Below are 72,089 nucleotides of genomic sequence, written 5' to 3'. Positions count from 1 at the left end.
TGAGCCACTTCTTTGCCACAGGACCCAGGTTAAGTGTTGTTAAAATTCGGAGGCTCCAGCTGGCCGGGCTAGCTTCATGGGCGGGTAACAGAGACAACCAGAGACGTACGGCTGGGCAGGGAAGCTATATTTCTTTATTCAGGAACAACGATTTATAAACTAAGACAAACTAATCACCAAACAGAACTCTGCTGCCTCTTTCCCCCGCGGCGGTACCAAGCACTCTCTAACTCTGCAACTCTGCAACTCTGCAACCCTCTCGGGGTTCCTAGGGGCGGGGCCAAGTGGGCCCGTGAAACTAGCAGGACTGATCCAATTTTCTTGGCAGGGGAGAGCTAGAACAACCCAATATAAAGCATACAACAGTTAAGAATGAGTTCTGGGGTGATGTTATCATAGCCAGCAGCTGTTCCCAGTTTAACCCTCTTCAAAGCGTCTTCCAGTTCAGACAGTTAAAGGGAGAGAGTTTTGGAGATGGACAAGATAACCGGAAGTGGGATGACCACTCATGGGAAATTTCTCTTTTCCAGACTGGGTTGATCTTAGCAAGTCCAACTTGAGTTAGGTGACTGGCCACTGAGTTTGGAGATACAAGAGGATGGGAGATGGGAGGGGGTTGGCTACCGGCACCCAGTCTGTGAAGAAGCTTCCAGGCCTTCCTACTTGAGTGGGTGAAATTCAGACTTTCCGTGAGTTGTTGCCAGCAGGCTTGGCGTGCTGCATCCAGGGAGGCAATGAGATGGTCAGCCACATCTGGGTCGCCCGACTCATCATACTGCTTTAGTAGTTGCTTGCGTTCAGCATCAAGACAAGGCATATAGTTAGCACCGTCTCCCGTGAGGAATGGCTTGGGAAGCTGCTTTGAAGATGGCTTGGCAGAAGCGCCTGTAGGAATCTTCAGAGGGGATAGAGTTAATTGGAATTGCAGGAACAGATTTGTTGCTAAGATCACTGAACACCAGTTTGCTTTCCGAAAGTTCCATCTTAGTTTCTCCAAGCACAGAATCAGTGGGAGCTGGAGACCAATGTGGATGATAGCTGGGCGGTGATGACTGTGCGGGAAGATCTTGAGAACTTGTCTCGTAGTGAGAAAGGCTTGGCCGTTGACTGTGCTAATCCAGCACAGGTCAGGTGATGAGTCTTTATTCCATCTAGCACTGTGAAAAGAGCCTGGCTGTTTGGGATCATATAATAGGGGGAGGTCATTCGCTGAAGCCCAGTCAGCTAAGATAGAGCCGTCAGCACGAGTGGAGGAATATCCCCAGTCTTGGTGATGACTATTAAAGTCTCCAACGTAAACGGCTGGGTGATTCGGGCTAGGCAGGACTTCATTATCCTATGAGGCACTGGGAGGCTTATATATGTTGACGAGCTGAATAGTTCCAATAGTAATGGAATCGTAGAAGGTCGAAGAGGCCGTATGGTAAACGTCCGCAAGACACGATTTGGCTTAGATGGCTCGGCCGTGTTTAGAATGGAGATTATAGCATATTAAATCGAATCCACTGATGGTGAATCGAGCAGCTTCATTGACTGCTATATGTGTTTCTTGTAGGCAGATGACATCTGCCTGATGCTGTATCGCCAATTGACCAATAAGAACGTGTTTGGCAAAGGACAGCCCCTCAACATTAAGTTGGAGGACTCGAAGAGCAGGACCAACAGCTTGAAAGCTGTCAGGAGCTGCTTGTTGCTGGCTTTGAAAGTGACTGGGATCCATGTGGATTCAGTTGCCTAGGAAGGATCATCAGTTTCCCCAATGAATGGGTACTCACGAGATGCACCACGGGAAGGTCGATACAATGCATCCCTCCTGGTATGTAAGAGTCAAAGGCTCTGGCCAATCATTTGCCTCTCCTTCTTCCATTGGGGCACTTTGTTTTTTTTCTCCTTTCTTTGTTACTTTGTGCCAATAATTCTAGGAAATGTAGTTTTCTATATCAGGTCACATGCCTTGATTCTCTAGGATCGTGACACAAAGCCTGATAGTGATCTGTAACAGTTTTGTCTTCAGTGTTACACCTAGGGACAATGGAAGATGAAGCGGGCTGCCCAAGGTCACCCATTGGGTGAACAGTGCAACTGGAGTTTGAATACAGGCAGTGAGAATCCCCACTCACACTCTGCCCAGAAGGCAGGACTTAAGTACTTAAGAAATAAATGGTTATCTGTCTTGCAGAATGGCTTGTAAACAATGGGAAGATGGAGGCAGGAGTCACTGAATGCCACCACTTTGGAAACTTCACACTAGATGATTCTGAACTGCTGTGTGACTTGCAGAAATGATCAGGCTTACAGTTCTTTGTAGAGATCAATAAAAACTTGGTTTTGTAAAGAGCTGGCTTGAAAAGTTTGGGGGGCACTCTGAAAAGTAGTCCACAGGGCATCCAGATTTTGGCAAGAAATTTTTTTTCAAAGTACCCATTAAAGTTTGACAGGCTAGGCTGTGATGTACCTGGTTAAACACACACATTACAGTGCTCAATGACCTGGGTTCAAGCCCCTTGTCTCCACCTTCATGGGGAAAGATTCACAAGTGGTGAAGCAGGGCTGCAGGTGTCTCTGTCTCTTTCTCTCTCTATCTCCCTCTCCTTTCTCAGCTTCTCTCTGTCTCTATCTAGTAAATCAATAATTTCATTAATTAATAAAGGTGGGTGGGGGAAATGAGAAAAAGCCTGTTTCCAAACTTCACAGGGGAGTAGAAAACACATTCAGTTAAGGAAAAGAAAAAAATGAGGAGTACAGGCTTGAGCAAAGAACTTCAAGAAACAGCATACTCTTGAGGAAGGAAGGGTAGGCAGGAAGTGAGTCTGTAGGAATGAGGCTTCCTGATTTATAAAACTTCTCATTCCAACTCCCCTTGTCTGCTCATATTTAGTTCATATTTGGGTGAACTAGCTCAGGCCTTATGATTCACACAGATGAAGGTGAGTGGGTTCTGTGTCAAGTCACAGGTAGGTGGTCTTATATCAGCCATCTTGTCTCCTCGTGTTGTGGCATGGCTCACAGTGTCCACTATCTTGGGCATTATAGGATACACACACGGACAGTGGATATGATTGGTGACTATGGGTATGGGAGGTTATAAAGGAGGTGAGAGATGATTACTTGTTTGTTTATGGTCCTTAAAGCAATTGAGAAAATAATCTGCTTAAGCATTCTGCATGGCTCAGAACAATACAGAAAATAGCTTTGTGAAACCTAATAATGGCCTTTTTGCTCAATATTAGACCACTCCATTTTGTGTAGTCTTAGGGAATCCTTTCTCCACCATCACTGGTAACTTCCATCAGGAATGTTTACATAAGCCAGCCATATTGTGGGTCACTCCAGGAACTTGTCTAAAAAGTAGCAACAGTATATGGACTGCCCCACTTTCCGAAGGGAAGCTGGGTCATCCAACTCTGCCATTCGAGGAAGACTGGTCCTGAAATGTTCCCAGCTATGACCATGAACTTTGAGCTCAGACCAACTGAATTTTGTGCTAAATATATATATGTTCTGGGTCAAGTGGAGGGGGTGAATAGTCAATTTTACTCATAATTTTTTTTCAAGAATAAGAGCTATTCTCTGCAAATATCCAACTTTCATTTTTTTAAAAAATTCTTTATTGGGGAATTGATGTTTTACAATCAACAGTAAATACAATAGTTTGTACATGCTTAATATTTCCCGATTTTCCATATAACAATACAACCCCCACTAGGTCCTCTGTCATCCTTCTTGGACCTGTATTCTCCCACCACCACCCCAGAGTCTTTTACTTTGGTGCAATACGCCAATTCCAGCTCAAGTTCTACTTGTGTTGGCTCTTCTGATCTTGTTTTTCAACTTCTGCCTGAGAGTGAGATCATCCCATATTCATCCTTCTGTTTTTGATTTATTTCACTTAACATGAATTTTTCATGGTCCATCCAAGATCAGCTGAAAGTGATGAAGTCGCCACTTTTAATAGCTGAGTAGTATTCCATTGTGTATATAGACCACAACTTGCTCAGCCACTCATCTGTTGTTGAATATCCAACTTTTTAACCCCTTTCCTCTACTCTGACACCATCTTCTCAGACAATATTATTTATTTATTTAAATTTTTTATTTATAAAAAGGAAACATTGACAAAACTAATGGATAAGAGGAGTACAATTCCACACAATTCCCACCACCAGAACTCTGTATCCCATCCTCTTCCCTGATAGCTTTCCTATTCTTTAACCCTCTGGGAGTATGGACCCAAGGTTATTGTGGGGTACAGAAGGTGGAAGGTCTGGCTTCTGTAATTGCTTCCCTGCTGAACATGGGCACTGACAGGTCAATCCAAACTCCCAGCCTCTCTTTCCCCAGTGGGGCAGGGTTACGGGGAATTGAAGCTCCAGGACACATTGGTGGATTTGTCTGCCCAGGGAAGTCTGGTTGGCATCATGCTAGCATCTAGAACCTGGTGGCTGAAAAGAGAGTTAACATAAAAAGCCAAACAAATTGTTGAACAATCATGGACCTAAAGGCTGGAATAGTGCAGATGAAGAGTTGGGGGGGGGGGGAGGTCCTCCATTTTGGAGATAGCTAGTAGGCATATTTTAGTTATATTGCAAAGGGCCTGTGGCTATACTAGTTTGTTGTTTTTTTTTTCCCTGAGCCTGAAATCTGATATGCAGGTGGATCCAAGTTATTGTCTGGGGAGATGATGTCATGGCTGGAAAAGGAATAGAAAGCTGGATCAGGAAAGATAGTAGATCCCTAATATGGAAAAGAGGTATAAATATTGTTGATTGTAAACCCCATCGATTTGATTTGGTTTGGGGTCCATATTCAGCTTAGGAGCCTATGTGACCTTTGCATCCCTGTAGATCTGAGCTCACATTCTGTGGTCATGAGTAGGAACATTCCAAGCTGCCCCAATATCAGGACCCATCTTCCTCAGGTGTAGCATAGAGTATGTTGTCCAGCCTCCCTTCAGAGGATGGAACATTCTCTACTGTTGTTGATCCGAGTTGACAGCAAGGTCCTTTGGGGGTCCACAAAGGGATCTGTTTTGTTGTTCTTGATAGAGATGACCGGTAACAATGGAGAGAGGGATTTACTTGAGGTCTAGGTCCATCATGTCTGTTTGGGAATCTCAGGACTCCCTGACTAGGGCCCCAGCTGATGGAGTGCCCTGATAGTGACTAAAGAGTCATCATTATTAAAGTATGCCAGTATGCCCTTATTCAGCTTTTGCAGTCCTTGCTTTGATAAGGGGATAGCTTGGGAGTGACTGAGGGAAGTATAATAGGAAATAGGTAAGGAGGGTATCTAAGTCTATGTAGACACTACTTCATTATGAACTTCATACTGACTCACTATAGACTATTGTGTACTTTTGCTTTCAGGTATATATTTTGCCCTAATTTATGGATACATGTGAACATGTGCCCTATCTCATGGGACCTGGTCTATATCTACGTTTTGAGACTTTGTTGGGAAGTGAACCACCTGGAATGGAATTAGAGAATCCTATGAAAGGAAAGGTTTCACCTGAGTAATGAGGCTGAAGGATTGACATTCCAGGCCTGACATCTCTGTACACAGTCTGAAGTAAAGCATGCTGAGGTGGTACATTGATTAGGTTGGGATCAGCAGATTCGATATCATTTGGTATCGAGAAGCATGCAGGAAAGTGAGCCCCACTCTAGAGGTTCCAGGACTGGGGAAATATAGGCTCTATAGAGGAAGTGGGAGGTTCCTGATGCTCAGACAATATTTTTGTCCAACTCCATATTTATCAAACTCAAGCAAAAATTACTAGAGTCATAGGCCCCTAGGAACATACCTAAAACAACTTCATAGCTTCTTTCCACCCTAAGATCTCTATTCTCATCTGCTTTATTCCTACTTTTTGGTTCCTATTCATTAATCATTTTGTCCTGCTTCATATCTTACCATCTTTCAGCCACCAAATTGCAGATGCTATCATGATTCCATTATGACTTTCCTGGCAGACAACTTCACTAACATATTACCTCTCCAGAGCCCTACCCCACTAGGGAAACCAGCTAGGGTATGGATACATCTGCCAACATCCATGTCTGGTAGAGAAGCAATTACAGAAGCTAGAACTCCCATTTTCTGCACCCCATGAAGAATTTTGGTCTGTATTCCCACCAGCGAAGAAATGATAGGGTGAGATGACCAGAGGACTCTGGACTCCAACTCCATCAGGACCCAGAGAGAAAAGAGGAAAAAAGAAAGGACATTCAGGATTAGTAATAGGTGTAGGTGTGACTTGGAAAGGAAGAGAAGATGGGACCATGAAGAGAAAAAAAAAGGTAACCCATATCTGCAGGCTTGGGAGAACTGCTGTAGCTTCTGCTGTAGTTGAGGGACTGGGGATACAGAACTCTGGTGGTGGGAATGGTGCAGAATTATCCTCCTGCTAACTTATAATTTTCTAAATCAATGTTAAGTCACTAATAAAATTAAAATAAATAATAATAATAATGTGACACTTCTCTCTTCTACAATCTATAGTAGCTAGCCAGCCTCAGTTTCTTACAGTATAGATTTAAAGGTCTTTAATATACAGCAAACCGGCTCACACTGGTGTTTTAATGTGTACCTCCTTTATTTATTTTTATTGGTCTACATTACGGTGAATGTTCAGCCCTCAACAAAGTGCCACGATTCTTCCACCACCATCTACTTGGATCCTCTTCTCTCTTTTTTAAAAAATATTTATTTATTCCCTTTTGTTGCCCTTGTTGTTTTATTGTTGTAGTTATTGTTGTTGTTATCAATGTTGTTGTTGGATAGGACAGAGAGAATGGAGAGAGGAGGGGAAGACAGACAGGGGGAAAAAAAGATAGACACCTGCAGACCAGCTTCACCACCTGTGAAGCGACTCCCTGCAGGTGGGGAACAGGAACCTTGTGCCTGTCCTTGCGCTTCCTGCCATGAGCACTGAACCCACTGAGCTACCAAGGACTCCGATCCTCTTCTCTTTCTGTGCCCCATGCCACACCCCTGACCTCAGTTCTTTGATCTGAATCCAAGGGTTAGTTTTATTTTTCCTTTATTTCTTTTTTTTTTTTATGTCTTTATACCCCACATATGAATAAGATCACCCATCAGGGCATCTGGCTTCCTTTTTCCAACTTATTTTGCTTTTCACTTTGCCCTCCAATTCCATCCATCTTATTACAAACAATAATATTTCACCTTTCCTGAAAGCTGTATTCCAGTATGTGTGTACATCTATTTTTACCCACTCGTTTGTCCCTAGACACTTGTTTTGTTTCCCTGTCTTGTATCTCAGGTGATTGTAACAATATATCAACTCACTCAATTTTGGTGGAATGAAAATATCAGTAACTATGGCTCTAGCAGCATTCTGTATCGTCCTTTGCTGGGTTGCTCCGCTCTGAGTCAATTGGTCAAGAAGGACACCAAATACTTCCTTTCCTTTTGCTACCTTGTAGTCTACACAAACTGTTCCTTCAGTGAATTCATCCTTCCCCCCAGGACTTTACTCCCTTCCCCCAAAATAAATAAATAAATAAATAAATAAAAACCCTCCACAGAGCTCAGTCCTCTGCTCCTTTTCTCCTCTGTCAACTCCCTCAACTTCCACAAGGTCAGTAGGGTTGGAGGAAGGACTCCTTGTGTCTTAGAGGAGCCAGGGGTTTGAGTCTTTCCTGGTCACACTCCTCTTATGCCTACCCACAGACTTCCCAGCCTCAGAATCTGACTCCTCCTTAGTTAGCTCTCACCCAGCCCATCTGTCCTGATTGTCTCATGCTCCAGAATCCCATTAAGTCCTTGCCACAGCCCCTTTTGTTCACTGTTTAATCCTTTAATAACAGCTATGAGGACATCAATGACCTAGTTTGCCTTCTCCTGTTCTCCCCTGATTTTCCTGCCTCATCTAGATGTTTAGGCGCTGATCTGTTCTCCACCTGTTCACTTCACCAGAGAGACTGGTACATTTGCTTTCAGGTGTGCTATAGCACAGAAACCCACATTCTACTCACTGATGGAATTGCCATAATCCACCCACCCCTAGCTTCTCATGAAATACAGGGTTGTTGTTTTTTTCCTAACTATTTAAAATGTAATCTAATCCAAACAGCAATTATATGCAATAGTTTGAACTTCTTTGTAACTCCAAGCATTACTTCTGAAGGCTTCTGTGACCCAAAATACCTGTCCTGCTGCTTCCACTCTTGATTCGTCCCGGATTATAATTGCTTGATGGTGAAATCATCGACTATCCTTTGAGGATCCTCACTCTAGGCTATAGACTAAGCCTTTTTGTCAGACTTCTTTATCTCTCCATCTCTCACTGTGAATACACTTCTAGAAGGAACTGTGAGTAATGGATGGATTTTGTCTGACGAAAGAGTTGATTCAGATCCTCTGCCCATTTTTAATTTGGTATCTTGCTGGGGATTTTTTTGTGGTGCAATTTTAATAGTGATTTACAAAATTATAAAATAACAGAGGTACAATTCTACACCTTTCCCACAAAAGAGATCTGTGTCCATAGCCTCCACTAGAAATTGCATTGATGTTTTGTTTTATGAATTATTTAAGTTTTTGACTATTGACCCCCTGTTGAATTTATGATATGCAAATGTCTTCACTCACTTAATAGGGTTTCTCTATATTTTGATAACTTTTTTCTTTTTTTGTAAAGAAACTTTTCAGCTTGAGGTGGAATAGTTTGTATAGCTTGGCTTTGTTTGTCCCCTGCCATTGGCTTTGAATCTCCAACTCTAAAGTTCTATGTCTTAAGGCTCTATGACTCAAACATTGATATCACAGAGCTTATTGCCTGAACTTTCTTCTGTGTGTTTTCTTTTCTTTTGGCATAGAAAGATCTTACACCACTGACAGTGTTGTATGCTTTACATTGGGTTCTAATTCTCCCCCGCCAAGAGAATTGCATCAGTCCTGTTAATTTTGCGGGCCCACTTGGCCCCGCCCCTAGGGACCCCGCCAGAGTTCGAGAGTGCCAGAGTTTTCAGAGGGTTCCCCAGTACGAGAGTTCCAGAGTTCCAGAGTTGGAGAGTTCCTGAGTTCGAGAGTAAGAGAGAGTGCTTGCGCCACCGCAAAGAGACAGCAGAGTTCTGTTTGGTGATTAGTTTGTCTTAGTTTATGAATCGTTGTTCCTGAATAAAGAAATACAGCTTCCCTGCCCAGCCGTTGTCTCCGCGTCTCTGTTACCCTCCATGAAGCTAACCCGCACGGCAAGAGCCTACGAAAATTTTAACAACAAATGGCGCCCACGTGGACCTGACCTGCGCATCTCTCAGATAAGTAAAGACAATTTGGCTACCTATGCACTATGGCCTTCTCTTCTGCTTGTGAAGAGATCTCCAAAGGCCTCTGCTCTTTCTTCATGAGACTGTTTTGCTGTTTCTGGAACATTTATCTCTGGACCACTCTGTGGTTTCCACTCACTCGGGCGAACTCAGAACAGCCAGCGGGAATAGCCAGCAGGCGGGAGGCGAGGCGCGGAGCTGCCGTTTCCACCTAGTTAAACAGCCAGCCAGCCGGCTGCACCCAGACAACCCCGCGCACCGCGCCCACAGCCCCACAGCCCCGCAGCCCCGCAGCCCGCAGGAGGCCGACGCCAACACACAAGAGCCCCTGGAGCCTGAGGCCAACACGCAAGAGCCCGAGGCCAGCCCACAGGAGCCGGCTCTCCACCGCGTGGCGCAGGGCACTGGACGCGTGATCCCTCCACACTGCTCGGCCACTGCGAACGGGCCAGCAGACATGGCAGGGCCATGGGGCAGGGCTGCGGCAGCCTATCATGGCCGCCACCCCTGGGCACCTAGGCCCACGCCTTCTACAAAACTGGCCTGCCTGCCCTCTTGCTATAAATTCTGGAACCATCCCGGGCCTCCCGGAACCCCGGGCTCCCTGCCAAAACTGGGCACACGAGATCTCCAGCCGCCGGTCCGGTCTGAAGGCAGACAAGCTAGAGTACGCAGAGATTTGTGCAGAGATCGCAACCTGCAATTCCTAGAAGTGAAGCTGCGGGAAGCCACCTCCGGATGGTGAACCCTTCCCCAACAACTAAGACAGTACAGATTTAAATTCGTGTTTAAAATGACATGTCTTCGTAACAAAGGTTTCTCTCCTTGTGTATTAATGACCATGTTTATGTGTGTGTTTAAAGTTTGGTAAACAGTAACTTTAAGGCTAAATTCTTACTAGACAAAGTTAAATGAAAAAGGTTTTCAACGTAATTCTCATAAAGATAAAATTAACTTACATTTAAAGTCTGAGGTAAAAATTAGTTAACAATCAATATATTTTAACTAAGTTGGTCTAAACAAAAGGATAAATAGACTTGTTGATATGTAAAACTCTCCATTACCTTCTCTATTAGAAATGGTAGATCGCACAATGGCTATGCTAATTATTCTCATGCCTGAGGTTTCCTCTCTGGCCCACACCTAGGGTGTGTCTCCATCTTGAATGGGTGTAACAAAAGGTTAAAAGACGTTGTTGATATGTAAAAGTCTCAAATTCCTTCTCTATTAGAAACGTTGGATCGTGCAGTAGATATGCTAATAACAAGTTTTGTTTCATAGTAAGTAAGTTGCAGCCAGCTGCCTTTGGGACTCTAGGCCGTTCCCCGCCCCCATGCAAATGCCTGTCGAGGCAAGTAGCCCCCCAGAGGCAAGAAATGTTTTTTTTAAGCTGATAAAGTTTAGTTTGTGCCAGTTTCTTTTTTAAAAAATGCCTGTACGATATAGGTTTCTGTTCACCCCACACCCTTGATACTATAGTCATTTAGTTAAAAAGAAAAGGGGGAATTGTTGTATGCTTTACATTGGGTTCTAGTTCTCCCCCGCCAAGAGAATTGCATCAGTCCTGTTAATTTCGCGGGCCCGCTTGGCCCCGCCCCTAGGGACCCTGCCAGAGTTCGAGAGTGCCAGAGTTTTCAGAGGGTTCCCCAGTACGAGAGTTCCAGAGTTCCAGAGTTGGAGAGTTCCTGAGTTCCTGAGTTCGAGAGTAAGAGAGAGAGTGCTTGCGCCGCCGCAAAGAAACAGCAGAGTTCTGTTTGGTGATTAGTTTGTCTTAGTTTATGAATCGTTGTTCCTGAATAAAGAAATACAGCTTCCCTGCCCAGCCGTTGTCTCCACGTCTCTGTTACCCGCCGTGAAGCTAGACCCGGCCGGCTAGAGCCTACGAAAATTTTAACAACATGACAGAATGGAGCAATCACTGCTGGTATTGAACCCTTCTTTCTAATCTATTTAGAACTGCCTCACTAGTCCTAGAGGAATAAGATCGATTATATGATTCTCCTCAGAATAGCACGATGGGATTGTTGTCAAACTATAAGATAAGATGACAATATTTTTCCTGGTCATTTGGTGCTGCTGTCTATAGATTTCCCAAAGAAAACATTTCACCCAAAGGAAACAAAAACACCTATCATAAGAGATCTATATACACTTATGTAAATAGCAGCACAGTTTATAATTGCCAAAAATCTGGAAGCAGCTCAGATATCCAACATCAGACTAGTGGCTTAAAAAATTATGATATATATACACAAAATAATACTACTTAGCTGTTAAAATTATGATATTGTCTCCTTTGTATCTTCTTGGATGAAACTTGAGGGCCTCATGTTGCATGAGATAAGCCAAAAAGAGAAGGACAATATCAAATGATCACACTTATTGGCAGACTTAATAAATAGCAACAGGAAGGGAGAGCACAGAGTGAAACATGGAATGGAAGCAGTGTATTGCATCAAAGCAAAGAACTCTGGGGAAGAAGGGGGAGGAAGAAGAGGAAGAAAACTTTGGGGGCCTGGTACATAATGAGATTGTACTCATGTATCAGTGAATGCACAGTCAAGCATTACCCCCCTCAATTGAAAGAAAAAAGAAAAAGGAGTTTTAAAAAGAATATATTTCATCTCAGTAGTATAGAAGTAGCTGTAAAATCATAATAACAATATATTTTATATCATTGAATTCAAGCTAAGATAGATCCCCCAAAGGCACTGGTAGGCAGTGGGGTTTTATTTGTTCAGTTATTGGCTAAAGACAGAAAGAAATTGAGAGGCAAGGGGAAGGGGGGTAAGGAGACAGAGAGACACTTGCTGCCCTGCTTCACCACTAAGGAAGCTTTTCCCGTGCAGGTGGGAACCAGGGTCCTTGTGCCTGGTAGTAACTTGTGCGCGCAACCAGATCTGCCACTGACTAGTCCCAGAAGTAAGATCTTAGAACAATCCTTTAGCTGAACAAGTAAGATCTTAGAACAATCCTTTAGTTTTAAGGATTATACTGGATTATCTGGACAAGAGAAAAAAAAGATGAAGCTACACATTCATTCCTGCGTAACATACCCTCAGGCTTCCTGCACAAAAGATGGGACTTTGCAAGCACCTACCTCCCCACTGGTGTCTCTCAGAAAGGGACACCTCCAGCTCCTTAGATTGTCCCAGACTAGGTAATATGTCTACTTCAAGAATCCCATGTCGCCCCTGGATAATTTGGAAGCCTAAACCTTACTTTGTGAATAGAGACTCCTCCCTTCCCTCAGCATTTAGTTACACCCAAAACTGAGATTAGAAACAACCATTAAGCTCAAGGAAGACTATGATTAATATGGTTTTTTTTTCCTTCAGGTTAAGTGTGCATTTATCAACATGCCAGGGTAGTCCAACTCTGGTCTGCCCTTTAGTCACTCCCACTCTCTCTCCCACAAAATTCATCTACTCAGGAGTCTTACCTTCTCAAGAGATTTTCCTCTCTGCTCTTGATAAAAGATAACCTGGATTAGTGAAGCATTTCCACTTGATAAAATCTGTGCTCTAGTGAGAGAAGTTTCTAGAAAGATGCCTCAATCTCCATGTTCCCCCAGTATGGGAATGTGGGTCACCACTGGAATTCTTGAATCCTTGCTTGCACTTGAGGATGCCAAACCTCCTTTACACAGATCACAGACATGGCTGGTTTGTTTGTTTTTATTTGTCTCCAGGGTTATTGCTGTGGCTCAGTGTTGGCATTATGAATCCACTGCTCCTAGAGGCCATTTTTCCATTGGATAGGACAGAGAGAAATTGAGAGAGGAGGGGACCAGGGAGGGGGGAGAAAGAGACACCTGCAGACCTGCTTCACCACTTGTGAAGCTCCCCCTCCCCCCTGCAGTTGGGGAACCAGGGATCTCAAACCAGGATCTTTGCATGGGTCCTGGTGTGCCACCACCCAGCCTTCCAGACATGGCTGTTTAGTGGCCTCTTTTCAAATAAAATTTGTTCAAATATATATTGCATATGTATGCTGCCTAAGTCCGAACCTGACCCCAACAACAGTGAAGGAAGCTTCCATGCTGTGGCTTCTTTCACTTTTTTTCTGCCTCCTTGACCATCTCTTTCTTTCACTTTTTTTCTGCCTCCTTGACCATCTCTGTCTAGTGTGTGTGTGTGTGTGTGTGTGTGTGTGTGTGTAATTTAAAATATTATGTTGTATGATCAATCATTTTCCTCAGGAACTTTATAGTTGTTAGGAGATTATGTTATGTTACATTTCCCAGAAAGCAACAAAGAAAGGAGAAAGTCCTCCAAAGGAAGAACGCAGGGCTAATGACTGGACAGGAGAGGAGCTAGAATCTGACTTTTGACTCTAGAAGACAACAGACAGTAGCATGGAGGTAGAGCTGGAGAAATGATGCTGCTGGAACTGGGATTGTAGAGCTGAGCTGCGCGGAGCTGAGGACACATGAGAGCTAGACCCACTAGGGGAGAAACAGTGACCAAAGGTGAAGAGGAGCAGTCACAGTGGACATTTCTTTTCTCGGTATTTTACTTTCTCTAATTTATTTATTTATTGTCACCAGGGTTATTGCTGGGGACTTAGTGCCAGAAATGGGAATCTACTGCTCCTGGCAACCATTTCTTCCTTTTTTTTTTCTTTCTTGTTTTTAATTTGACAGCACAGAAAGAAATTGAAAGGGGATGGAGAGATAGGGAGGAAAAGAAAGCTAGACACCTGCAGACCTGCTTCACCACTCATGGAGTGGCCCCCTGCAGGTGGGGAGTGAAGGTTCAAACCCAGGTCCTTGTGCATTGTAGTTTGTGTACTTAATGGGTGCACCACAACCTGGTCCTCCACCCCAAGTCCCATCTCTAAATTATTAAAAGCAATGAAATCCCATGTTCACTCAATTAATTCATATGTTCATTAGTTTTATGATAGCCATGAAAAGGTAATAACCTTGAATTAGTGATTTCTATATTAATACAGTCAAGAACCCCATTATTAATTTGGAATACATGAATGCTCCCTATAACAATTATATATAAATAATATGCTTTCATGATTATATATACACTATGCTTATTCTTATTATTAAAAATTGACATATTATAGGGATTGGGTGGTGGCACACTGGGTTAAATGCACATAGTACAAAGCCCAAGGACCCAGGCAAGGATCATGGTTCAAGCCCCTGGCTCCTCACTTGCAGAGGGGGGTCACTTCACAAGTCGTGAAGCTGGTCTGCAGATGTCTGTCTTTCTCTCCCTCTCCTCTCTCCATTTCTCTCTGCCATATCCAATAAAAAAAATTTAAAAATTAAAACTAAGGCTTCCAGGAGCAGTGGATTTGTAGTACAGGTCCCAGAGATAACCCTGGGGGCAAAAAAAATCAACATATTACTATCCTTTTCTACATTTCCCTGTACATATATGTACATGTCTACATAACTCTACATACTTGGATTATTTTATACATGCTGAACTTAGTTATCTTCTTTTGTTTGTTTTATTATGGGAAATAGATGAACACAGAGTGCACACTCTCCTGATTTACCCTATGTGGATATTTTAATTTCTGTGCCTGGTGGAGAATGTGACAGGCAATAACATGCTGTTACATTGGAACCCCCTCTTCAATATTAATGATTTATTAATATATTTCTTGGTTAAGTTTCTTTTTAGGTTTTAGTGTTAAGTTCCTTTTTCTTTAGAGTTGAGCTGTTTTGCTGAGTGAAGTGGAGAGCCCCTTGCTCTCTCTCCTTGAGAAACAGAACTAATCAGTGAAGGCCATCAGGTGTTTCGCAGAAGTTCTGTAGGAGGGCTAGAGGCCCTGCCTAGAGACTGGTTTTATCAAGACCTCTGCATAGCCCCAGCAGTATACTGGTCACCAGATGGCCTGGTGAGATGGAAGGGGGATGAAAGGGCCTAATACCTGGTTAAGTCTTATTGGTTGTGTGATCTTGCAATGTTTGAAATTAGCCCGCGCTTTGCTTTGAATGGGTCCGCTTTTTGCTAGGTTTGAAATGATTGGATTCCACGTTTTCTATGACATATAATTGGGTATAGATTGTTAAAATGGAGTGTGTCCCCTCCCTGAGTGTGCTGGATTTCTATAAATTGTGTGGTTTGAGCCCTGTTCAGGGTCGAGCTTGGTAGACTGCTGCCAGTCTCCATCTCGGCCCAGATTGCAATTCGTCAATAAACATCTTTAATTCCTTGCAGTGGATGGTGGTTTGATTTATGCTCGCTAACATTTGGAGGCCCCATCGAGATACCTCAGACGGGTATTCCTGAGGACACCCCATCCTGGGTCTGGACCCTCGGAGGCCTTGGAAGTCCTGCCCGGCGCCGGTAAGTCAGGCCTGAATTTTGTATAGTACCATTTCTTTTCTAGCTCTGTGCCTCCGGAGGACTGGTGAGTCAAGCTTGATTTTTGTGTAAGTCCCCGCGGGGCCTGGGGGGGGTCTGTGGATTGCGGGACGCCACGCTAAAATCCCAGACCACAGCGCTGGAGAGTGACGACTCCCAGGCTGCTAGGGTAAGAATCTGAAACAGGGTCCGCCTAAGGATCTGAAACAGGGTCCGCCTCCGAACTGTCTTTTGTGGCCACTCTTTGTCTGTCTCTTTTGTTTTTCCTCACTTTGGCAATTCGCGAAAAGGCTGAGCTTGTTAGTGCAATTGAGGGGGTCTGGCCGGAGCTACTCTCCGGTGACTCCTGAAGGCCTAACTGGCAAAAATCCTTAGTAGTGGCGGCTGGAATGGTAATTGCCCAATCTTGACTGAATGAGTGATCTGCTGCATGTTGTGTGTGTGTGTGAATGCCGCGTGCCTCACTGCCTTAAGGCTACGGGGCCTGAGTGGGCCCTAACCTGCGTGTCCGTGGAGTCGTCTCAGCTAAACGGGGATTCTCAACTCAGTTGAGACCAGGGCGGGGGATTATACGGCTACCCCTAAAGCTAAGACTCCTTAAGGTCCCACGAGGGGCCCGGCCAGGCGGGCACAGTTGAGTGTCTGATGTCCTTCGGATGTCAGTTCCATTTTCCCCACTAACAACCTGTCTTGTCGGCCTTGTAGTCTTAGCTGGTTGTCTCTTCGTTTGTCTCCTCCCCTTGTGCTGTGTTACGGTACCACAAAGAGGTTAAAAATTAGGAAACTGAAGTCACCACTAATAAAAGAAGTCCATAACCCTGACACGGGAGAAGGTTCCAAGTGGACACCTTTTGGGTTATTGGAAAAAGAGAAAAGGTGTGTGAGTGAGAGAACGTATGAGAACCTTCTGTGTGCTGGCCAGCACGTGAGTGGAAGAAAGAAGGTAATCCTAGGTGCGATTGCAGTGACAATTGTTGCCTTGTTTGTTTCCTTATTATTTCATTTTGACAGGAAGATGGGACAGGCCTCATCAAAACCCTCCCCACTCTCCCCCTTGGAATGTTTGATTAAGAATTTCTCAGATTTCTCTCGCAGGGCGGCTGGATTTGGAGTCCAGGTAGATGCCTTCACTCTACGAAAATTTTGCGCCAGAGAATGGAGTGGGCTGGCCAGAGGAGGGGAGCCTGGACCCTGGCACTTGTGCGGCAGTGCAGGATGTAATTTTTGGTGAACCAGGGCCCCCTGACCAGATGCCGTACATTGAAGTCTGGGCTGGTATCATTTATGATAAACCTAAGTATTTGCTAAAATGTCAGAAGGGTTCCAAGGAAAAGGGAGAGTCAAAAGAAAAATCTGAGATATATGTGGCACAGGGGGGCAGGAAAGAGGGGAAACCCCAGCGCCCCAGCTATCCCGTCCTCCCAAGCCCCCCTGAGTCTCCACGGAGGCCAGGTAGAGGGAGAGGTGATGGTCCTCCCCCATATTCCAGCTCCCTTAGGCCCACTGCTCCTGAGCCTGACTCCACCTCAGCGGCCCCTCCCGGGTTCTTTAGTCCACCCCACACCAGAGCGGGAATGACTTTTGGACCCAGGGTGACCCATGGGGAGGCAGTACCGGCCGGGGTTTTCCCCTTAAGGGAGGCCGGGGAGTGAGAGGCAGGGGGGAAACCTCTAAGGATATATGTCCCCTTCACAACCTCTGATTTGTATAATTGGAAAAATCAAAACCCTCCCTTCTCCGTGGACCCAGAGGGTGTAGCAACCCTGCTTGAATCGGTCTTTTACACTCACCAACCTACATGGGATGACTGTCAGCAGCTGTTAAATACCTTGTTCACTGTAGAGGAGAGGGAAAGGATTAGACTGGAGGGAAAGAAGCAGGCTCAGAATGGGCAGGGGGAGGCGCTCACAGATGCTGAGGCGGAGGAGATGTTCCCACGCAGTCGGCCAGAATGAGACCCGAACACACACGTCGGATTTGAAGCCCTTTCCAGGTATCGCCAGACTCTATTAAAGGGCATTCGAGCAGCTGGCCGAAAGCCCACTAATTTATCTAAGGTGACCGAGTGTATCCAGGGTGCAAGCGAGAGCCCGACGGCTTTCTTGGAGAGGCTTTACCAGGTCTATCGGACCTGGACCCCCATAGACCCTAAAGCCCCCAAAAACATGCAGGCCGTCGTTCTCCAGTTCGTAGCCCAATCCACCCCAGATATTAGAAAGAAATTGCAGAAGCTAGAAGGTTTTCAGGGGAAGTCTCTTTCTGAGTTATTGGCCATAGCCCAGAAGGTCTTCGAGAATAGAGAAGATCCGGCTAAGGCTACAGTGGAGCTCAGTAAGAAGATGACCCAGGTTCTTATGATGAGAGAGACAAAGGGTAGTGAAGGGAGAAAGAGTTTTAAAAAGAATAATAGGGGAGAAAGGAGTGGGGGACAGCAGAGGAACCTGGGAAAAGCAAAGCCTTTAAGAAAAGATCAGTGTGCATTCTGCAAAAAAGAAGGGCACTGGCAAGTAGACTGTCCGGAAAAAGGGAAGAGGAGGAAGCCTGAAGAAGAAGCACCTCTATTAACCTTTGATTAGGAAGGTCAGGGCTCCCTCAGCCCCCGGAAGCCCAGGGTAAAACTCTTGGTAGGGGGAAGTTAGTTAATTTTTTAGTGGATACCGGGGCCACACATTCAGTAATCCAGCAACCAGTAGGACCCACTGGAAGAAAAAAAGTTAAAATTGTGGGAGCTACGGGAGAAGTAAGAAGTTACCCAAAATCTACTAGGAGGATTGCTGGTCCTGGCCTACAGACTATCACCCATTCCTTCCTGGTAATCCCCGAATGCCCGGAACCACTCCTGGGAAGAGACCTCCTCCACAAGCTACAGGCAACCGTTTCATTTGAGGTAGATAAGGGACCCACGGTGCAACTTGGTGGGTGCATCCTGCTTACTATGCCAGCCAGTGAAGAATACCGACTGTATGAGGACATGAGGCAGGCAAATGATTTGGACCTGTTAGAGAAGTGGAGGCAGGAGATCCCTAATGTTTGGGCCGAAACTAACCCCCCCAGGTTAGCTAAACATGTGATCCCCATAGTGGTGCAGTTGATCAGCTCTGCCACCCCAGCCCGCGTGCGCCAGTATCCCATGAGCCGAGAAGCCCAGCAAGGCATCAGGATACATATCCAATGCCTGAAGAAGGCCGGTATTTTGGTGCCCTGCAAATCTGCATGGAACACACCTCTCCTCCCAGTTCGGAAGCCTGGAACGAACGACTACAGGCCAGTGCAAGACCTGCAAGAGGTAAATAAAAGAGTAGAAACTGTTCACCCCACAGTTCCTAACCCTTACACTCTTCTCAGCCTCCTGCCACCAGAACGGACTTGGTATAGCGTCTTGGACTTGAAGGACGCTTTCTTCAGCATCCCTCTGGCCCCCCAGAGCCAGCCCATATTTGCTTTTGAGTGGACAGGCCCTGAAGAAGGGGAGACTGGACAGTTAACTTGGACCCGCCTGCCACAGGGGTTCAAGAACTCCCCAACTCTGTTCGATGAAGCCTTGAGTAAGGACTTATCTAGTTTTCGAGGCGAACACCCAGGGTGCAGCCTTCTACAGTACGTGGATGATCTTTTAATTGCTGCCTCCTCCTGGAGAGATTGTGAAGAGGCTACTCATGACCTGTTGAAGGTACTGGGGGCTCTGGGGTACAGAGTGTCTGCCAAGAAAGCCCAGTTGTGTGCCCAAGAAGTAACCTACCTGGGCTACCAAATAAAGGAAGGCTAGCGGGTGCTGTCCCAGGCAAAGATCCAGACTGTCTTGAAGATCCCGACCCCGTCCACAAAAAGACAGGTCAGGGAATTCCTGGGGGCAGTGGGCTACTGTAGGTTATGGATCCCAGGATTCGCAGAACTGGCCAAACCCCTCTACGTTGCCACTGGAAGAAGTGATGTGTCGTTAAAATGGACAGAGTCGGAGGAGAAGGCCTTCCAGGCACTGAAAACAGCCTTGGTGAGTGCCCCTGCCCTGAGCCTCCCTGACCTCAATAAACCTTTTCAGCTGTTCGTCGCAGAAAGTGTTGGGGTGGCCAAGGGGGTGCTCACCCAGACCCTGGGACCCTGGAAGAAACCAGTAGCCTATCTGTCTAAGCGCCTGGATCCTGTGGCAGCTGGGTGGCCGGGGTGCCTGAGAACAGTGGCTGCCACCACTTTACTGGTAAAGGAGGCTACTAAACTGACATTTGGACAGACTCTAAAAATTGTTACTTCCCACAATCTGGCAAGCTTGCTCCACTCTCCTCCAGACCGGTGGATGACCAACACCTGGATCACGCATTATCAGGTACTATTGCTTGATCCACCCCGTGTCACTTTCAAGCAGACAGCCGCTTTGAATCCTGCCACCCTGCTCCCCAATCTGGAGGATGAAGTCAACCATGACTGTGGAGAAATCCTGGATGCCCTGAACTCACTGAGAGCTGATCTGACAGACATCCCCCTGCCTGATGCACTGGTAACCCTCTACACGGATGGAAGCAGCTTTGTGGAGGACGGTGTGAGGTATGCGGGGGCAGCCGTGGTCACTAACCAAGAGGTCCTATGGGCAGCTTCACTACCTCAAGGGACTTCAGTTCAGAAGGCTGAGTTAATAACACTGACACAAGCACTCAAGTGGAGAGCAGGGAAGAAGATAAACGTGTACACTGACAGCAGATATGCTTTTGCCACTGTCCATGTTCACGGGACATTGTACCAAGAGAGAGGACTGCTAACTGCAGGAGGTCAAGCCATCAAGCATGCACCAGAAATCCTAGCCTTGTTGGCAGCTATATGGGAGCTCGAGAAGGTAGCTGTAATACACTGCAAGGGCCACCAAAGGGATGACTCAGATGTGGCGCAGGGTAACCGGTTTGCTGATGACACCGCCCAGAAGGCTGCCAGAAGACCAGTGGGGACTCAGGCCCAATTAGTAGTAGCCCCACCTACAGAGTTATCACCAGACAGACGACCAAGCTATTCAAAACAAGAAAAAAAATTTAGAAAGAGACTTGGAGGAAAGCCAAGTGAAGACGGATGGATCATCCTCCCAGATCAAAGGATACTGCTGGGAGTTGGGATACAGTTGGGAAGACAGGTTGTGATCCTAGCTCATGGAAGCACTCACCTGGGGGGAGAGAAGTTAGCTGAACTAATAAACAAATTCTATCTAATAGCAGGTTTACACAGGATTTCCAGGAGCGTGGCAAGCCGCTGCGTCACATGTGCCAGAGTAAACGCCAACCCCATCCAGGCCAAGCGGCCTGGAACCCGATGGAGAGGAAAAGAGCCTGGTGAACACTGGGAAGTGGACTTTACTGAAATGCCCACAGCTCCGGGAGGTTACAAGTATCTCTTAGTGATGATAGACACCTTCTCGGGTTGGGCTGAAGCTTTCCCTACTAAGAAAGAGACTTCCCAGGTAGTGGTGAAACAATTAGTCTTCGAAATTATTCCAAGGTTTGGTCTCCCTTATTCCCTGGGGTCGGATAATGGTCCGGCATTTATTGCCAAGGTCACCCAACAATTGGCTGAAACTTTGCAAATTAAATAGAAGCTGCACTGCATTTATCGCCCTCAGAGCTCAGGGCAGGTAAAAAAAATAAATAGGACACTTAAAGAAACTTTGACTAAGCTAAAGATAGAGACTGGCGGGAACTGGGTTACTCTTTTACCTTTTGCTTTGTTAAAAAGTAGAAATACCCCTTATGTTTCTGGATTCACCCCATTTGAAATTGTGTATGACAAGTTGCCCACCCTGGTGCCCCAGATAGGGGCTGAGAAACTGGCTGAAGTAGCTCGAGGTAACCTATTAGAATCTCTGCAGGCTCTTCAGGTAGTGCGGGGAAAGGCCAGACTCGCTGTCCAGACTGTAAAACCGGGAACCTGGAAGGAGGAAGGCCGAGACCAGATCGCACCCCTGTTCGAGCCTGGGGACTCTGTGCTGGTGAAGAAGCTGCACCCAGATCACCTGGAGGCCCGGTGGGAAGGACCATTTACTGTCATCCTGAGCACACCAACAGTGGCGAAAGTTGCCGAGAAACGGCATTGGATCCACCACACTCACTTGAAAAAGTTTGTTCCAGACCCCACTGACCCTCTGGAAGCTGACGAGCAGAAGAAATGGCGTGCAGTGCCCACGTCGGACCCCATGAAGGTTCGACTGGTTTCCTCCTAACGCTACTGTTTTTGCTTTGTTTCAGCCAGAGCTTCCAGGCTGAGTTCCCCAAAGTAGCCCCGATATGCACATGAGAGCTGAGAGACCCAAAGGGGACAGTAATCAAAAGCCTGTCAACTGCTGGTCAGCCGATTTTCTCTCTTGACCTGTGTGATTTGTTTGGAAAAAACTGGACTGATTCAACTACCGCTGATGGAGGGTGCGGCTCCACAAGCCTGGAAAATCGCCTTCGGGACCGGGACTACTACGTCTGTCCTAGGGAAGGGCGTCCCCCACCTGGCGACAGCTGCAGAAGAGAGAGAGATTTTTTCTGTGGCCTTTGGGGGGACTGCAAGACTCTCTCTTCATTGAAAGACGATGACAGAGACTTGCAGTTTACCAAAGTGACTAGGTCTGGTGTCCTGATTGAGCAAGGCACCTGCAACCTTGGGGACTGCAACCCTGTAGAAATAAAGGTCAAGACCTGACATGAGACTGACGCCTGGACAAGGGGAAGGATGTGGGGCATCCTGATGGTGTTTATCGGAGAGGACCCAGGGGCGCTCTTCACCATCCAGCAGAAGCCGTGGTCCCAGGCTCCGGTCGGGCCCCTGCAACCCATTCATTTGGGACAGAACCCCCGGGACGCCCCTCCCCCACCAGCTGTGGCAGATGTGGCAGATGTCAACCCGAATTACACTGGGACGAGAAGACAGGGTACAAATGCCTCATTTGATGTACATCCCCGAGTGGAGCCACTGGTGAGGTCTACGGAACTGATGTATAACATTTTAAATGACTCTGCCCCAAATGTCACCCAGGACTGTTGGTTGTGCATACACCCTGAACCCCCTTACTACTTAGGAGTAGCGGTTGTAGCCAAGATAGGGCCTGGTAAGGGGGACATTAAGAAGATATCCCTTTCATCGAGAGGCTTGAATAGCCCAGGATGTAAATGGGGAACACAGCTCCATCAAGTAACTTTAAGGGACGTCCAAGGAAAGAGAACCTGTTTTGTCACAGCATATTATAAGCTGGATGCTTCCCCCTATCGGGTCCATTGCTCCCACACCATAAAGGCCAGCAGTACCCAAGAGTGGTCCGTCCTCCTAAATGCTCCAGAGGGAACCTGGTGGGTCTACACCTCAAGAATGGCCCCCTGCGTTACTTTTTGGGGGGTAGATCAGGAAGAGCTTTGTATCCTAACTCACATCCTGCCCTGCCTGTATTATGCACATGGCGGGACAGGATGGGCTCACCTGAAGAATCAGGAGGAGGCTCACCTTAGACACAAGCGTGCTCCGGTAATAGTTCCCCTACTTGTAGGAGTAGCGATTGCAGGATCAATAGCTGTGGGAGCAACGGCCCTGGCCAAGGAGGAAACCATAGTTAAATTAGACCAACAGGTAGACCAAGACTTAAGGACATTAGAGGACTCAATGGAAGCTCTTGAAGGGTCACTGTCCTCCCTTGCTGAGGTGGTCCTCCAGAACCAAAGAGGACTTGACTTGCTTTTTTTAAGACAGAGAAGATTATGCGTTGCCCTTAATGAAGCTTGCTGTTTTTATGCCAACCACTCTAGATTGGTGAGGAGAAGCCTAAGTGAGGTCAAAAAAAAGATAAGAGATCGGGCCCAGAAATGGAAAGAGCTGAGTGAGGGCAATTGGTTTAAAGACAATTGGTTCTCTAACTGGTTTTCAAACATTTTCTCCAGCTGGCCTTCATGGCTTAAAACTCTGGTTGCCACCATAGCTGGGCCCCTGATTACTTTGTTGCTCATAGTCACCCTGGGTCCCTGCCTGTGGAGAACCTTGGTGTCTATGATCCAACAATGGACTGAAAAAGTTATGAACTTAGAGACCTATCTAGAGGCTAATAGAGGTCATATTTATTATGACACAGATTATGACTCAGAAGAAAAAAGAAAAGGTAAAAAAAAATCAAAGATTTGATTCGCGGCTAAGACTAGTGGGGAATGTGACAGGCAATAACATGCTGTTACATTGGAACCCCCTCTTCAATATTAATGATTTATTAATATATTTCTTGGTTAAGTTTCTTTTTAGGTTTTAGTGTTAAGTTCCTTTTTCTTTAGAGTTGAGCTGTTTTGCTGAGTGAAGTGGAGAGCCCCTTGCTCTCTCTCCTTGAGAAACAGAACTAATCAGTGAAGGCCATCAGGTGTTTCGCAGAAGTTCTGTAGGAGGGCTAGAGGCCCTGCCTAGAGACTGGTTTTATCAAGACCTCTGCATAGCCCCAGCAGTATACTGGTCACCAGATGGCCTGGTGAGATGGAAGGGGGATGAAAGGGCCTAATACCTGGTTAAGTCTTATTGGTTGTGTGATCTTGCAATGTTTGAAATTAGCCCGCGCTTTGCTTTGAATGGGTCCGCTTTTTGCTAGGTTTGAAATGATTGGATTCCACGTTTTCTATGACATATAATTGGGTATAGATTGTTAAAATGGAGTGTGTCCCCTCCCTGAGTGTGCTGGATTTCTATAAATTGTGTGGTTTGAGCCCTGTTCAGGGTCGAGCTTGGTAGACTGCTGCCAGTCTCCATCTCGGCCCGGATTGCAATTCGTCAATAAACATCTTTAATTCCTTGCAGTGGATGGTGGTTTGATTTATGCTCGCTAACAGAGAAGTGCCTTTCCTCTCTGATATGGAGACATAAAGCCCAAGACTGCATTTCCTTTGTGTTTGCTCTCCTGACAATTAAAACAGTGGCTATAGTTGCTGCCCCTCCTCCCCTCCACATTCCTAAGCAAATGAACCCCAGACAACAGTGCAAAGGTAAACTGAGGACTAGGAAGTAAATTCAGCTGTGTCAGGACATACATACCAGGCACTTGTTCTCCCCTTTCTTTACCAAGGCCACAGATAAGGAAAATGTATAGCAATCACGTGGAAAATTGTGTTTGTCTGTTTCTGCCTACTTTGTAATAGTGAAACAAACCTGCTCCCTCCACCCCTTTGGGGAGGGGGCCTCAATAAAACTGTGGGCTTTTCAAAGTTGTGGGGAGAACTTCCCAGAGAAATCTGAAGTCTCCTACACACCGGTATAATAAACTCCTTTCTTTCACCAAGAACTGACTCAAGTCTTGTGCCTTGGGGATCATTTCTGTAACAATCTGTTTGTTTGTTTTGCATCATTTTGATGGGAGAGCAGAGTGTTGCCTTTCCACAAACACACAGAGCTACCCCCAAGTAGCAGACTAATCAGGTGTACGACTGGTCTGGTGGTGTACCTCTTTCTGTATCTTTTTCACTGTTTGTATAATCATTGGTGAACATTCATTCACACATGTGTATTGTAATTAAAAAATTAAAGACTTCACAGGGGCGTGGCTGGGCACTGGTTTAAAACAGCCAAGGTTTATTGCACGGTGGTACAGCAGTATGGAACGGTATATTTTAGGTACAACAAGATAGACAATTACCAGCAGAGGTAAGAGGAGGTCAGGCCCGTAAATCCATAAATTCCCAAAGTTCAGCTCCATGTGCTGTCTCCAGGAGAGGCAACATGGAGGGTCCTAGGAAGCCAAGCTAGCCTGAGCTCAAGTAGGAGAAAGAGCTGAATTCCGGCCACCTGGAAGGTAAATAACTTGGTTTATGTAAGTACATCAGCCTGGCGTCAACTGTATGCTAATTACGTTCTCATGTTCAGCCTCAGCTGTATCTTTATCAAATCCCAAAGTCCATGACACACGTGAAAATTTAACGTTCAATATGTCAATGCCTTTGTGTGAGAATTTTTCTCTCATGCACTACTTATTATCACTCATTCATTCTTTCATTTTAAATTATTTATTTATTAGAAAGATAGGAGAGAGAGAGAGAGAAAGAACCAGACATCACTCTGGTACATGTGCTGCTGGGGATTGAACTCAGGATCTCATGCTTGAGAGTCCAGTGCTTTATCCGCTGTGCTACTTCCCAGACCACAATGCCATTCTTTCTTACCTATTGAATATGTGGACCGAATGCCAAAGCAGCAATATGATTTCAAGGGGATTGTATGGACTCTTCTCTGTCTGGAAGGGAATCCACGTAGCACTTTTCTAAAGTTACCTCAGTCACCTGTTCTGCATCAAGAAAGGGAAAAATCCTGAGTCCTGAGTCAGCAAGGTAGTACTTGAAGAGTACGCTTGCTCTGTTACCTCCAAGACTCAGGTTTGAGCCCAGCACCCACTGTGCTGAGGAACGTTTTGGTGCTGTGGTGTTATTTGTTGGTCTCTCTGTCTCTATCTTTCTATCTGAAAAAGTTAGCTGGGAGCAATGAAACTCCAGTGATAAGCCCCCAAAATTAAAAGCACACACACACACACAAAAAAAATTTTTGAGTCTTCTCAGCTCAGCAAGTCTTTAAGAGACACTACAACTGTGGAACTGGTGATGTAATTGAGTCAACGGGCAGCAAATGGCAGATTTGCCATGGGAAGCTCCAAGTTTACACCTTTCTTCAGAAAGCTGAGTCACTGTGTGAGCCTGAAACATCTCCATTTCTAAGTTTCTTCATCTGTAAAATGGGAATACTATACGAGATGTCCTAGATGTTGTTGAAATATGACATGTGAAAACATCTGAGTCACACAAGGAGGTGTAAAGAAGTCCTGAGTTGGGGTCCGGCAGTAGCCGCAGGTTAAGCACACATGGTACAAAGCACAAGGACCCACGTAAGGATCCCGGTTCAAGCCCCAGCTCCCCACCTGCAGGGGTGTCGCTTCACAGGCGGTGAAGCAGGTCTTTCTCTCCCCCTCTCTGTCTTCCCCTCCTCTCTCCATTTCTCTCTGTCCTATCCAACAACAATGACATCGATAACAACAATATTAACTACAACAATAAAACAAGGTCAACAAAAGGGAATAAATAAATACATATTTTTAAAAAATAGTAATAACCACAACAATGATAGAACAAGGGCAACAAAAGGGAAAAAAATTAAAAAGCCTTCAGGAGCAGTGGATTTGTAGTGCAGGCACTGAGCCCCAGCAATAACCCTGGAGGCAAGGAAAAAAAAAAAAGAAGTCCTCAGTTAAAGGACTAAAGCTGCACTAAGTTAGTGAGAGGAACAGGAGGATGCCCCACTGAAGGGTAGGAGGCATATCCTCAGGTGCAGGAAGTCTTCCCAATGGGAGATATTCCAGCACAGAGACTGCACAGGCGTAGTCCCCTTGGTGAAGTCACCCTCTCATCTCTATACCCACAGAGTGAAAGAAAGATTATAGTCACTGGACAGTAAGGGTTGGGAATGCAGAGAAGAGAACTGAAGTGAGGTGTCTTCTAAGTCTGGAGAAAAAAAAATTTTTTTTAATTTATTTATAAGATGGAAATATCGACAAGACCATCAGATAAGAGGGGTAAAATTCCATAAAATTCTCACCACCAGAGCTCCATGTTGCATCCCCTCCACTGGAAGCTTTCCTATTTATTCCTCTGGAAGTATGAACCCAGAATCATTATGGGGTACAGAAAGTGGGAGGTCTGGCTTCTGTATTTGCTTCTCCAGTGAACATGGGCATGGGCAGGTTGATGCATATTACCATCCTGTTTCTTTTTTTTTTTTTTTTTTTTCCCCTCCAGGGTTATTGCTGGGCTCGGTGCCTGCACCATGAATCCACCGTTCCTGGAGGCCATTTTTTTTTCCCCTTTTGTTGCCCTTGTTGTAGCTTCGTTGTGGTTATTATTATTGCCCTTGTTGACACAATTCGTTGTTGGATAGGACAGAGAGAAATGGAGAGAGGAGGGGAAGACAGAGAAGGGGAGAAAGATAGACACCTGCAGACCTGCTTCAACCGCCTGTGAAGCGACTCCCCTGCAGGTGGGGAGCCGGGGGCTCAAACCGGGATCCTTACACCGATCCCTGTGCTTTGCGCCACATGCGCTTAACCCACTGCGGCACCGCCCGACCCCCTCCCAGCCTGGTTCTATCTTTTCCTAATGGGGCAGGGATCTGGAGAGGGTGGGTTCCAGGACACATTGGTGAGATTGTCTACCCAGGGAAGTCAGGTTGACGTCATGGAAGCATCTGCAACTTGGTGACAGAGTAATGAATTTGGAGGGTTGACATTCAAAGCCTGGCATCTCTGGACACAATCTGAAGTGAAACATGTCGAAGTGGTACTGGTTGCATTGATTAGGTTGAGATCAGCAGATGCAGTATCAGTTGGTATGAATCAAGAGAAACATGCAGGAAAGTGAGCCCCACCCCAGAAATTCCAGAACTTGGAGAAATATGGGTTTTAGAGAGAATGGGGAAGGTTCCTGCTATCTTAGAATTTAAGAAGGCAATAGATATTTATTGTTATAACCAAGATAGTTGGAAATTAGGTTGACTTTGAAAATCCCATTGTTAGGATTATCTGTATCATGCTGGACCTCACCATGATTTTTGTCATTTAATGCTATTTACGTATAGCTGGATCTTTTCTATTCTTTTTTATTTTTATTTATAAAAAGAAAACATTGACAAAACCATAGCATAAGAGGGGTACAACTTCGCACAATTCCCACCACCAGAATTCTATATCCCATCCCCTCCCCTGATAGCTTTCCTATTTTTTATCCCTCTGGGAGTATGGACCCAAGGTCATTGTGGGATGCAGAAGGTGGAAGGTCTGGCTTCTGTAATTGCTTCCCCGCTGAACATGGGTGTTAACAGGTCAATCCATACTCCCAGCCTGTCTCTCTCTTTCCCTAGTGGGGAAGGGCTCTGGGGAATCGGAAAGTCTGGTCGGCATCATGCTAGCATCTTGAACCTGGTGGTTGACAAGAGAGTTAACATACAAAGCCAAACAAATTGTTAACCAATCATGGACCTAAGGGCTGGAATGGTGCAGATGAATGTAGGTAATTGTGAGGATATGGTAAAGCTTGGTGCAACCCCCCATTAAAAAGTGAGGGCCTGAGAGGGCATGACCAATCCTATCAGTCTCTCTCTACTAAGAGGTTGAGCAAGGAAGGACACGGCCTCCAGGATCTGCCCCACCTATCAGCCTCCCTGCCTCACTATAGCCCACTCCTTTATTGTCGACATAATCATTGTTTTGCCTGAAAGTCCCCTCCATACTGCCCCACCCATTCCATTCCTTTGATCATATCTGATCTATCTTCTCTCTGCCCTCAGGACCCCCCTCTGGCTGCTGGTTACTGATAACCTTGCTTTCTTATTCCTTTAACCCATCAAACTTCTTGCTCAACAATTACTGGAAAAGTCCTGACCCTCCCCTAGACCCTTTGCTTCCCTACCATTTATGGTATACACATGTCACTTCCTCTGCAACCCCTTATAAACCCTGCTTTGCTGTTCAATAAATGAATTTTTATGCACGACACATTCCCCTGATGATCTCTGGTAGCGCCTCTTACTACATAGGGAAATATCCAGTCACTCACCCCTATTGTCCCGGGACATTCCTTTTGGGCCCCCCACATCTAGTGTGCAACAGAGTGGGTAAGCCCTAAAGTTTTTGCCCAGGAAGAGGCCTCCTCACTGAAGAGTCTGACAGATGAAGAGTTGGGGGGGGGTCCTCCATTTTGTAGATAGCTAGTAGGCATATTTTAGTTAAATTCCAAAGCGCCTGTGGCTATACTAGTTGTTGTTGTTGTTGTTTTCCTTTTTATTTTTGCCCTTGAGCCCGAAATCTGATATGCAGGTGGATCCAAGTTATGGGCTGGGGAGATGATGTCATGGCTAGAAAAAAGACCAGAAAGCTGGATCAGGGAAGAAAGTAGCTCCCTAATATGGGGAAGGGTTATAAATATTGTTGACTGTAAACCCCATCTATTTGATATGATCTGGGGCTCATATTCAGCTCAGGAGCCTATGTCACCTCTGCATCCTTGTAGATCTGACCTCACATTCTATGGTCATGAGTAGGAACATTCCATGCTGCCCCAATATCAACCCATCTTCCTCAGGTGTAGCATGGAGGATGCTATATCCTCCCTTCGGAGGATAGCTGAATCTTATATAGTGACACAACCAGTTGATGCTGGTCTCCCTGGCCTAAGACTATAGGTGATTTAATGTTTCAAAGAAAAAGTTATTATTACAAATGTGTTAACATTTTAAGCCAACTGTTAAAATTCAGTCAGGTCTTAGTACTTAGATTAAAGGAATATATACTCAGAACTAGGGTCTATGCATCAAAAAGTTTGAGACATTCAATCTATTTTTCCCCTCTTATACTGATTAGTGATTTATAAGACTCTAAATTAATAGTAGTAATTTTTTTTAAAGATTGTTTAATGCAGATCCTGGGTCTTGCATATGTGCCCTTTCACTGCTGCCAGAACAGAGAGCCTGTGTAGACATGGCCTCAGGGTCAGATCTATATGGTAAACAGTTCATTGCATTTATATATTTTTTCAAGTTTGGGCGCCACACTCTGCTCTAACCCAGCTTTTAATTCCTATTCTCTACTCTGACACCATCCTCCCAGACAATATTTCTAGTCCACCTATATGTTAGCCATCAAGCTCAAGCAGAGATTATTAAAGTCATGGGCTCTTAGGAACACATATAAATTAAATTTCCTAACTTCTTTCCACCATGGGTGCCTATTCTCACTTGCACTTCCTATTCTCATAGGAATAGTCCTATGCTTTGGTTCATTTTTATTAAATATGTTGTCCTGCTTTATATTCTACTCCCTTTCAGACACCAAGTTCCAGATGCTACTACAATTTCATTCTGGGCAAATAGCCTCACCAAAATGTCCTTGAAGCTCACCTCTACAAAGCCCTGCTCCACTAGGAAAAGATATAAATAGACTGAGGGTATGAATCCACCTGCCAACATCCATGTCCAGTAGAGAAGCAATTACAGAAGCCAAAACTCCTTCCTCTTCACCCCAAAAAAGAATTATGATTCATACTCCCAGCAGGGGCAATGATAGGAGAAATGATCAGCAGCCTCTGGACCCCAGTTCCACTGGAACTCAATTTCTGGTGAAATTTGTCACCAGGAATCTTTGTTTTTATATCATCACTGAAAGGGAAGAGAATCTGGAAAATGCCCAAGGAAGTCAGGAACTGTTTGTTTTATCCAAGGGGAAAGGGGAAAAAAGAAAGATGCTCAGAAATAGTAATATGTAGCTTAGAAAAGAAGTGACAGCAGGGTCATATAGGTGAATAAAAATGGGCACAATACAGATAAAATAGACAGATAAGTGATAGATAACTTTAGATATATAGTCAACCTATGGTTGTGACCTTGGGAGAACTACTGCAGTTTCTGCTGGAGGGGAATGGGGACACAGAACCCTGGTGATAGGAATGGTGTGGAATTAGACCCCTGTTATCTTAAACTTTTATGACTCACTATTAAATCACTAATTTAAAAAACTGAGAAAAAGACAGACGCAGAGACAAAAGGAAGAACAACATAGCACTGAAGAGTCCCCTGGGGGGTACTGGGTGGCGGTGTATCTGGTTAAGCACACACTTTACTAAATGCAAGGATCTGAGAAAGGATGTGGTGTCCAAGCCCCCACTCCCCACCTGCAGGAGGGATGCTTCACAAGCTATTGTTGAAATACTGATTGATTTTGTTTGAGGTGAGGAAGTAAAATAGCTGAGATAATAGCATGCACTATCATTACATAACCTTATATAATAATATTTCAAACAAACCTTCAAGGCAGGTGCTAGTAAAAGTATCATTCCAACCAAAATACCACGAACAGCCAAGGAAGTCATTAATTCTAACACAAAGACAAATGAGAGAATCGTCCTCATAAAGTGGATGTGTCCTGACATAGGTGTGCTATTTTCAGGCATCAGCGCTGGAGAATATGTCATTCATATATTGAGAAGCAGATCTAGTCAGTTTTAGGGATGTCTAACTCCAAAACCCAGACCTCCTTTCATACTACACTGCTTTCTCTGCTTTCTGCCTGACCTGAGGACACCTCTTGCACTCTCTGATATGGGCAATGGCTTTCATGATCTTACTAATTATAAGCAAATCTAAAATGGAACCTCAACACATCTACTATATCAAAGCAAATTTGTTTGTTAACCAGGTGGTGGCACACCCTGCCGAGTGGTGAAGCAGGTCTGCAGGCATCTTGTTTTCTCTCTTCCTCTCTATCTCCTCTTCCCTCTCAATTTCTCTTGTTTCTTTTTTAAGTTTTTATTTATAAAATGGAAACACTGACAAGACCATAGGATAATTTGGGTACAATTCCACAATATTCCTGCCACTGGATCTCCATATCCCTCCCCTGATAGATTTCCTATTCTTTATCCCTCTGGGAGCATGGACCCAGGGTCATTATTGGGAGCAGAAGGTGGAAGGTCTGGTTTCTGTAATGGCTTCCCCACTGAACATGGGCATTGGCAGGTTGATCCATACTCCCAGCCTGTCTCCCTCTCTCCCGTTCTCTCTCTCTCTCTCTCTCTCTCTCTCTCTTTCCCTAGTGGGGTAAGGATCTGGGAGGGAGTGGGGCTCCAGGACACATAGTGGGGCCATCTGCACAGGGAAGTCAGGTTGGCATCATGGTAGCATCTGGAACCTGGTGACTGAAAGAGTTAAGATAGAAAGCAGAGCAAATTGTTGAGTAATCATGAACCTAAAGGCAAGAATATTTCAGATGGAGATTTAGGATCTCCCTTTTGGAAAAAGCTGGTAGGTCTATTTTATGTCTATTTCAGGGGGCCCAAGACCCAACGAGTTTTTGCCTTCACCTGACATCTAATGTGCAGCTATTGTCTGGGGTGGGGGGACAGTGTCATAGTTAGAAAAAGGACGAGAAAGCTGAATCAGAGGAGAGTAAGTCCCAAATATAGGAAAAATATATAAATATTGTTAACTGTAAACCCCATTGATCTGATCTGGGGCCCATAGTCAGCACAGGAGCCTATGTAACCTCTGCATCCCTGTAGGTCTGAGCTCACATTCCATGGTCACAGCTAGGAACATTCCAGGCTGTGCCAATTTCAGGACCCATCATCCTCAGGTGATAGGCACAATATACTATCCAACCTCCCTTTGGAGAATGGAACATTCTCTACCATTGTTGATTCACACTGAGGGCCAGGTCCAATAGGGGCCCACAGAGGGGCCCATTATGTTGTTATTGATAGAGATGACCAGTGACAGTGGTGAGAGGGATCTGTTAGAGGTCTAGCCCATTATGTCTGTGTGGGAATCCCAGGACTCCAGGACTAGGGCCCCAGGTGATGGGGTGGCCTGGTAGTGACTAAAGAGTCATCATTAAAGTATGCCAGTCTCTTGCCCTTATTCAGCTTTTGTAGTCCTTACTTTGACAAGGTTGCTTTGGAGTGGTTGAGGGACATGCAATAGAAGGTAGGTGAGGGGGGTATCTAGGTCTAAGTGGAAACTATTTCATTAGGTACTTTATGATGTCTTTTTAAGTCTTTTTGATTGCTTGATACATTTATTGACTCACTGCAAACTACTGTGCACTTTTGCTTTAAGGTGTATGTTTCCCCCCCTCCCAACTTCTGGATATATGTACTTATGCCCTATCTCATGGACCCTGGTCTATATCTAGGTTTTGAGGTTTGTTAAGAAGTGTACCACCTGAAATGAATTTAAGGAGTCCTATGAGCTAGGAAAGGTCTCACCAGAATAATGAAGCTGGTGGGTTGACATTCCAAGCCTGATATCTCTGGATGTAGAGCGAGGTGAAACATGCCGAGGTGGTATTGGTTATATTGATTAGGTTGGGAGCAGCAGGCACAGTATCAGTTGGTATGATTTGAGAGAAGCATGCAGGAGAGTAAGCCTTGCCCTAGAGGTTCCAGGACTGGGAGTAATATGGGCTTTATAGAGAAAGGGGAAGGTTCTTGCTGTCTTAGGGTTTAAGAAGACAATAGATAGTTATAGCTATAACCAAATCATTTAGCAATTGGGTTAACTTTGAAAATCCCTTTGTTAGGATTTGTTGTAGCATATAAGATGTTATTATTCTTTATTTGTTTGTTTGTTTGTTTATCAGAGCATTGCTCAGCTCTGGCATATGGTGGTGCTGGGGATTGAACCTGGGACCTTTGGTGCCTCAGCTATGAAAGTCTTTTTGCATAACAATTATGCTATCTTCCCAACCTCTCAATTTCCCTATCAGGATCCCGACAGAACTGGGGAGAAGGGGCTTATGCTCCTCTTACTTCCTAATGTTCTGTCTTAGCTCCTATGGGTCCCCACTAACCACCACCATGACACCATTTTGCCAGGGAACACCAGGACATGATTGTCCCCTTGGTATGGACTCAAGTCACACAGAAGTATATGAGAAGGGATGGAGAGCACAGTGACTGGTCCCATGAGAAATTCTGGTGCATTTGGAAGATCTGACCATTCAACTGTCTGTAATTCTTCTGTTTTTTTCCATCTCCTGAATGCTTACCAGACATTCATGGCATTCCTTGAGCACATCATGTACCAGAATCCTAGTGGCACCTGAGATGATTGGGTGATTGCCATGTGTGGCTGGAATCTGCAGGACTCCAGTAGGGTCATTTGGTGAATTCCTGTTCCATGATGCACTGTCTCCACACAGTTTCTGTCTTCTCCCCTGATCAGCACTTTTCAGTCATCCATCAAGAGTCAAATCACCTGAGCATCTTGCCAAAATGAAGATTATGATTCATTGGGTCTTAGGTGGAGCTTCGAAGTCTGCACTTGTATTTAGCTCATAGGTAATGTGGTGTTGCCAACTATTCTTTCTGTAGCAAGAGCAAAAAGGGCAGATATAGATAATCACTAGTCATTCCAACCCAGATCTTACTAAAAGAAATTTCTGGCTCACCTGGATATTTATTTATACCCGAAGAAGCAGTTCAGAGATGTTACATGCTATTCTTATTTCATATGCATAAGGGAGCGATGGAAAATTAAAGCTTACACAGTTTAATACATTGATAGAGATTAGCAGGAGAGAGTAGTGAAACTATAAGCAGTTCTTGCACAAGAAGCTGCTAAACTGGACCATCTTTGAAAAATTTCTTCAACTACAGTTGCAGAAAGGCCTATGTTTTCTACACCTTCTTAACTTTAATGGAATAAAGTTTTTCTTTTTAAAATTTATTTTATTTATTACATATGAGAAACACAGCCTCACATTAATGAGAGAGAAAGACAGACAGAGAGAGAGAGAGAGAGAGAGAGAGAGAGAGAATACAAAACATCACTCAAGTATCTGCAGTGATGGGAATCCAATTGCAAACCTCTGGCATGTGAGTTCAGTCCTCTACTAGTTTAGCCATGCTTTGGAATATGAGCAAGATAAAACATCAACAGGGAAGAGTTTCAGTAATGTCATGAGATGCTGAATCAGTGTTATTTGAAGAGAATGTTGACATTTCTTGGGAAAACTTTGGATGAACTCTTCCAGCAGCAAGAAAAATGACCTATCAAAGTTACCTCTTTCACTCTGTTCCTTTGAAACACACACGCAAATTCTCTCTCTCTCTCTCTCTCTCTCTCTCTCTCTCTCTCTCCAACCGTAACTATAGCTCTACCCTACACCCAGGTCCCAATGTATGGGGCCCGGAAAATGCCTTATAAATACCCCCTTAAAGCTGCCTACACTGGAAAAATGACCTCATCAATGTGCCCTGGAACCCCACCTCTCCAGAGCCTCACTCCACTAGGGAAAGATAGAAGCAGGCTGGAGGTGTGGATCAACCTGCCAATTCCCATGTTCAGAGGGGAAGCAATTACAGAAGCCAGACCTTCAAACTTCTGTAGCCCATAATGACCCTGGGTCCATACTCCCAGAGGGATAAAGAATATAAAAGCTTCCAATGGAGGGGATGAGATATGGAACTGTGTGAAATTGTACCCCTCTTGTCCTATAGTCTTGTTGATCATTATTAAATCAATTAAAAAAGAGGAGAGGAAGTTAAACAAAGTTAGGTATTTCAACAGCCCACTCTTAGCTTTAGGGAAGATAGCTGTGTGTTAGGAAAGATTGTGTAAGTAGAGCAGATCACTATGATCATCAATGGGGGCCACAGGAAGCCTATATCATTGCCTCATCCTTGACCTAGATGCTGTCCCAGTCTTGTGACCTGGGATTCTCTGGCTAGGGTAGGATACTGGGCCATCAGTGGGAAGGTAAACAAGGGATGGTCAGGGTGACACCATGGAGGAGTCCTATAACCCACTCGTGGGCTGGCAAATGGAGGCCAGGGGGACAAAGAAAGGAAAATTGCTGGCTTAATTATTTCTGAACTCACCCTGCTCCCCCACTCCAGAACCAGCCTCCAGGGGCTGGACAGCTGCTCCTAGCAGGCTTCCCACTGAGCTATTTTCTTTACCAATATTCCTGGCTCACCAGGGGTGTCATTCCAAGCCTTTTTCTTTTTGTTTTTCTTCTCTCTCTCTCTCTCTTTTTTTTTTTAGATGACTGGAGCTCTATTTGAGTGACAAAATACCTGACCAATCAGAGTCTCATCCCTGTCTGGGAAAGACCACCTGGAGGCTGCGACGGACCCACTCAGGTGGAAGAGCAGCAGGAAGGATCAGGGAACTCCGAAGGCGACCACCTGGTGGGTCAGGAATCGGCACAGGGGAGAACAGAATACACCACACTCTGTTGGAGGGTAAATCTGAGCTCAATTTTTATTCAGCAAGTGAGAGCTTATATATCCTTCAGTCTTACATAAACAATATCTGGAACAGAAAGTAAAGCTCATTTCTTGATTAGATGGCCTTGCGGTTTTACAGAAATGTCATACTTCATGGGGTGATGCATTTCTGAGTAATAGGCTTAGCAGACAGTATTTTATGTAGAGTTTTAACATATTTCATAAGAGGAGGTGAGTATTATTAAGAATTTTTCCTAAAACTTTATGTATTTGGTGACCCATAACTTTGTCTACCTCATTTCCTGTTCATCTGTATCTAATCTGGGAACAGGGGCTGTTCCTCCCCGATTACATAGCATCATTACCATGTACATAATGAAAAAAATAATCAGAGTTTTCAATTTAGATTTGCTCAGAATGCCAAAACCCACTCCCAGAATTCTTCTTCCTTGAAGAGAGTTTTCTAGGGTTCTGACCCTGTCAGACCCATCATTCTGGAGTTGAGTGGGGCGTGGCAGGAGGGTTTTTTTTTTTTTGGATACTTCTTATAATTGGCTGTCTTTGCTCAGGCTGCCTGCAGCCAATCTGGAGCAGTCCAAGCAGCAGACTGACTGTTAGGGTTTTTTACTCTATTTTATTATAACTATAATTATATACGCATGTCCCTTTTCCCTCTTCCTTCTTCAGGTTGACCAAAATTAACTGTTGTTTTTTCCTCTTCCCCCACTCTTCTTTTTCCCTCCTCCTAGATAATTAAAAAAAAACTTTACTTTTGCTTTTTTCTCTTTTTTTCCTTCTTCCTTCTTTTGCTTTTTAAATTCACTGATACTCATTCATGAATTATTTGAGGGAAGAAATCTGACTCAGAGTGGACTCTCCCTCTCTGTGTGTGTGTCTCTCTTTTCTACTTCCCTTTCTCCTCTTATTATCCCTAGAATTTATAGTGGACAGTATATTTGCATAATTGTCTATTCTTGCTTTCCTTTTTTCCTTTCTCTTTCTTTTTCTTTTGGTTTTGGTTGCTATTTTTTCTTGGACTGGAAGTGTTGTTTGGCTAACTGGTATTGGTTGAACTGCATCAATCCTAGTTTCAGATGCTATTGTTGTAATTTATGCTGTTGGTGACTTCATTTGTGAAAGGTCTTTAGTATAAAGCACAACTGAAGAACAACAGAACAGAAAAATAAAAACCACATCATAAAAAAATGGTTAAATCAATAACAAAAACTTCTACCACAATAAGTCAGGACAGGATCCCAGAAGAAACTCCAAATCAGTCAGAAATAACCATAGATAAGAAAATTATGCAAGCAATAATAAACCTAATAATCACAGAAATGAAGACAACGATGGAGGAAAGGGCTATCAGAATTAGGGAACAACAGGAAAATACAAGCAACCTCGAGGCAATTAGAGAAATGAAAGCTGAAATAGCTGAGATAAAAGGCCAAGTAGCAGAATAAGCTAATACTATAACTGAATTGAAGAAAGAAGCTGAGGAAAGCAGATTAACAGGAGCAGAAAACAGCATTAGCCAGACAAAGGATGAGCTAGAGAAAACTAAGAAAAGAGCTCAAAAAGATATTGAGAGACACTAAAAACAACAACAGAGACATATGGAATGATCTCAAAAGAAGTAATATTCGTATAATTGGCCTACCAGAGGAAGAAAGAGAGGAAGGGGAAGTAAACATTCTAGAGGAAATAATAGAAGAAAACTTCCCAGACCTAAACAACTGAAAGGACATTAAGATTCGAGAGGCCCAGATAGTCCCAATCGGAATCAACCCAGACCTGAAGATACCAAGACACATCATAGTTACAATGAAAAGAAGTAAGGATAAAGAAAGGATCCTAAAGGTTGCAAGAGAAAAACAAAATGTCACCTACAGGGAAAAACCCCTAAGACTGTCAGCAGACTTCTCCACTCAAATGTTAAAAGCCAGCAGGGAATGGCAAGATATCTGTCGAGCCCTCAATGAAAAAGGGTTTCAACCAAGGATAATATATCCTGCTAGACTTTCATTCAAACTAGATGGAGGGATCAAAACCTTCTCAGACAGGCAACAGTTAAAGGAGGTTACCATCAACAAACCTGCCCTGGAAGAGAGACACTTCACTCCCTTCCCTGAAATAAGTTCTTAAAGAGTCTAGAAATAAATAAACTTCTCAGTTTCCATTAACCAGTACAGTACAGTAAAAAATATATATTGGTATGGATCAATCTGCCAATGCCCACGTCCAGCAGAGAAGTGATTACAGAAGCCAGACTTTCCACCTTCTCCACCCCATAAAGAATTCTGGTCCATACTCCCGGGGGCGGGGTGGTGGAGAAATGTTAGGGGACGATAACCAGAGGGCTCTGAATTCCAACTCCATCAGGACCCAGAGAGAGAAGACGATAAAATAAGGACACTTGGAAATAGTAATAGGTCTAGGTGTGACTTAGGAAGACAGGAATATTGCAAAGTGGGCAAATATATACAAATACATAGCTATTAAAATAGTAGTCATCTCATATGTATGACATTGGGAGAACTACTGTAGCTTTTAATGGAGCAAATGGAGATACAGAACCCTGGTAGTAGGAATGGTGCAAAATTACACCCCTGTTATCTTGGGATTTTGTAAATCAATATTAGGTCACCAATAAAATTTTAAAAAATAGATACTGAAAAAAAGCAAAAGTCTTATACATATTCAAAATTCAATTCTAATAATGATACACACAAACACAAAGAAACTCACATTTAAAAATTCTTAGAGTTTGTCCAGTTAAGCTACTAAACCCTTGAATTAATAAACAGTATAGACACTGCTTTTAATTAAGCATTGTCAGCTTTTCTGCAGTCTCCTTGCTTAAAGACCAAATTCTCCTCTAGAGAAATTTTCCCATAGACTCACACATGTGTAGAAACTCTCTGTTTATTCAGAGACTTTCCTTTCACAGATGGCCGACAGATAATTATAGGTAGTCATACCATGCAATCCTAATGAACTCACTGACTCTTGCCATCAAAGACTCAGATATTAGTCTGTAAATAAGCTTGTTTTCTCTTGGAGCTTTGGCCCCAAATACTGGTGTGGAATGTTGGGAGCTACAATGACACTGACTTGGGAAATCCATTGCATAAATGGGGAGTTGGGAGGAGAATGCTCCCATAAACTCAATAACTTAATCCCTACCCCAGGGCTTCTCGAGTTTGGACAGTTCCCTGGGGAGACAGTGTTACCAAGTTCCTTTTTTAAAGCTGAGTAAAAATATTCATGGGAAGGGTGCATAGGAAAAGTGGAGGTAGGGGGTGTCACCAGCCTCCACCCAGAATGGGAAACTCAGCCTTGACTCTCAGCTCTCCAACCTCCCTCTGACAGTAGCGATGACCTGCTCAAATGATGGGAAAGCATCCGTGACAGTGGAAAGATGGTGTGTGTTCTACAGACATGGGGGAGCCACAGTCCACCCTCATCCTATTCCCCTCCAAAAGAAAGTAAAGTGGCTAGCAGACTTAGTCCAAGCACTAGGGACATTTTCTTGACTGTTGCTTTAACTATAAGGAAATGTCAATGAGAAGAGTTTTCCTAGTGCCAAGCTCAAGTTCAGATGCCATTATCAGTTTATCATATAGCCCCTGCCTTTTGTCATGGCAGAGAGAGATACTTGTTTCTTCTCCAAAAATTCTGACCTCCATGGTGTTTTTCATATGTGCCTGTCATAGGAGGAGTTGGACTTCCCTCCTAGCCAAGCACTCAAAAGTACAAATAACTGAATTATATGGTTGCTACCTGTCATCTCAGAGAAATTGGGGAAGCTTGTTGATGAAATAAGTAAGCTTAACTCCCTTGAAACAATAATCCTATACAACTCAGAGTAGTAAAAACTGAGACCAAAGAAATCACCATGTAACCATGATACCAGGGGGTGGGGGTGGGGTGAGGGGGTGCAGGGTGGGGGTGGGTTAAAATACTATAGTATCAGTAAACATAACTACCCTGTAGGGGAAATTGTATTTTTTAAAGAAGAGTATATCTAATAACGGCCCTTTTGGTCAATATCATACCACATCATCGTCTGGGACCCTAGTTAGGATTCCCACACACATATGATGGGCCTAGACCTCTAAGGAAGCCCTCTCTCCACCACCACTGGTTGCTTCCATAAGGAATGCCATCTTGTGAGCCCTCCCAGAACCTTGTCTTCACCATAAAGCAATGATGGTAGGGATAGCCCCAGTCTCCAAAGGGAGGCTAGGGCTATCGAGAAAGACTGGTCCTGAAATAAGTCCCAGTTGTGACCATGAGCTATAAGCTCAAGGTTACACAGGCTCTGGTGATATATATATGCCCTGGTTCAGATGGATGGAGGTAAATAGTTAATTTTAACCACAGAACTCTTTTTTCAAGAACGGGAGCTACTCTCTGCCCTAATCCAACATTCTAGCCATTTTCTCTACTATGACATCATTCTCCGAGACAATATCAGCTATCCAACTTCAGGCTAGCTATCAAACTCAAAAAAATACCATAGTTATGTGTCCCCAAGAACATACCTAAAATGGATTTCCTGTCTTTCTTCTACCCTAAAATCCCTAATCTCATCTGCTCTAATCCTACTTTCTGGTTCCTGTTCATTAACCATTTGCCTCAATTTAAGTCATATCACCTTCCAGACACCAAGTTACAGATGCTACCATGACTCTATCCCGTCACCTCTGGGCAGACCAATGTGACCTAGCCACTCGCATGTCCAGAGCTCTGGTCCACTAGGGAAAGACAGAAACAGACTGGGAGTATGGATCGACCTGTCAACAGTGTCCATGTTCAGCAGAGAAGCAATTACAGGAACCAGAACTCCTACCTTCTGCTTCCCAGAAACAACCTTGATCCATACTCCCAGTGGGGGAGAAGTGATAGGATGAAGATGAGGGCTCTGCATTCCAACTCTATCAGCACCCAGAGAGAGCAAAGTTTCTTTCTGTCCTATCCATCAATAACAACAATAACCAGGGCAAAAAAATGGAAAATAAATGGCCTCCAGGAGTAGTGGATTCATAGTGCAGGCACTGGGCCCCAGCAATAACACTGGAGGCAGAAAAAAAAAAAAAAAGGATCGCCAAGTAGCAGAAGGAAGGACAGGCAGCATGGAATGTGTCAACTGGCAGTTGGATAAATCTTAGAAACAAGCACCATTCTGGGGTGGCACACCTGGTTGAGCACACATGTTACAATGCTCAAGGGCCCAGGTTTAAGTCTTCGTTCCTCTCTTGCAGGGGAAATGCTTTATGAGAGGTAAAGCAGTGCTGCAGGTGTCTCTCTTCCTCTCTATCCCCCTCTTCCCTCTTGATTTCTGGATGTCTCTATCCAATAAATAAATAAAAATAATTTTAAAAAATTTAGAAAGAAAGAGAGAAAGAAAGAAAGAGAGAAGGAAAGAAAGAAAGAAAGAGAGAGAGAGAAAGAAAGAAAGAAAGAAAGAAAGAAAGAAAGAAAGAAAGAAAGAAAGAAAGAAAGAGAGAGAAAGAAAGAAACAAGCACCATCCAAATCAGAAAGCCTCGGTGGACACACTGCCCACCAAGAACACACAGCAGAGGCTCCAGAAGAGGTGAGTGTAATTGGCAAAGACACTGACACACCATAATAATGCTCTTTGTTCATACTTTGGGGGGGGGAAGCGTTTTCAAGCATATTAGTTTCATAATTCCAATTACAGACATTAAACTGCTGGCACAGACCAATGAGGAGAGTCAGCCGAAAGGTAAGACATCCCTGAGCTCCCTTTATCCTTTAAAGGCTCCTGTGGTGCTATGGCTAATAACCTGAAATTTCTCCAGCTTTGCTAGCCCCACCCACAGTGCCTAGGGGCATGTGCTCACTTTCTATCATCCTAGGCAGCTTTTGGATTACTGCTTGGGCCTCCCCTCTTCTACAATAGAGCATCTTCTTAGCCCAGAAAGATCTTTGTATCAACAGAGCTCAGGGCTGGCCTGTCTTCATTCAGGAGAACTGATGAAAACATCATGAGGGTGAAAAGAGATGAATGACCCAAGCAGGTGAGAATGGGGAGAAGGTCAGAGTTGTAAGGTGGGACAACCAGATGTGTTTACTCCACAAACATTCTCTGTGTCCCTGTTTGAGTCAACACAGGGCCAGGCTGGAGGTAGAGTGGTGGGGAGGTCAGGATCTGACACTATGATTTGTCAGTGGCAACACATTGCTGCACTGAGGATGGAAAGAATTGACCCTGTTAGCTAGGCAGATGCTCTGTGCTGGACCTGGAGGATCTTTACTGGAAAACACACCACCCCCATGCAGGAATGTTGAGATAGGGGTGGGGGGCAGTTATATGTCCATCACAGCAAATGCAGCTGCAGATTCCACAGAGGAGTCTAACCCTAACTTTGACAATGAACAGCCTAGCTACACAAGAGGCAATTCAAGGGGCCAGGTGGGTGGTGGCACACCTAGTTGAGTACACTTATTAAAATGCACAAGGACCCAGGTTCAAGCCCCCAGTCCCTACTTGCAGAGGGAAGCTTAATGAGTGGTAAAGCAGGGCTGCAGGTGTCTCTCTGTCTCTCTCCCTATCTCTCCCTTCCTCTCATTTCTGACTGTCTCAAATAAATAAAAAGATATTTTTTTAAAAAAAGAGACAATAATAGCTACAACAATAAAAACAAGGGCAATAAAAGGGAATAAATAAATAAATAATTTTTTAAAATTTTTTATTTAAGAAAGGATTAATGAACAAAAACATAAGGTAGGAGGGGTACAACTCCACACAATTCCCACCACCCAATCCCCATAGCCCACCCCCTCCCATGATAGCTTTCCCGTTCTCTAGCCCTCTGGGAGCATGGACCCAGGGTCGTTGAGGGTTGCAGAAGGTAGAAGGTCTGGCTTCTGTAATTGCTTCCCCGCTGAACATGGGCGTTGACTGGTCGGTCCATACTCCCAGTCTGCCTCTCTCTTTCCCTAGTAAGGTGTGTCTCTGGGGAAGTTGGGCTGCAGGACACATTGGTGGGGTCTTCAATCCAGGGAAGCCTGGCCAGCATCCTGGTGGCATCTGGAACCTGGTGATTGAAAAGAGAGTTAACATATGAAGCCAAACAATTTGTTGAGCAATCATGGATCCCAAGCTTGGAATAGTGGAGAGGAAGTGTTAGGGAGGTACTCACTGCAAACTCTAGTGTACTTCTGCTTTCAGGTATATATTTTGCAGTAGTTTATGGATACGTGTGCGCATGAGCTCTCTCTCACAGAAACTGGTGTATATCTAGGTTATGGGACTTTGTTAGAAAGTGAACTACCTGAGATGAAATTAGAGTGTACTATAAAAGGAAAGGTCTCACCCGAGTAATGAAGCTGAAGGGTTGTCATTCCACACGTGAAGTCTCTGGATACAGTCTGAGGTGAAGCATGTTGAGGTGGCAATTGTTGCGTTGGTTAGGTTGTGATCGGCGGATGCAATAAAAACAAGGGCAATAAAAGGGAATAAATAAATAAATAATTTTTTTAAAAAGAATGACTTTGTAAAAAAAGAGACAATTCAAAAGGACTGAGCAAATGAGTTTACAGACCGGGCATGGAGTTCCTCCTTCTTGTCTGTGAACTGTCTGCAACTCTCTCAGTGATACCCGATGCCCATAGACCAATTTATCATTTTATATCATATCATATCTTCAGCAAATAGTGTTTTCATTTATAAAAGCAAAGTATTTGTTTATTTATTTATTGCCACCAGGGCTCAATGCCTGCACAACAAATCATCTGCTTCCAGTGCCATCTTTCCCTTTGTGTATGGTTTTTGTTTCTTCTCTTTATTTGACAGGACAGAGAAAAGCTAAGAAGAGATGGGCAGATAGAGAGGGAGAGAAACAGAGACACCTGCAGCCCTGCTTCACTGCTTATAAAGCTTTCCCCCTGCAGGTGGGAAACAGAGGACCAGAATCCAGGTCCTTGCAAATGGTCACCTGGTGTGCCATCACTTGGCCCTCTCATGTTGAGTTTTTTAGCAAGAAACTATAAGATTTTTATACTCAGCAAACAAGAACATGGACTTTGAAGAATTGGAAGATAGGGTTTTCCACCTGGGCTCTAAATGAGTAGGAGGTGGACAACCAATCTTTTGAGTTCAATGACCTTTAGCCTTCCCCATGTACACCAGGTGTGCAGTACAATGTTATCATTTCCAGAAAATTGTAAGACTTAGAAAGTGTTGAGAAGGGGGTTCCTGGAAGATGGCGGACTGAGAAGCTGCTAGTGGCTGAGCTCTGACCACATCTCCTGGAAACAGTAGGATTTTCTGCCTTTAGTAGGCCAGCCAATAAGGGGTCCTAGCAGTGACACCAAGGAGGTGACTATAACTTAATTTGGGTTAAGAATTAGAGTAGGAAAAAAGGGGAAAAAATTTTTTTTCTTCCTTTTAATTTCTAAGCATACCTCCTTCCCCGCCTCCCCCCCCCATAATCAGTCCCTGGGGAGCAGCTCCTAGCAGGATCCCCTGCTAGGAGCTCCTTTTCTTTACCAAATTCCTGTCCCACCATGGAGTATCATTAATTCTAAGTCTATACCCTTCTGAAACCTCTGGCCTTTTTTCTTTCTAAGTAGCCAAACCCCCCCACCTCACCCCCATAGCTAATTAAATAATTAAAAATAAATACATTAAAAAAAATAACCCATTCCTTTCACTGCCCTTTTATGACTGTTCTTTTTCTTACCTTTTTCTTTTTTTCTCTCTCTTGCTTTCTTTATTTTTTTTTCTTTTTCTCATTATTGTCATCCTTTCTTCCTTAATCCTACAGCTTCCAAAGTCACAACCCCAGCCCCCACACCAACAAACAGTGTGCTTTTTTGAATTCACTGATACACATTTGGGAATTTCCTTTCACTGCTCTTTAATTACAGCTCTTTTTCTTATCTTTTCCCTTTTCTCTCTCTTGCCTCTTTTTTTTTTTTTTATCTTGTCATACACTTCTTCCTTCTTCTTTGCCTTTCTGAATTTGTGAATTATTTTGGGGAAGAAATATGACTCAGAGTGGACTCTCTATGTGTGTATCTCTGCTCTAGTTCCCTTTCCCCTCTTCTTACCCCTAGAATATACAGTGGATAGTAGATTTGCATAACTGTCTATTCTTGCTATCCTTTCTTTCTTCTTCACTGGGATTTGGTTACGATTTATTCATGGACTGGAGAAATTGTTTGGCTAACTGGTAATGATTAAACTGCTTCAATACTTGCTTCAGTTGATACTGTAATTCCTGAGGTTGGTGAGTGCAATTGTCATAAAGGTATTTAATACAGTGTTACTTGTACACAAGACACAACAACTGAGGAACAACAGAGCATAAAAAAAAGAAAAACATAAATCAAAAAAATGGGTAGATCAAAAACTGCTACTCCAATGAATGAAGACAGGAGCCCAGAAGAAACTACAAATCAGCCAGAAGTAACCATAGATAAGAAAAGTATGCAAGCAATAATAAACTTATTAATCACAGAAATGAAAACAACATTGGAGGAAAGGAATGGCAGTATTAGGGAAACAACAGTTGAGACCCCCAAGGAAAATACTGATTATCTTGAGGCAATTAGAGAACTGAAAGCTGAAATAGCTGTAATGAAGAAAGAAGCTGAGGCAAGGGAAAGCAGACTAACAGAAGCAGAAAACAGAATTAGTCAGACAGAGGATGAGTTAGAGAAAATAAAGAAAGAGGTTAAAGAGCTTAAAAAGAGATTGAGAGACACTGAAAACAACAACAGAGACATATGGGATGATCTCAAAAGAAGTAACATTCGTATAAAATTGGCCTGCCAGAGGAAGAAAGAGAGGAAGGGGAAGCAAACATTCTAGAGGAAATAATAGAAGAAAACTTCCCAGACCTGAATAACAGAAAGGACATCAAGATTCAAGAGGCCCAGAGAGTACCAAACAGAATCAAGCCAGACCTGAAGACACCAAGACACATCATAGTCACAATGAGAAGAAGTAAGGATAAAGAAAGGATCCTAAAGGCTGCAAGAGAGAAACAAAAAGTCACATACAAGGGAAAACCCATAAGATTATCTGGAGACTTCTCCACTCAAACTCTAAAAGCCAGAAAGGAATGGCAAGATTTCTATGTAGCCCTGAATGAAAAAGGGTTTCAACCAAGGATAATATATCCTGCTAGACTTTCATTCAAACTAGATGGAGGGATCAAAACCTTCTTAGACAAACAACAGTTAAAGGAGGCAACCATCACCAAGCCGGCCCTGAAAGAGGTTCTAAAAGACCTCTTATAAACAAGAACATCACTATAATACTTGCAATATATCAGAGCAAACAAAAAAAAATTTTTTTGAACAATGGCACTACAATACATTAAATCCATAATATCAATAAACATCAATGGCTTAAACTCACCCATCAAAAGGCACAGAGTCGGGGGATGGATCAGAAAAGATAACCCAACCATATGCTGCTTGCAAGAATCCCATCTGTCACAACAAGATAAACACAGACTTAAAGTGAAGGAGGGAAAACTATCATACAGGCTAACGGACCACAAAAAATGGCAGGAACAGCCATTCTCATCTCAGACACGATAGATTTTAAATTAAATAAAGTAATAAAAGATAGGCAAGGACATTACATAATGATTAGAGGATCAATCAGCCAAGAAGACTTAACAATTATTAGCATCTATGCACCCAATGAGGGACCATCTAAATACATCAAGCACCTACTGAAAGAATTTCAAAAATATATCAATAGTAATACAATAATAGTGGGAGACTTCAATACCCCACTCTCACACTTAGACAGATCAACAAAGCAGAGAACCAATAAAGATACAAGAGAATTGAATGAAGAGATTGACAGACTAAACCTCTTGGACATTTTCAGACTCCTTCACCCCAAAAAACTGGAATACACCTTCTTTTCAAATCCACATAACACATACTCAAGGATAGACCACATGTTAGGCCACAAAAGACAGCATCAATAAATTCAAGAGCATTGAAATCATCCCAAGTATCTTCTCAGACCACAGTGGAGTAAAACTAACATTTAACAACAAACAGAAAATTATTAAAAGTCACAGAAATTGGAAACTAAACGACATACTCCTTAAGAACCACTGGGTCAGAGACTCACTCAAGCAGGAAATTCAAATGTTCCTGGAAACAAATGAAAATGAAGACAAAACCTATCAAAATATTTGGAACACAGCTAAAGCAGTACTGAGAGGGAAACTTATAGCCATATAATCACATATTAAACACCAAGAAGAAGCTCAAATGAACGACCTTACTGCACACCTCAAGGACTTAGAAAAAGAGGAACAAAGGAACCCTAAAGCAACCAGAAGGACAGAAATCACTAAAGTTAGAGCAGAAATAAACAACATCGAAAAAAAAAGAACCATACAAAAGATCAATGAAGCCAAATGTTGGTTCTTTGAAAGATTAAACAAACCCCTAGCCAGACACACCAAACAAAAAAAAGAGAAGACTCAAATTAATAGAATTGTAAACGATGGAGGAGATATCACAACTGACACCACAGAAATCCAGAGAATCCTGCGAAACTTCTATGAAGAACTGTACGCCACCAAGCTAGAGAATCTGGAAGAAATGGAACAATTCCTAGAAGCATATGCCCTTCCAAAACTGAACCAAGAAGAACTACAAAATCTAAATGCACCAGTCACAGACAAAGAAATTGAAACCGTTATTAAGAATCTCCCCAACAACAAAAGTCCTGGACCAGATGGCTTCACAAACGAATTCTACAAAACTTTCGGGAAACAGTTAGTACCCATACTTCTTAAGCTTTTCCATAAGACTGAAGAAACAGGAATACTCCCTTCCACCTTCTATGAAGCCAACATCACCCTGATACCAAAAGCTGATAGGGACAGAACAAAAAAGGAAAACTACAGACCAATATCTCTGATGAACGTTGATGCCAAAATATTAAACAAGATCTTGGCCAACCGGATACAGCAACATATCAAAAAGATTGTTCATCATGACCAAGTGGGATTCATCCCAGGAATGCAAGGCTGGTTCAACATCCGTAAGTCAATCAATGTCATTCACCACATCAATAGAAGCAAAGCCAAAAACCACATGATTATCTCAATAGATGCAGAGAATGCCTTTGACAAAATCCAACACCCATTCATGCTCTAAACTCTACAAAAAATGGGAATAGATGGGAAATTCCTCAAGATAGTGGAGTCTATATATAGCAAACCTACAGCCAACATCATACTCAATGGACAGAAGCTGAAAGCATTCCCCCTCAGATCGGGGACTAGACAGGGCTGTCCACTGTCACCATTACTCTTCAACATAGTATTGGAAGTTCTTGCCATAGCAATCAGGCAAGAGAAAGAAATCAAAGGAATACAGATTGGAAGGGAAGAAGTCAAGCTCTCACTATTTGCAGATGATATGATAGTATACATAGAAAGACGTAAAGAATCCAGTAGAAAATTACTGGAAGTTATTAGGCAATATAGCAAGGTATCAGGCTACAAAATCAATGTACAAAAATCAGTGGCATTTCTTTATGCAAACACTAAATCTGAAGAAGAAGACATCCAGAAATCACTCCCATTTACTGTTTCAGCAAAATCAATCAAATACCTAGGAATAAAGTTGACCAAAGAAGTGAAAGACTTGTATGCTGAAAACTATGAGTCGCTACTCAAGGAAATAGAAACTGATACCAAGAAATGGAAAGATATCCCATGCTCATGGATTGGAAGGATAAATAACATCAAAATGAATATTCTCCTCAGAGCCATATACAAATTTAATGCAATACCCATCAAAGTTCCACCAAGCTTCTTTAAGAGAATAGAACAAACACTATAATCATTTATCTGGAACCTGAAAACACCTAGAATTGCCAAAACCATCTTGAGGAAAAGAAACAGAAATGGAGGCATCACACTCCCAGACCTTAAAATATATTATAAAGCCATCATCATCAAAACAGCATGGTACTGGAACAAAAACAGGCACACAGACCAGTGGAACAGAATTGAAAGCCCAGAAATAAATCCCCACACCTATGGACATATAATCTTTGATAAGGGGGCCCAAAGCATTAAATGGAAGAAGGAGGCTCTCTTCAATAAATGGTGCTGGAAAAACTGGGTTGTAATATGCAGAAGAATGAAATTGAACCACTTTATCTCACCATTAACAAAAATCAACTCCAAATGGATCAAAGACCTAGATGTGAGACCAGAAACAATCAAATACTTAGAGGAAATCATTGGTAAAACACTTTCCCACCTACACCTCAAGGACATCTTTGATGAATCAAACGCAATTGCAAGGAAGACTAAAGCAGAAACAAACCAATGGGACTACATCAAATTGAAAAGCTTCTGCACATCCAAAGAAACTATTAAACAAACAGAGAGACCCCTCACAGAATGGGAGAAGATCTTCACATGCCATACATCAGATAAGAAACTAATCACCAAAATATATAAAGAGCTCAGCAAACTTAGCACCAAAAAAGCAAATGACCCCATCCAAAAATGGGCAGAGGATATGAACAAAACATTCACTACAGAGGAGATCCAAAAGGCTAACAAACTTATGAAAAACTGCTCTAGGTCACTGATTGTCAGAGAAATGCAAATTAAGAGAACACTAAGATACCACCTCACTCTTGTAAGAATGGCATACATCAAAAACGACAGCAGCAACAAATGCTGGAGAGGATGTGGGGACTGAGGAACCCTTTTACATTGCTGATGGAAATGTAAATTGGTCCAGCCTCTGTGGAGAGCAGTCTGGAAAACTCTCAGAAGGCTAGACATGGACCTTCCATATGATCCAGTAATTCCTCTCCTGGGATTATACCCCAAGGACTCCATAACACCCAACCAAAAAGAGGTGTGTACTCCTATGTTCATAGCAGCGCAATTCATAATAGCTAAAACCTGGAAGCAACCCAGGTGCCCAACAACAGATGAGTGGCTGAGAAAGCTGTGGTATATATACACAATGGAATACTATGCAGCTATCGAGAACAATGAACCCACCTTCTCTGACCCATCTTGGACAGAGCTAGAAGGAATTATGTTAAGTGAGCTAAGTCAGAAAGATAAAAATGAGTATGGGATGATCCCACTCATCAACAGAAGTTGACTAAGAAGATCTGAAAGGGAAACGAAAAGCAGGACCTGACCAAATTGTAAGTAGGGCAACAAAGTAAAAGCCCTGTGGTGAGGGGTAGACATATAGCTTCCTGCACCAGTTTGGGGGTGGGAATGGGTGGGAGGGATGGGTCACAGTCTTTTGGTGGTGGGAATGGTGTTTATGTACACTCCTAGCAAAATGTAGACATATAAATCACTAGTTAATTAATATGAGAGTGGGAAAATCAATTGTATGTCTCAAAGTTTCTCAAAACACAAACTGAATCTTTTTAATATATAGGCTGTGTATTTGATATGTGGACTCTCTCAAAAGCCTAGACCAAGTAGATTAGAAGCATCCAATAGCACAGCTATATACAAGATACTGGGTACTGTACAGCAAACCCTAACAAAAGGACTTTTCAAAGTTAACCCAATTACCAAATAGTGTGATGATAACATTAACTATCGATTGTCTTTTTGAACCCTAAGACAGCAGGAACCTCACATCTCCACTATAGATCCCCTACTTCCCCCCAGTCCTGGAACCCTTGAATAGGGCCCACGTTCCCGTATGCCTCTCCCAATCCATATCAAATAATATTGCATCCGCCGACCACAACCTAACTAACGCAACAATTGCCACCTCAACATGCTTCACCTCAGACTGTGTCCAGAGACTTCACATGTGGAATGACAACCCTTCAGCTTCATTACTTGGGTGAGACCTTTCCTTTTATAGTACACTCTAATTTCATCTCAGGTGGTTCACTTTCTAACAAAGGCCCATAACCTAGATATACACCAGTTTCTGTGAGAGAGAGCTCATGCGCACACGTATCCATAAACTACTGCAAAATATATACCTGAAAGCAGAAGTACACTAGAGTTTGCAGTGAGTACCTCCCTAACACTTCCTCTCCACTATTCCAAGCTTTGGGTCCATGATTGCTCAACAATTTGTTTGGCTTCGTATGTTAACTCTCTTGTCAATCACCAGGTTCCAGATGCCATCAGGATGCTAACCAGGCTTCCCTGGATTGAAGACCCCACCAATGTGTCCTGGAGCTTAGCTTCCCCAGAGACACACCCTACTAGGGAAAGAGAGAGGTAGACTGGGAGCATGGACTGACCAGTCAACACCCATGTTCAGTGGGGAAACAATTACAGAAGCCAGACCTTCTACCTTCTGCAACCCTCAATGATGCTGGGTCCATGCTTCCAGAGGGATAGAGAATGGGAAAGCTATCAGGGGAGGGGGTGGTATATGAAGATTGGGTGGTGGGAATTGTGTGGAGTTGTACCCCTCCTACCCTATGGTTTTGTTAATTAATCCTTTCTTAAATAAAAAAATTTTTAAAAAAAGAAAAAAAAAGTGTTGACAAGCCCCACCTACAGCTGCTGACCAGCTGGGTTCACCATGACAATAGATAACAATCACCTCCTACTAGCTAAGGAGCCCTTGTGAAGAGTCTATGCAGAACAGACATAGAGGGTCACTGCAAGGTAAACACTGGATATGAAGTTGTGTTCCCAAATGAGAAGTATGTAAAACAGTTCATTCAGGTTATTCTGTTGGTTAGTTGTTGAAATGATAACATCTTGTGTATTAAATAAAACATCAAAATTAGTTTCAACAGTTTTACAAGAGCAACTGTTAGAAAGGTTTAACTTTTTCACAGTGACAGACAAAGGATAAAGGAGAGAGGGAGAAGGAGAGAGACTGACAGATTAAAACATTTATTTCTCATATTATTATTTCTCATATTCACTGGATTACCTCTGCCCCATGCTGCTTTATCTCTTGGTCAGTTATTAAGCTAAGAAGCCTACTTATAGTTTTAAAGCCCTCAGGCTCCTGTAGCCTACTGGGAAGAAAAAGCACAAAAGAGGCATTTAAGCCACTGAGCTCCAACTCAAGGATTACAATAATATTGAAACAACTGTCAATTTCCACAAATGTGAACCCTTTAACTACCTTACTTAGACATGAGACAATCCAGACAAGACTTATTAATTTGAAAAGTACTGAGAGAGGGAACTCATAACATACTATATAAAATGGTTAAATCAACAAGAAGAAATATTAGAGAAATGAACCAGGAAAACAGTCTGGCTAAAATCCCAAGTGTTGAAGAACAAAATAATGAAGTCAACATCCAAACACTAGTTAAGGAAATAATCACAGGAGTGAGTTAAGAGTTTGAAAAAATTGTCATCAGAAATGCAGAAACAACTAATGAGTCTATGGAAGAAAACACTAACAGTGGAATTAAACTAACACTTAACAATCAATAAAAGATTAGTAAGAATCCCAAAATGTGGAAGCTCAACAGTACACTTCTTAACAACTTCTGGGTCAAAGAGGAAATAAAGGAAGAAATCAAAATCTTTCTAGAGTTCAATGAAAATGAAGACACAAGATATCAAAATATTTGGGACATATTAAGGCAGTACTGAGAGGGAAGTTCATAGCCATACAAGCACACATTAGGAAACAAGAAATAACACAAATACACAGCCTGACTGCACATCTTAAAGACCTAGAAAAAGAACAAAGGTACCCTAAAGCAACCAGAAAGTCAGAAATCACTAAAGTTAGAGCAGAAATCAATAACACTGAGAATAAGAAAATCATACAAAAGATTAACGAAAGTAAATGATGGTTCTTTGAAAGAGTGAACAAAATTGACAAACCTTTAGCCAGACTCACAAAACAAAAAAGGGAGAAGACCCAAATAAATTGGATCATAAATAAAAGAGGAGATATCACAACAGACACTGAAGAAATTCAACATATCATGCGAGGCTTCTATGAACAACTATATACCACCAAGATAGAGAACCTGGAAGAAATGGATGATTTCCTAGATACCTACGAACTTCCAAAACTAAGTAAAGAGGAAGTAGATAACATGAACAGGTCCATCACAGCTAACAAAATTGAAAGTTATCAAAAACCTTCTCAAAAATAAAAGTCCTGGACCAGATGGTTTTACAAATGAATTCTACAAAACCTTCAAAGAAGAACTAATACCTCTACTTTTAAAAGTCTTCCAGAAGATTGAAGACACTGGAATACTCCCTGCCAGCTTCCATGAAGCTAACATCACCCTGATACCAAAAGCAGAGAGGGACACAACCAAAAAAGAAAACTACAGACCAATATCTCTGATAAACATAGATGCGAAAATATTGAACAAAATTCTAGCCAACCGGATATAGAAGTCTATTAAAAAGATTGTTCATCATGACCAAGTGGGGTTTATCCCAGGCATGCAAGGTTGGTTTAATATATGTAAATCAATCAACGTGATCCACCACATCAATAAAAGCAAGACCAAAAACCACATGGTCATATCAGTAGATCCAGAGAAATCCTTTGACAAAATACATTGTTTTGTGATCAAAACACTATAAAAAATGGGAATAGATGGAAAATTTCTGAAGATAGTGGAGTATATACATAGCAACCCTACAGCCAACGTCATACTCAATGGTGGAAAAACTGGGAGCATTTTCCTGATCAGGTACTACACAAGGCTGCCCACTATCACCATTACTATTCAACATAGTGTTGAAGTTCATGCCATAGCAATCAGGCATGAGCAAAGAATTAAAGGCATACAGATTGGAAGCGAAGAAGTCAAACTCTCCCTGTTTGCAGATTACATGATAATATACAGAGAAAAACTAAGGAATCCAGCAAAAAGCTTTTGGAAATCATCAGGCAATACAGTAAGGTGTCAGGCTACAAAATTAACATTCAAAAGTCAGTGGCATTCCTCTATGCAAACACTAAGCTAGAAGAAATTGAAATCTAGAAATCAATTCCTTTTACTATAGCAACAAAAACAATAAAATATATAGGAATTAACCTAACCAAAGAAGTGAAAAACTTGTATACTGAAAATTATGAGTCATTACTTAATGAAATTGAAAAAGACACAAAGAAGTGGAAAGATATTCCATGTTCATGGTTTGGAAAAATTAATATCATCAAAATGAATATACCACCCAGAGCCATCTACAAATTTAATGCTATCCCCATCAAGATCCCAAGCACATTTTTTAGGAGAATAGAAAAAAAATGCTACAAATGTTTATCTGGAATGAGAAAAGACATACAATTGCCAAAACAATCTTGAGAAAAAAGAACAGAACTGGAGGCATCACACTCCTAGATCTCAAATTGTCATCAAAACTGTTTGGTATTGGAACACGAATAGACACACTGACCAGTGGAATAGAATTGACAGCCCAGAAGTAAGCCCCCACACCTATGGACATCCAATCTTTGACAAAGGTGCCCAAACTATTAAATGGGGAGAGCAGAGTCTCTTCATCAAATGGTGTTGAAACATGCAGAAGAATGAAACTGAACCACTGTATTTAACCAAATACAAAAGTAAATTCCAAGTGGATCAAGGACTTGGATGTTAGACCACAAACTATTAGATACTTAGAGGAAAATATTGGTAGCACTCTTTTCTACATAAATTGTAAAGACATCTTCAAGGAAAGGAATCCAATTACAAAGAAGACTAAAGCAAGCATAAACCTATGGGACTACATCAAATTAAAAAGCTTCTTCACAGCAAAAGAAACCACTACCCAAACCAAGAGACCCCTCATAGAATGGGAGAAGATCTTTACATGCTATACCTCAGGCAAGCGGCTAATAACCAGAATATATAAAGAGCTTGCCAAACTCAACAAGAAAACAAATAACCCCATCCAAAATGGGGGGAGGATATGGACGGAATATTCAGCACAGAAGAAATGCAAAAGGCCAAGAAACATATGAAAAAATTCTCCAAGTCTTGCTTGTCAGAGAAATGCAAATAAAGACAACAATGAGATACCACTTCACTCCTGTGAGAATGTCATACATCAGAAAAGGTAACAGCAGCAAATGCTGGAGAGGTTGTGGGGTCAAAGGAACCCTCCTGCACTGCCAGTGAAAATATAAATTGGTCCAACCTCTGTGGAGAACAGTCTGGAGAACTCTCAGAAGGCTAGAAATGGACCTACCCTATGATCCTGCAGTTCCTCTCCTGGGGATATATTCTAAGGAAACCAACACACCCATCCAAAAAGATCTGTGTTCTTAGCAGGACAATTTGTAATAGCCACAACCTGGAAGCAACCCAGGTGTCCAACAACAGATGAGTGACTGAACAAGTTGTGGTATATATACACAATGGAATACTAGTCAGCTATAAAAAATGGTGACATCACCATTTTCAGCTGATGTTGGATGGACCTTGAAAAATTCATGTTGAGTGAAATAAGTCAGAAAGAGAAGAATGAATATGGGATGATCTCACTGTCAGGCGGAAGTTGAAAAACAAGATCAGAAGAGCCAACACAAGTAGAACCTGAACTGGAATTGGAGTATTGCACCAAAGTAAAAGACTCTGGGGTGGGGGGGGTGGGAACAATACAGGTCCAAGAAGGATGACAGAGGACCTAGTGGGGGTTGTATTCTTATATGGAAAACTGAGAAATGTTATTCATGTACAAACTATTATACTTACTGTTGAATATAAAACATCAATTCCCTAATAAAAAATTTAAAAAAAGAAAGATTGAAATCATAAAAAAGAAAAAAATAAAGAATGTTCAGGGAACAGGGCTCTAGCCCCTCATCCCCAAGGAACGCTTCACAAGTGGTAAAGCTGTACTAAAGGTGTGTCTCTGCCTCTTGCCTTCTCTCTTCCTCCTTCCTCTCAATTTCTCTGTCTCCATCAAAAAATAAATAAATTAAATATTTTTAAGACACTGATACCAGTCATGTGAGCTCCATCATCATGATAAAATCATTTCCCAAACGTCCCAAATTCTTTCTTTGTTCTTTACTTTCTTAACTTGTCTTGTTTTGTTTTCCCCCTTTCTTGTCCTTTTTTTGTTTTGTTTTGTTTTTCTTCCTTTCTTCTTCCACCCTCTTTTCCCTTCCTCCCTTCCTATTTTTCTTTCTCTCTTTTTGTGAGAAAGTGGCCAGCACTGTGCTGTGGTATATGGCAGTGCCAGGAATTCATACAAGTCCTGTGTCTTACTGCTAAGTATCTCCCTGACTCATTTTAAAATAAAAAACAGTATTATTACTACTTTAACATTGGTTTGTAATATAAAATTTTAGGAGACAGCATGATTATGACTTTCATACCCAAGGTTCCAAAGTCTCAGGTTCAATCCCCTGCACCATCATAAGCCAGAGCTGAGTAGTACTCTAGAAAGACAAAAAAAAGTCAGCAATCTGGGCATATAATTTCACAGCCACATATGTGTAGAAGACCACACCCACCACCAAAGTTCCAGTGCCATTATATAAGCGGTCCCTCTACCTCTCCTCCCCACTCCCCTCCCACCCTCTCCAATAACCACTGTCATTCATGACACATAGGAGTCAGTTTTTTATTGTTACTTTTTTGAATTTTTGAATTTCATTTTAGCTACTAATATTCCACATAAGTGAAATATGCAGTCATTGTCTTTTGTTTCTTTACTTATTTCACTTAGACGAATCACTTTAAATTTCATACATTTTGTCCCGAGGGGCATGATATCATTTATCTTAATGACTGACTACTTAATACTGAGTATGATCTCAATGCATGGACTGTGGGAGTAAAGTTAGGTGAGGAGATAGGCAAAACCAATACTCATATCTCTTTTCTGAACCCTCAAATGACTCCAGCCAAATCAACCAGGACATATCTGTTCTGTGATCATTCCATTTGTAATGATTATTTTTTGTAATAATTACTGTATTATTTTTGTAATAATTATTTTGTAATAATCATTACATTTGTAATTGTGCTTAACATCACTCTTTAGCAATTTGGTTCAGTTTCACAAGAATGTTCCACACACCTGCTCTGTGGGAAGCATTGCTTTGGCTGAAGAGTCAGGAAAAACAGAAACAGAAGCAGGCAGTTCCCATACAGCCTTCTCAGAGCTGAGGGGAACACTAAGAACTGAGAGATACTCATTTACCCAAATAAATTTCACATTCCTTCTTTGTCTCCAGATTGACTGTAAACTCTCTAAAGGTCTAGGAAGCAATATGTCTTTCTTCTAACTCACACAGAGCTTCAGTACTCATCAAATGCTGATTAGAAAAGATTTGAGTAAGATGGTTTTAAAAACCGTGTGACTGGGAGTCAAAGAAGTAGATCACATGGCAGGGCCTGTGCCTGGCCTTGCCAAACTCAGCATCATCTATTTCTGTTAAGGAAACTGAACTGTGTCCTCCCACTCACCTGAGCATCACTTCAGACTGACATCTGACTCCCTTCCCCATGGGAACTCCATCCAACCAGATGACTGGCACTGTGGCTTGCTTATATCTTTATTCCTACCAGTACCGTTCTTGCTCAAGGCTCTGTCACCTCTTGACAACCACTGTAATTTGCAACAGTTAGGTCCCAGGCTAATTCATAGTGTTCAATCCACCAGAAGAAAGCTTTCTTGCGCAGCAATCTTCAAGACCTGCATAATCAACAGAATAAAGCCTGAGTCCAAAGATTGCATTTCATTTTATTTTATTTCATTTTACTTAAATTTATTTTATTTTATGCCATCAGGAGTCTCACCCGTGTTTGGTGTCCATCCAACACCACTGTGTTTAGAGACCTTTTTTTTAAAAAAAAAAAAATTACTTATTTATTTATTAAATGCTGGAGAGGTTTTGGGGACAAAGGAACCCTTGTGCACTGCTGGTGGGAATGTAAATTGGTCCAACCTCTGTGAAGAACAGTCTGGAGGACTCTCACAAGGCTAGACTTGGACTTTCCGTATGACTCAGTAATTCCTCTCCTAGGGATATACCTCAAGGACATAACACTCAACCAAAAAAATATGTGTACACCTATGTTCATAGTAGCACAATTTGTAATAGCTATAACCTGGCAGCAAACCAGGTGCCCAACAACAGATGAGTGGCTAAGCAATCTGTGGTATATTTATACAATGGAATACTATGCCAATATTAAGAACAATGAACCTACCTTCTCTGACCCATCTTGGATGGAGCTAGAAGGAATTATGTTAAGTGAGCTAAGTCAGAAAGACAAAGATGAGTATGGGATGACCCCACTCATCAACAGAAGTTGAGAAAGAAGAACACAAAGGGAAGTTCGTAGCAAGAGCTGGCTGAGTTTGGATTAGGGCACCAAAATAAAAATCTCTGGGTTGAGGGTGAGGGTGGATGTTCAGCTTCACGGGGGGGGGGGGGGGGCGGGAGGGGTAGGAGGAGGAGACCCCTACACAGTCCTTTGGTGGGGGGAATGGTGTTGATGTACACTCCTATTAACTTGTAGTCTCATAAATCACTATTTAATTAATGTGAGAGGGGAAAATCTGATTGAATGTCCCAAAACTTTTAATGCACAGACCATAGGCTGAGTTATATGTTCCTTCAATCTAAGCACGTAAGACTTTAAAAGTGTAATCAGGCTGAATTTTAACAGATGTCTCAAATTGTTAATACATTTCTAATAATGACTTGTTCTTTCACATTTTTGTTTATTTTTAATGAGAGACACAAAACGAGAGAGAGAGAAAGACCAAAGTACTACTCATCTCTGGTTATGGTGGTGCTGGGAGTTGAAGTTTATCATGCTTCTTAACATATAAAAGAACTAAAAGCAAGTAAAGTACAAAAAGAATCTTGTTATTTTGGTTTATCATGACTAGATAAGTAATGAAAAAAACTGGAAGTACAGATTTATATTTTAGATACATGTTGAGTCCACCAAATACTAATGAAGTCTCCTTATCTATCTGAAACTATTCTCTTCTTCTTCTAGCGTTTGCCCTTCTTCCGTAGCCAGTCAACAGCGTCAGGTTGAGCCTGATGTAAAGTTTCGAGACCTCCTTTGAATCTGGAGAGGTGGCAGTCGTTGACTATGTGGGTCATAGTCTGTCTCTAGCCGCAGGGGCAGTTCGGGTTGTCTCTGGCTCCCCAGCGATGGAACATAGCGGCGCACCAGCCATGGCCTGTTCGATAGCGATTGAGGAGGGCCCAATCATAACGTGCTAGGTCAAAGCCGGGTTGACGCTTGCAGGGGTCTGTGATGAGGTGTTTGTTCTTTACCTCAGCTGACTGACTGCCAGCTCTGTTTCCAAGAGACTGGAACAGAGAAGTTCAGTGTAGGCATAGGGGACCAGATTGGGTGACGAGACATCAAGCGTTGGACAGGGTGGGCGAAGATATCCGCGTATATTGGCAGGTCCGGTCGAGCGTAGACGTGGGAAATGAACTTAGATGATGCCGCATCCCGACGAATATCTGGTGGGACGATGTTGCTAAGAACTGGCAGCCATGGAACCGGGGTGGAACGGATGGTTCCAGAAATTATCCTCATGGAGGAATATAATTTGGAATCGACCAAGTGGACATGGGGCCACGGAACCATACTGGGGCACAGTATTCTGCAGTGGAATAGCATAATGCCAGAGATGATGATCATAGTGTGGAAGTGCTCGTGCCCCATGAGGAGCTGGCCAGTCTTGCAATGATGTTATTCCTCGCGCCCACCTTTGCTGCAGTTTTTATGAGATGTTCGTGAAATGACAGGGTGCGATCGAGAGTAACGCCAAGATAGACTGGCTGGGCTTCATGCCGGATTCTCGTATCGCCAAGCTGCACATTAAGCTCACGCGAGGCTGAGGCATGGTGTAGATGGAAAACAGATGATACCGTTTTTGCAGTGCTAGGGATTAGTCGCCATTTTTTACAGTAATCAGATATCGGAGACATGTCTTTCGTGAATGTTTCTCTTATCTCTATTCTCTTATCTTAGATAAAAGATTGCTAAAGGGGAAAGGAGCAGCACTGTGGTTTGCCTCTAGTTAGACTTTCAGACTTGACACCTCAGAGATCCCAAGTTCAGTCCCCAGCATCACCATAAGCCAGAGCTGAGCAGTGCTCTGGCCTTTCCTCCTCTGTATCTCTCTCATTAAAATAAAACAAGTAAAATATTTTTAAAAGATTATTTTAAAATTTTTTATATTTATTTATTCTCCCTTTTGTTGTCCTTGTTGTTTTTTATTATTGTTGTAGATATTATTGTTGTTATTGACATTGTCATTGTTAGATAGGACAGAGAGAAACGGAGAGAGATGGGGAAGACAAAGATAGACACCTGCAGACCTGCTTCACCGCCTGTGAAGCGACTCCCCCGAAGGTGGGAAGCCAGGGGCTCCAACCGGGACTCTTATACTGGTCTTTGCACTTTGTGCCAAATGATCTTAACCTGCTGCGCTACCGCCGGACTCCCTTAGGGAGTCCACGGACTTGGGTGTTAGCAGGTCGATCCATATTCCCAGCCTGTTTCTACCTTTCCCTAGTGGGGCAGGTTGAGGTTCCAGGACACATTGATAAGGTCATCTGCCCAGGGTGGTCAGGTTGGTGTCATGGTAGCATCTGCAACTTGGTGGCTGAAAGCCATTAAGATGTAAAGCAGGACAGGATAATCAGGCACCTAAAGCTAAGAATAGAGCACTTGGAACTAAGGGTCTTCGTGTGGGAAGAAACTAGGAAGTCTATTTTAGGTATATTCCAAGGAGCTCATGACTTAAGTAGTTTTTGCCTGAGACCAATAACTAACATGCAGGTGGGCTAAAAGTATTGTCTGGGAAGATGGTGTCAGAGTTGGTAATAGGACTAGAGAGCTGGATCAGGGCAGAGAGTAGCTCCCAAATATGAGGAAAGTATAAAAACACTGTTAACTGTAAACCCCATTGATCTGACCAAGGGTCCACGTCTATTCATATTTATCACAGGAGTCTGTGTAACCTCTGAGTACCTGTCAGAGGGTTGCATTGGATCGACCTTCTCGTGGTGCATCCCGTGAGTACCCATTCATTGGGGAAACTGACGATCCTTCCTAGCCGACTGAATCCATATGGATCCCAGTCACTTTCAAAGCCAGCAACAAGCAGCTCCTGACAGCTTTCAACCTGACACTGTTGACTGGCTACGGAAGAAGGGCAAATGCTAGAAGAAGAAGAAGTACCTGTCAGTCTGAGCTTGCAGTCCACGGTCACAGCCGGGAACATTCTAGGCAATGTCTAGACTTGTCATTCCAGGACCAGTCTCCCTCAAATGGCAGAGTGTGTTGACCAAGCCTCCCTTTAGAGAGTGGGGCCGTTTCTTCTATTGCTGTTCTACATTGAGGGCATGGTCCTGAAGAGACCCACAGAGGATTTATGATGTTGTTCCTGATGGAGATGAGCAGTGATGGTGGAGAGAGGGATCTGTTGGAGGTCTAGGCCCATCATATCTATGTAGTAATTGCAGAATTCCCTGACTAGGGCTCCAGATGATGAGAGTAGTGACCAAAAGGGCCATCACTAAAGTGTGCCAGTCTCTTGCCTTTATCCACTTTTTGTAGTCCTTACTTTGTCTGACACTGTTAGAGTGATTGAGTGAAGTGCAGTAGTGGGTGGGAGAGGAGGGTATCTAGGCCTAAGTAGAAAATATTTGATTAGGTACTTTATGGTGTCCTTTTTTAGGTCTTTCTGCTTGCTTGCTGCACTTATTGAGTCTAATTTTACTAATTGCAAACTATTGTGCACTTTTAATTTATGATACATATTTTCCCCTAACTTATGAATACCTGTGCACATGTGTCCTATCCCTTGGACCCTGGTCTATACCTAGGTTCTGTAACTTCATTAAGAGGTGTGTCACCCAAAATGGAACTAAGAAGTCCTACAAGCTAGGAAAGGTCTCACCAGACTATTAGAGCTGGAGGGTTGACATTACAGGCCTGGCATCTCTGGATACAGTCCGAAGTGAAACGTTAAGGTGGCACTGGTTGCACTGATTTGGTTGAGCTCAGCAGTTGTAGTATCAAATGGTACAGATCAAGAGAAGCATGAAGGAAATTGAGCAAAGACCCAGAAGCCCCAGGACCAGGTGAAATACAGATTTTACAGAGAATGAGGAAGGTTCCTTGCTGTCTCAGAGTTTAAGAAGACAATAAACAAGTTATTTGGGAGCTTGGTTTACTTTGAAAATTCCATGGTTAGTATTTACTGTACTGTATAAGACCTCACTGTGATTTATGTCATTTAATGCTATTTACAAATAACTATCTTATCAGAAGAGAAAACACTAAGCAGAACTTGGACTGGAGTTGGTGTATTACAGCAAAGTAAAAGACTCTGGGGAAGGTGAGGGGAGGGCTCAGGACCTGGAATATGATGGCAGAGGACCTAGTGGGGGGTTATATTGTTATGTGGAAAACTGAGAGATGTTATGCATGTACAAACTGTCATATTTACTGTCAACTATAAAACATTAATCCTCCAATAAAGAAATAAAAAAGAAAATCAAAACAAATCATTGTATTTTAAGTACTGACAGGACCAGTTGTTTCTGGTCTCCTTGGCCTTACATTATAAGTGATTTAATATTTCAAATAAAGATTATTATTAGAAATGCATATTAGTCTTTTACATGCAGGAGAAACTTTATTACTGTTTGAAGACATATTATTCCAGTATTCCAAGGAAACAGAGAATGACTTCTTACCTTATCAGATGGTTAAGGAAACAAGAATGCAAAATGATAAATAAAAATTCAAAACTTCCTGGTACTGGAATAGAAACAGACATATTGACCAGAGGAATAGAATTGAGAGCCCAAAACTAAGCCCCAACACCTATAGACATCTATTTTTTTACAAGGGGCAAGGTGGGGGGGGGATTTCAAACTATTAAAAGAAGAAGAGAGTCTCTTCAACAAATGGTGTTGTGGTTGGTGTTGGGAGAACTGGGTTGAAACATGCAGAAGAATGAACCTGAACATTTCATCACACACAAAAGTAAATTCCAAATGGATCGAGGGCTTGGATGTTAGACCATAAACTATCAAATACTTAGAGGAAAATATTGGCAGAACTCTTTTTCATCTCAGTTGTATAAGCATCTTCAATGACAAAAATAAAAATAAACCAGCAGGACGACATCAAATTTAAAAGCTTTTCACAGAAAAAGAAACTACCATCCAAACAAAAAGACTCATTACAGGATGAGAGAAGAGAAGGTAATGTGAGGAAGTCATTTGATGCAGCTGGCAGATTAAAAGCAATACGCAGCTGCAGCTGGTGTCCAAATGGTAAACTGAGCCCTACTTCTTCAAACACAACTGCCACCTAGTAACAAGCCCCTACAGCTTGAATTCAGACTGAAATCTTACAGGAAATCCATATATACATACTGCATAGAGTTTGAAAGAGCTCAAGAGGATAAGGAACATAAATAACTGGTACCTCCCCCACCATCTAATACTTTAACAAGTGCAATCAGAGCGCCACCTGTTGGCTCAGCAACTGCCAGCACAATAAATGCCCAGACAACAGAGAAACAGTAAAAATAAACTGCAGAATATGAATACAAAGAAAAAAAGAAAACACAAGTAGAACCTGAAATGGAATTGGCGTATCGCACCAAAGTAAAAGACTCTGGGGTGGGTGGGTGGGGAGATTACAGGTCCAAGAAGGATTCAGAGGACCTAGTGTGGTTGTATTGTTATATGGGAAACTGGGGAATGTTATGCATGTACAAACTATTGTACTTACTGTTGAATGTAAAACATTAATCCCCCAATTAAAAAAAAAGAAAAAAAGATAAAAGGGAAAAAAGAGAAAAAAAGAAATGAAACAGAAGAACTTCAGAAAATTCTAGTTGTTTAGAGAACTCTGTTTGGAGCTCTACTTTTGTATTTCCTAAGTGCTTAATAAAGTATTATTTTAATCCTTGAGTATACTTTTCAGTACTGTGCTTGGACTTTTGGAGAGAACAAGCAGTTAGGAAGTGTGAAGGAAAACTTCAGATAGAATTGCAGGGTGTGAAGACACTTTGACCACAGTACATGCTCGTGTATCAATTTATATTACAAAGCAGTAGTAGTTAAAACAGTGTGATATTGGAACAAAAAATGAACACATGGATCAAAGAAGCAGGATAGAGAGCCCAGAACTAAACCCACACATATATAGGCACATTATATATGACAAAGGGGACAAAGCTGCCCAATAGGGAAAAGGAAGTCTCTAACAAATGGTGCTGGGTGAACTGAACAGCCACATGCAGAAAAGTGAAATTAGACCACCGCCTAACACCATGCACCAAAAGTAACTCAAAATGGGTCCAATTTATGGATATCCTACCTGAAACTATAAAATACACAGAAGAATATTGGTGAAACATTTCAGGACCTTAATCTTAAAGACATATTTGGAGGCTCCACCCCATGGGCAAGGGAAACAAGAATAAAAATGAGTAAGTGGGACTATATCAAATTAAAGGGATTTTACACATAAAATAAAATTTCATAATTATAAACAGGAAACTCAGAAAATGGAAAAAGATATTTGCACACTACACTTCAGACAAGCAGTTAATATCAAATATCTATAAAGAACTCCTACAGATCAACAAAAAGAAAAAGAACAACTCAATTTAAAAAGTGGGCAGAAGATATGAATAGACAGTTCTCTAAAGAAGAGACACACATGGACCACAGATAAATGCAGAAATGTTCTAACTCACTTATTACCAGAGAAATGCAGATTGAAACCACACTGAGATAGCTCCTCACACTTGTGAGAATGGGCTCCATCAATCAAACAAGAGAAGATCAGTATTGGAGAGGATGCGGAGAGAGAGAGAGGAGCTCTACTGCACTGCTGGTGGGAGTGCAAACTGGTGCAACCACTCTGGAGAACAGTGTGGAGAATCCTTAAACAAGTACAAATGGAGATGCCATAGGACCCAGCAATCCCACTGCTAGGCATATACTCAAAAGATATAAAACTGATTCAAATGGATATATTTGCCTCCCACATTTTTTGTTTGTTTGTTTTGTTTTGTTTCTGTACCCCCATGTTTACAGCAGTTTTGTTCACAATAGCAAAAACCTGGAAATAACCAAAATGCTCTTCTACAGTCAACTGGGTAAAAAAGTTATGGGACATATACTCAACAGAGTATAGTGCAACAATAAAAAGGGATGATATTGTGTCCTTTGGGATAAAGTGGATGGAAATGGAGAAGATTATGCTCAGGGAAGCAAATAAGGAGGTGAAGGACAACTACAGAATGGTTTCACTCATATACGGACTATAGATGATTTAATATACAAATGTGAAAAAAACAAAATATCAGTATTTTCAAGACTGTGGAAGAATTATAGTTATCTATAGGGGTGGGGGTTGGGACATAGACCTTTAGTGATGGGAGTAGTGAAAAAATATGTAGATAATTTTTTTAAATAAATAAGTAAATAAATAAAATGGGAGAACATCTTTAAATGCCATACAGCAGACAAAAATTTAATAACCAAAATATATAAAGAGCTCACCAAACTCAGCAACAGAACAACAAATGACTCCATCCAAAAGTGCAGAGGGTATGAACAGAATATTCACCAAAGAAGAGATCCAAAAGGCAAACAGACATGAAAAAAATGCTCCAAGTCATTAACTGTCAGAGAAATGCAAATAAAAACAATGAGATACCACTTCACTCCTGTGAGAATGTCATACATCAGAAAAGGTAGTAACAACAAATGGTGATATTAGAGGGGCAAAAGAATCCTTCTTCACTGCTGGTAGAAATGTAAATCCATTCATATCATCATGAACTGATGAATTGACATCTGTCTGGAGTCCTCTGCACTCCAGAATCCTATATTCAACTGCACTGGGAAGTCAAACTGACATTTGGGTCCCCCTGCTCTTATCCCTGCACTATATCCTCAGTCTTCCAAACTCCACAAGTGACACCACTGTTGACCCAATTGTTCAAGGCACAAACTTAGGGATGATCCTTTCTAATCAATCAACTGAATGAGATGGCTCTACCTCCATAACTGGTGCTGTCTCACCATCTTTGATGCTACCACCCAATACCATAGTCCAAGCCACATCAACCTCTGTCAGGGTACAAAGAAATAGCTTCTGATCTGGTCTCCATATGACCCTCTCACTAGCAAGAAATCATTCTCTGTGCAATGGACTTATCTCACACAAGTCACACCATATTACATCTTAGCTCAAGACTCTCTCCTCTCCTAGAAACCTGTAGCACCCATTGACCAGGCCCCTGCCACCGTCTCTGATCTACCATCATAGCAGCTTCCTTCTGCTCTCCACATGCTGTCATACTGCCCTCCTCCCTGCTGGCAACTTGTCAAGCTTCTCTAGGATTGGAGGAATGGCCTTCATTATTCGGCTCAGATGTGCTCTGGCACTGACCCAACCTCAAACTCTCTTAAACCACTTCTATCACCTTGCCCTGCTTCTTCTTCTTCTTCTTCTTCTTCTAGCGTTTGCCCTTCTTCCATAGCCAGTCAACAGCATCAGGTTGAAAGCTGTCAGGAGCTGCTTGTTGCTGGCTTTGAAAGTGACTGGGATCCATGTGGATTCAGTCGGCTAGGAAGGATCGTCAGTTTCCGCAATGAATGGGTACTCACGGGATGCTCATCACACCACTTACATCTTCTAAGGTTTCTTTGACTCTCTGTGCTTATTATCCCTCCATGGGGTAATTAGAAATACATTCTATTTAGTCCTTTATGGTTTCCAAAGAATTTTCTCTTGCACACACATACATTTAAGTTCTATGAGAAAGGGAATCTTGTCAGGCACACAAATAAGTTTGAATAGACACATGATCTTATCTGATACCCACATTCTTGACCCTAATACTCATACATTTCATATACATGAATAAAATGAACAATTTTTAAATTTCTAAAGCAATACAGAATATCAAATGTTCTGAATTTCCCAAATATTCCCTCTGGTAAAACTTAAAGAAGTCCTTTACTGTCAACTATAAAACATGAATCTCCCAATAAAAAAAAATTATAAAAAAGAAAAAAATTAAAGAAGTCTTTTTCGTTGTTGTTGTTGTGATTTTTCTTCTTCTGCTACTTCTTCTTTTTCTTCTTCTTCTTCTTCCTCTTCTTCTTCTGTTTCTTCTCCTCCTCCTCCTTGTCCACTTCTTCTTCCTCCACCTCCTCCTTCTCCTCCTTCTGTAAAATTCCCATTTGTGTTCCAAACCCCTGTTTGGGAGACGGACACTCAAAGGGGAAAGATGGGAACTGTAGAGGCAGTGTGGCGAGGGATGTGTGGATGACCACACAGTCAGTGAGGTCAGAACTTGGGGGTGAATTTGGGTCTCCAAGGTGAAACTCTGCCCTAAACCTGGAACCTACTCTCCCCTCAGGACAGAAAGCAATGAAGGCAAGTTTGAACATGCAACATCTCATCATGGTTTTCATGTGCATAGTTTATAGGCTCTTCAAATCAACATGCTCCACTAGAATATAAGATGGAAAAGAAATCCCATCCACCTTCACAGCCCAAATGTTGACACCTGGAATGTGTCCTTTGCCTGCATCTTACTCTGCCCTATCACGCTGGTCCAAACTTCATCATTGTTTTGTTTCATTTTCTACTTCTTGATTTTCCACCAGGGTTATCACTGGGGCTCAGTGATGATGACTCCACCTCTTCCAGCAGCTTTTCTTTTCTTTTTTAAGAAAAGAGGGTGATACAGAGAAAGGGAAAGAGACAGAGAGGAGAGACACATGTAGCACTGCTCTACTGCTCATGAAGCTTCCCAAAGCCACAGGTGGGGACAAGGTGCTTGAATAGGTGATGTGTGCACTCTACCAGGAGCACCACCACACAACCCCATCATCTCTTTTTTTAAAAGATTCATTTTATGTTGTAAGATTTAGATTAGAGAGCCAGGTGGTAGAGCAGCGGGTTAAGCGCACATGTTGCAAAGCGCAAGGACCGGAGTAAGAATCCCTGTTCAAGCCCCCAGCTCCTCACATGCAGGGGAGTCGTTTCACAGGGAGTGAAGCAGGTCTGCAGGTGTCTATATTTCTCTCTCCCTCTCTGTCTTGCCCTCCTCTATCCATTTCTCTCTGTCCTAACCAAACAACGACAACAACAATAAAACAACAAGGGCAACAAAAGAGAATAAATAAACATCTAAAAAAAAAAGATTTAGGTTATACGATTTTAGGTTATATGATTATAATGAAAGTTTCACATAAAAGAGAGACACAGAGAGAGAGAGAGAGGTTGAGAATTCAGAGCAACACTCCAGTATATGTGGCTTCTGGGATCAAACTAGGAAATTCAGGGACCAGGTGTTGGTGCACCTGGTTGAGTGCACATGTTACAATGCGCAAGACCTGGGTTTGAGCCCCCAGTCCCCACCTGCAGGGGGAAATTTCCACTAGTGGTGAAGTGGTGATGCAGGTGTCTCTCTGTCTCTCTCCTTCTCTATCACCCCTTCCCTCTCAATTTCTGGCCATTTCTATCCATTAAATAAAAGACAATACAAAAAAAATTTAAAAAGGAAATCCAGGCGTGCTAGTCCTGTACTCTACCAGCTGAGATATCTCTTTGCTACCTCATCTTCTTTTAATTTTGCTTTCCTGGACTTAAACCCTGGCATCACTCTCTCTCAGACTTCAGTGATATAAATTGATTGACTGACTGATTGATTGATTGATGTATAGAACGCTCTTGCAGGAGATCATAATCAGGTTATTTGTTGGTTTGTTTGTTTATGTAGCATTGGGGAAAGAACCCAGAGTCTCATGCACATGCATCAGTGTTGAACAGTGTTCTCAGTACAATATTTATTCTTTTTCTTTTCAAAGAGAGAGGGAGATGAAGAGAGATACCACAGCACCGTTCCACCATGGGGCACTGCAAGCTCAGATTCATCTCCTTACACACACCTAGGCATGTGTTCTACCAAGTGGAATATTTCCCAACCTAGAATCATGCTTTAGAGACATATTTTTAACTAATTTTTTTTATTTATAAAATGGAGACACTCAGAAAACCATAGGATAAGAGGGGTACAACTCCACACAATTCCCACCACCAGAACTCTGTATCCCATCCCCTCCCCTGATAGCTTTCCTATTCTTTAACCCTCTGGGAGTATGGACCCAAGGCGGAAGGTCTGGCTTCTGTAATTGCTTCCCCGCTGAACATGGGCATTGACAGGTCGATCCATACTCCCAGCCTGCCTCTTTCTTTCCCTAGTAGGATGGGATTCTGGAGAATCAGAGCTCCAAGACACATTAGTGGGGTCATCTGTCCAGGGAAGTCTGGTTGGCATCATCTTAGCATCTGGAACCTGATGGCTGGAAAGAGAGTTAATATATAAATCCAAACAAATTGTTGACTAAGCATGAACCTAAAGGCTGGACTAGTGCAGATGAAGAGTTGGGGGGGAGTCTCCATTTTGTAGATATATAGTAGGCATATTTTAGTTATATTCCAAAGGGCCTATGGCTATACTAGGTGTTTTTTTTTCCCTGAGCCTGAAATCTGATATGCAGGTGGATCCAAGTTATTGTCTGGGGAGATGATGTCATAGCTGGAAATAGGACCAGAAAGCTGGATCAGAGAAGAGAGTAGCTCCCTAATATGGGAAAGGGGTATAAATATTGTTGACTGTAAATCCCATCAATTTGATGTGATCTGGGGCCCATATTCAGCTTAGGAACCTTTGTGACCTCTGCATCCCTGTAGATCTGAGCTCACATTCTGTGGTCATGAGTAGGAGCATTCCAAGCTGCCCCAATATCAGGACCCATCTTCCTCAGGTGTAGCATAGACTATGTTGTCCAGCCTCCCTTCAGAGGATGGAACATTCTCACCATTGTTGATACAAGTTGAGGGCAAAGGTCCTATGGGGGCCCACAAAGGGAGTCTATTTTGTTGTTCCTGATAGAGATGACCATAACAATGGAGAGAGGGATTTATTCGAGGTTTAGGCCCGTCATAGAGACACATTTTTTATGTCATGGCAGTAGCACAGCAGTCCACACACAACAAAAAAGAACACTATCTCCAACAGTACTGTACCACCCTGAACATGTTCATATTCTCATCTGAATAAAAACAAGGACATATCTTTATGAAATTCTGACCCCTGTCCACAATGAAATCTTCCCTTTGCCTGTTGACACAAAAAAATAACCTGAGAAAGAATTTCAGTCTCAGGTTTTTTTGTTTTTGTTTTTGTTTTTTACCAGAGCACTGTTCAGCTCTGGCTTATGGTGGAGTGCAGGATTGAACCTGGGACTTAACTGAGCCTCAGGCATGAGAGTCTTTTTGCATAGCCATTATGCTGTCTGCCCCCACCCAATGTCAGGGATTTAAACAGCTTGGTGTTGACTAATAGCTGGGTTAGTCCAGTAAGAAAATAATAAGTCAAAGTCACTTTTCTTTAATTGCTCTGGGTTTAGAGGCATCTCCCCCAGGAAAAGTGAGTGTTGGATTCCAAAGGAAGGCAGAGAACTTGACTTGACTCACTCCTGGGAGAGTAGGAGGCAGGACATTGTCATCCCAGGAGTCTGGGCCCAGAGGGCGTTGGGGAGAGCCCTGGCAGGCCCTCCTCTTCTGGCAGGGAGGCTATAAATCACCTCCTGTCAGCCTGCTGCAGTTGCTTTTACTGCTTGGGCTTCCCCAAGGCTGCTAGGCATCCAGCAGTTTGTTCTAACACATCTGTTCTAAAAAATAAGCATAAACTCCACCGTGATGGAAGCCAATTTTCCTGGCATGATGCCTTCTCTTCCCAGTACTGACGAGCTGATATTTTTTGTGAATGGAAGGAAGGTAAGTTTGCTTCCATTATGTTTCATAGGAACTTAGATCTAGCGGGGATGAAAGCCAGACTGATGTTACTCCTCACTGCAGTGCTGTTTCTTAGATACTTAACCTTGCTCTTCTGTGGTTTTTCAAGTCCTATGTGGGTGAACTTGAACACAGCTCAGCAGCTCAAGGTTTTGTGTAAAGTCATTTTAAAGCATGGGGGTCTTTGCCCTTTTCCTTTGGAATCAAAAAAGTGTTATTATTATTTGCTTTTTATATTGCAAATAGAAGTAAATTCTAAGCCTGGGTTTTATGACACAGGTACAAGAAGCTATGTCTTTCTCTTTCGTTTGGATATTAGCCTACTTGAGTCACATGCTACTGGTGAGAATATATATGATAGTGAAGATAATAAAATCAGAAAACTCTCAAATAATTTTAAAAAACTCTCAAATGATATTTTTTATGAAGACAGAAACTAAGAGAAAAGGGAGAGAGACAGAGAGAGAGAGAGACCTGCAGCACTGCTTCACCACTTGTGAAGCTCCCTCCCATGAAGTGGGGACCAGAGACTTGAACCTGGATCATTGAACATTGTCACATGTGCTCTACCAGGTGTGCCACCACTCATCCCCCTTCTCAAATCATTTTTATTTGCTCAATAAATTCCCTCAGGTTGAAACCTAGAGTCAGGATTATCTCTGCCTGTGCAGAGGGAGAAGCAGGGTACTCTCTCTAATGCTTAGGCTGGGTGGTTTGTTCTCAGCTCTGGGCAGGAATCTGTAACATGAATAAGTGCAAATTTGAGGTATTTGAAGACGATGAAAAATTATTCTAGCGTCAATACTATTGGTGTTGTTAATGCTTTTGCTCCTCAAGCCTCACTTTCCTAGAAGGAGAAAATTTTAACTGAAAATA

Source organism: Erinaceus europaeus, chromosome 7 (assembly GCF_950295315.1).
Source record: "Erinaceus europaeus chromosome 7, mEriEur2.1, whole genome shotgun sequence".
In the NCBI taxonomy this organism is placed as follows: domain Eukaryota; kingdom Metazoa; phylum Chordata; class Mammalia; order Eulipotyphla; family Erinaceidae; genus Erinaceus; species Erinaceus europaeus.
This window is presented reverse-complemented; position numbering follows the sequence as displayed.